At 43.1% G+C, this 70,145-nt stretch overlaps 3 protein-coding genes and 1 long non-coding RNA gene across 9 annotated transcripts in view; 2 read left to right on the plus strand and 2 right to left on the minus strand.

Annotated features, from left to right (window-relative positions):
* The window catches only part of LOC146468855 (uncharacterized), a 208,312-nt gene extending 201,699 nt beyond the window's left edge, over positions 1–6,613 (plus strand). The window contains exon 13 of the mRNA XM_085123888.1: positions 2,556–6,613. Within this exon, the coding sequence (XP_084980014.1) occupies positions 2,556–2,923 (368 nt within the window). The 3' untranslated portion in view covers positions 2,924–6,613. The remainder of the gene's footprint in view (positions 1–2,555) is intronic.
* Positions 6,614–10,063: 3,450 nt separating this feature from the next.
* Positions 10,064–23,307, minus strand: LOC146468857 (ras-like protein 1). 6 transcript variants are annotated; one of them, XM_085123930.1, is made up of 5 exons: positions 23,198–23,307; positions 16,391–16,624; positions 15,199–15,294; positions 13,830–14,061; positions 10,064–10,904 (listed from the first exon to the last, which is right to left on the minus strand). In XM_085123930.1, the coding sequence occupies exons 4-5, from the start codon at positions 14,049–14,051 to the stop codon at positions 10,767–10,769; spliced, it is 360 nt and encodes a 119-aa protein (XP_084980056.1). In that variant the 5' UTR covers positions 14,052–14,061; positions 15,199–15,294; positions 16,391–16,624; positions 23,198–23,307; the 3' UTR covers positions 10,064–10,766. The 6 variants fall into 6 exon arrangements, 4 of the variants coding, with proteins under 4 accessions (XP_084980056.1, XP_084980058.1, XP_084980055.1 ...); XM_085123932.1 differs by lacking the exon at positions 13,830–14,061; XR_014867336.1 differs by lacking the exons at positions 15,199–15,294; positions 16,391–16,624 and adding an exon at positions 11,425–11,515 and having other exon boundaries at positions 10,771–10,904; positions 13,834–14,061.
* LOC146468858 (uncharacterized) lies at positions 16,821–18,645 on the minus strand. Its single transcript, XR_014867338.1, has 3 exons — positions 18,201–18,645; positions 17,359–17,555; positions 16,821–17,327 (listed from the first exon to the last, which is right to left on the minus strand). It is a non-coding gene; the product is annotated as an uncharacterized LOC146468858 (long non-coding RNA).
* Positions 23,308–36,149: 12,842 nt separating the features above from the next.
* Positions 36,150–37,610, plus strand: LOC146468859 (uncharacterized). Its single transcript, XM_085124087.1, has 3 exons — positions 36,150–36,554; positions 36,740–36,810; positions 37,021–37,610. The coding sequence occupies exons 1-3, from the start codon at positions 36,487–36,489 to the stop codon at positions 37,608–37,610; spliced, it is 729 nt and encodes a 242-aa protein (XP_084980213.1). The 5' UTR covers positions 36,150–36,486.
* Positions 37,611–70,145: the final 32,535 nt, after the last annotated feature.

The following is a 70,145-nucleotide window of genomic DNA, read 5'->3' on the forward strand; positions in this document are numbered from 1 at the left end:
GCTCTTACCTGCAAATACGTATTTTTGCCCACTTTTCAAATCCTGTGATTTTAAAGTAGTGTAGTACGGCCAGATTTAGAACCAGACAACTCTAAAAGGTGGAGTTCCCAGGCCCCCACTTAAGACTATTTTACACTTTTGAGCATGAAAAATTTTATTTCTGACTCAAAAGTATCTCAATTGTATTTTTTGTGCTAAAAAACTTACAAAACAACTCCTCCTAGCGTTCTTCTTAAGTTAGATTCAAGGCCTTCTTTCACACCAGAAAACTGAAGTAAGCCACCTCAAGTTTGTTCAGTCCAGTCCTTCGCATTTCGCGTGCCTGACTATAAATACGGCAAACACAATTTCTCTTTCTTACCTTTACGGATCCATACTATCTCTTCTTTGAAACAAACGATATATGTGCAAAGACGGCATTCTGTTAATCCATTTCTCATTAGCTGATCCGACAGCGCCGGGTATCATCCGAACATTTCCAAATAACTTTCAAGTGATTCCAATCTCTTCTGAGACTTTACAAACACTGGATATCATCATCTAACGATCACAAGACCTCTAGACAAAACTGAGGAGCTACAAGCCATCATCGTTAGCCTCTTATTCCCTAGGTATTACCTACACTGTAACTGGGTAGTTGTTTCCCAATAAAAATCTACAATGGCCATACTCAAACAAAGGTCAGACATCTCAAACAGGTAACATTTCATTAACATTCCATAGCTATCAGCTAAAAAAAAAAGACATTTCCACTTCTCGGCAGACAGTTCAAATTTTGGCCAATCCTCAGTTACTGTGTTTTCAAAAGGTAACACAAATTTCCCCGGGACGTGATGTATCTAAGGAATACATTACTTGCAAAAAAATTTGGACGTTTTATTTCGGAAGTTTAATTTTCGGACACTTTTTCCCTCATTTCGGACAATTTTCGGACAAAAATTTCGGACACTGCGCTGAAACATGCCTAAAGTAAATTTACGACTAAAAAACATGAATTAGAGGTACAGGCTTTCTCCAATTGCAAAGGGAGGGCTTGAGATAGTCCTCCGAGCTACGTTTAAAATTGAAGACAGCAAGCGATTTCTTCTTCTTCGTCTCAAAGAGCTTATTCAAAAGAACTATGAGCTTCTTGATCTATCACATCGTCCACCGACAGCTACAGATGAAGAACGACACGCTAGTGACAATGAAGAGGACCTTTCAATTGTGTTCATTGATGATGATGAAGATGAAGAGGATTAGCACCACTGGCACTGGCAATGCAATTACTGTATCATGAAACTGGGCTAGGGTCGAAGATTAAAATATAAATTGCAAAATAGAATTTATCTATGTTTTTGTCTTTCATGAAAGAAACAAATATTTTCCTTTCCAGTGATAAAAAGAACGACTGAGCAAAGCTGCCTAATCCGAATTCTAGCCATATCATGTATATTGGCTTTGAATATGTGATACCGTCGCCCAGAAAGTACTTTTAAAGTTTTATACTATACTGTAAAAATTTCGGACGGTTTTATTTTCAGACACTATTTTTGTCCGAAATTAAAATCGTCCGAAATTTTTTGCAAGTAATGTAGGCCTTTTGCAACAGTTGATCACGTGACCAAAAATTAGCAAACTTGCCAATAGCTGCAGCTATATGAATTACAGAAATGCAAAGAACATGTTTTTGTTAGCTAGAACATCAATTTTCAGACCAATAACCTAGCTTTAAGGCTGAGATTTCAGGACGATTTGAATGTTGGAAAAATTGTACGGTTTTGAATGGAAACGAGAAAGGCTTGCTATCCAGTCACGTTTTCCGTAATTAATCGCACAGAATGAAAGAGGGTGACAAACTTAGCCGGAATATACATTTTCAGACCAACAAAATGAAAGCGAAAGATTTTGTGCCAGTTTAAAAATTGGAAAATTTACAAGGATTTGTATGGAAAAGCACTGAAGCGTGACTGGATGTGAAGCTGGCTTTTTCTCACACGAATCCTTCTAATTTTGAACGTCCATAAAAAATTTCTCTTTCAAAGATATAAGCCTGACAATTCGCATGCCAGGTTATTTTCTTTTTTACGCTCTTTTCAGTTTTGATAAAAGTATTTGCTAAAAATAGGTAAATCATTGTGTTTAAGAGAAGTAGGTAACGTGATCAACTGTTGCAAAAGGCCTATTGGGGAATTTCCGTATTTCATTAATATCTAAATAACGAATACGAGGAAAAAAAGAGAAGCAAACCAACGAGTATTGCGTAGACCTTTTTCATTAATGGTGGCCGAGTTATTATTGTTTTCAAATATGTTACTGGGCCTTACTAACTTCATTTTAAAGTAAAAATTCTACTGAATTTTGCCTTTGCTAGCGAGCCTATTAAGGCTAATTTCCATGAAAATAAATTAATAATTTATCGGCTGCCATTTATGGAAAAGGTCTATAAGTAAAAGCAATGAATACCCTATGAGGCAGGTTCAAAGGTTTCGAATTTCTAATTTCTCAATCCTAGAAAAAGATTCTTTAACTGTCGTATTATAATTTAAGTAATTTAGTTTATTTTGTCTTTTCAGTCCAGTACATTATCTACATTTATCGTTACATCAAAGAATGGCGCAAAAATCCAAAATGGTCCCTATCTTGTTGCCTCGCCCTGTTGTTACCTTTGAATGAACTTCAGGGCGAAATTCGAGGATTGGCTGGGACTAACGTTCTTAAGCAACAACTTCAGACAGGTAGAATTGACATGCCGTCCATGACAACCGCCATAAAAGACAGTGGCGTGGTCAACTTCACCCTCGAAGAAGAGGAAGAATCAACTGAGAATCCTTCAAGGAAAGAAGACGAAGAACGGCCCGGCAACGTCGAATCCCACACTGATGTGACCGTCGTCACTATCCACACCGCCAAACCAACAAAATCATACGATACTAAACTCTGAGCAAATGATACGCAATCAACGTTGTAAATGTTTTGCTGTGGTGGTGATTGTGCTTGTTTTTTGTTTGTTCGTTAATTTTATTTTGTTTTCTTTTACTTTTTTATGTTCTTTTCTATTCACTTGCGCAAAAAGAAACGCAGCCTTCAGTTTTTAAATATAATTTGTAGGGTAGAAGTGTAAAACGTGATCCAGGCGTCACTCCACTCTGAAATAATTGTATGATTTAAGTACGTAGAAAGAGCGGGGTCTAGATTACATTGCCAACGCTGTTACAAAAAATCTATCCGAGAGACATAGATACCTATTAACTGCTGCTGTTCTGAATTACGAGTCAGTGGGCATGAGTGAAGTCCAAGTGAAATAATTTCAATAATCAATTAAGTGAATCATAATTATTCCTAACTAGTACAGTTATGATTACTGATCCATTAGTTCATGAGTAGACAAAAATTAAGCTATGATCCAACAGGATGAATCATGACTTTAATAGTAGCGAATCCCAATAAATAACAAAGGGAAAAGCAAACATTAGGGGATAATAAATATACCTTCTCTGTGGCATGCTAATTAGTGAGTTATGGGATGCTACCTTCCATCAGAGTAAATCGCCTGAAAAATGGCTCATAACAAGAACGATTTAGTAGATAACATAAAAAGAAAAGATTTAGTAGCTACGAGATATAGTAGATAATATAAAAAGAAAATATTTAGTAGATAACATAAAATAAAAAAGAATTGGTAGATTACATAAAAGAAAGGATTTATTAGATAACATAAAAACAAAAGATTTAGTAGATAACATTAAAAGAAAAGATTTGGTAGATAACATAAAAAGGAAAGATTTAGTAGATAACATTAAAAGAAAAGATGTGGCAGATAACATAAAAGGAAAAGGTTTGGTAGATAACATAAAAACGAAAGATTTAGTAGATAACATTCAGAGAAAAGATTAAGTAGATCACATAAAAAGAAAAGATTTAGTAGATAACATGAAAAAATGATTTAGTAGATAACATTAAAAGAAAAGATTTGGTAGATAACTTTAAAAGAAAAGATTTAGTAGCTAGGAAAGATTTAGTAGATAACATTAAAAGAAAAGATTTGGTAGATAACTTTAAAAGAAAAGATTTAGTAGCTAGGAAAGATTTAGTACATAACATAAAAAGAAAAGATTTAATAGATAACATTAAAAGAAAAGATTTGGTATAGATAACTTTAAAAGGAAAGATTTAGTAGATAACATGAAAACGAAAGATTTAGTAGACAACATTTAAAGAAAAGATTTGGTATAGATAACTTTAAAAGGAAAGATTTAGTAGATAACATAAAAAGGAAAGATTTAGTACATAACATTAAAAGAAAAGATTTGGTATAGATAACTTTAAAAGGAAAGATTTAGTAGATAACATAAAAAGGAAAGATTTAGTAGACAACATTTAAAGAAAAGATTTTGTAGATAACATTAAAAGAAAAGATTTAGTAACTAGGAAAGATTTAGTAGATAACATGAAAAGAAAAGATTTAATAGATAACATTAAAAGAAAAGATTTGGAAGATAACATGAAAAGGAAAAAATTAGTACAGAACATCAAAAGAAAAGATTTGGTAGATAACATAAAAAGGAAAGATTTAGTAGATAACATTAAAAGAAACGATTTAGTAGATAACATTAAAGAAAAGATTAAGTGGATAGAATTTAAAGAAAAGATTTGGCAGATAACATAAAAGAAAATAATTTAGTAGATGAAAAAAGAAAAGTTTAGTAGCTAGAAAAGATTTAGTAGATAACATAACAAGATCAGATTTAGTAGATAGCGTGAAAAGAAAAGCTTTAGTAGGTAAAATAAAAAAAAGGAAAAGATTCAGTAGATAAATTCAGTAAAAAAAAACACTTAAGTTCGTTGATTCACGTAGTTCATCAACTAAAGTGAATATTAATTCGTTTAGACACAGGTCAGACTGCACCCTTAATGTTGCCAGGGAAACGATACGGTGTAGAAGAGAAAATAGGGACCTCAGCAGAGACGACGACGACACCAACGAAAGCGGAACTTAAAAATTACATTAGTGTTTTCTGAAAAAAACTCATGATGTTGTGTAATGTGGCCGGACTATAGGAGCTAACTTCGTGCAGGCGGTTTAAAAGTTCAGAAAGAGAAAAGAAAATTAATCATCAAGACATGCGTTCACGTTCTCCATAAAACTTTGAATTTGGTCATTTCACGGTGTTGTTTTGCAGAGGAAGGCAGAGAAATGTACGAAAGTGTATAAGGCACGTTCAACGTTTTTTCTAATTAAGACTATTGTTTTTCTGACGTTCTCGTTGACGTCGTCGTCGTCGCTACTTAATCTCCCCATTAATAGATAACTTAGGTGGCCATTTGCTCATTGTAGGTGTTTGTTTACCTTAAAGCAACAATATAAAATAAGGAAAGTTTTGACCTATTTCTTGAAACAAGACGGTACAAAGCATATTACCGTGAGTGATTAGTAGTTAAACATCCAATGAAGTTGCTTTTTTTTGTAGCGAGCCACTGTGACTACCTACAGAAACGGATGCTAAATGAGGATCATGGCTAAGGAGTTTTTCTTAGAAAACGTACAAAAGGGCACAAATGCGCCAATACGTATGTTTCCTGCAGAAACGGAGGGAGAACTTACTATAAGCATAATTGCATATGAAACTGATAGTGTTAATGGACTCATTTTGTGTCCAGTCGTTAAAATTGGATATACTTATTATACAGTAAAATGTTTCAATCCACCAAAAGAGGCTGAACGTATTGTCCGTATTATGAATTTGCCGGTCATATAAAGGGAGAGTTTACATGTTCATTTGGTCTTACTGAGACCAAGTTAACTGTCCGTAATATCCCGCCTGGCATACAGAGGTGTCCGCATTATGTCAGGTTTTCAAGGCAGAGGCTCCAATGTAGGAATTAATAAGCATTTAACAGTTCGTGAAGACTGTGTTAATAACTCGATTACTCATTAAACAGCTCAGGTTCTTATGAAATTCCAACTAACATGTCATTTGCAAACGTGGCGGAACAATTGGGTTTTTGTAATTCAGTCATTCTGATCATCTATCCGTTTATTGGCTGGATTACTTTTGAAATGCCTCCTAGAAACCCTATTTTGGCGTTTGTTCCGTTATCAAGCATGTTTGTTGGAGCGTGTACAAAAGGCTCGATTAAGGGTTTTTAGATAACATTTGGTAATATAATTGTAGAAAACTAAAAAAGATAACGTTTGTCCAGTTACCAAGCATGCTTGCCGGAGCGTGTACAAAAGGCTCAATTAATATTTAATGCTTTTGAGATAACTTTTGGTAATATAACTGTAGAACTTAAAGAAGAAAAAGTTTGCCCAGTAACCAAGCATGCTTGCCGGAGCGTATACAAAAGGCTCCATTAATGCTTTTTACATAACATTTGGTAATATAACTTAAGGAACTTGAAGAAGACCACGTTTGTCCAGTTACCATGCATGCTTGCAGGAGCGTATACAGAAGGCTCCATTAATACTTTTTAGGTAACGTTTGGTAATATAACTGTAGAAATTAAAGAAGAAAACGTTTGCCCATTTACCATATGCATGCTTGCTGGAGCGTATACAAAAGGCTCCATTTTAGGTAACATTTGGTAATATAACTGTAGGAACTTAAAGAAGATAACTTGTAAAATAAGAGAAGCCTTAAATAAAGCCCGTGAACCTGAAGCTGCAATATTCACATGAAAAGTCTGTGTGCAGAGACCGGTTTAGACGTCTCCTTGTCATTTCTTTCAACGCCTCAAAGATGTTCGCAAAATCAGGCGCCTAGTCTTCTTCCTGTCTCACCAATGTATAAATGTTTGCATAAAATAAGTGCATTTTATGCAATGAATGATAATATATGTATCAACAGTAAGAATGTAATACAGAGGGCAAAATTACTGAATGCTGATTTGTTGTAACAGAGGGCATTTTTCTTAATTTTCCTTTTCACCGAGGGCAAAATTACTTTCTCCTGATTGGCCGAACGGCGAAAATACTCGCTCCTCATTGACTGAGCACACCAGTTTTATATTTTTGCTAGTTTCCTCATTTTGTGCCCAAAAACAACGAGTTCTTTGAGGTTCATGGGAGTTCGACTCTTTAAGCCAGATTGTTCGTACCAAAAATACATGGAAATCAAGTGCTGCAGCTAGAAAAGAAATTCGTAAAGGTTAAGTTTTCGTGTCTCTTACAAAAACAGCAAAAGATTATTTGTGTCAAAGCTAAAAACTTGGATCGGATTGATATTTGTTTGGCTGAGAAACTGAAATCAGTCGACATGGCGACCAAGTGCTTTCACCTCGTTACTTCTTCTTACAACGGACGATAACCGAGCATAACAGTGTCCTTTAGATGGGAGGAAGGAGCAGGTCAAATTCAGTGGAAGAAATTACTCTGTAGGTCCCTTCTTTGGATAGACCGTTTGCTATTTTTGTCAATCTATGTTCGTGTGATTTTCAAGGGGCAGGAAGCTTCACAACGCAGGTGAACAATTAATTGATGTCTAACCTTAATTTTTATCGTTGTTAGTTTGCTCCTGAATTAAACTTGTATTCTCTCTTAATTACATCTGTTTAATGGTAACTCTTCTCGTCAGTTTTGTTTGTTTTGTACGCTACGAAAAAAAAATGATTTGTTTGTTTCGGCTTGCTTACGGTGACTGTTTTATGACTGTTTTACGAATTCCTTGATGGTTTTAAGAAAATTTTGCCCTCCAAGCGTAATTGCAATGATTCCTCGTAGATTAAGGATTGATTTTTACTTGTAATTTCGAAGTCTTCGCAAATTTCCCCTGTCGAGCAATTTGGGAAACTTTTAAAATGCGCTTCAAAATTAATCCATAATTCTACTCGGCCTCGTGAGAATAATACTATATGTTATACAGGAGAGTAAGGAAAACCATCTCAGTAGAACTGACATTCTAAGCTACATGATTATGTGAGTGGGTGGGAGGAGGGGGGGGGGGGGGGGCAAAAAAAATATCAAAATATTTTGTATACTGTAAGTAAATATCGGGATGGGCTATTTGTCGAGTTAAGGCCCGTTTTCAACATTTGCCCAACATTTGCTTAGCAAAAAAGTTGAACGGATGTTGGGTAAATGTTGGATGAATGGAGTGTTCAAACTGTTGATTCTGAAGCTTAAATAACGCCTAATTTAACTTAATTTAACGCTTTATTTAATTTAACTTTTTAATTTAACTTTCCTTTAACTTTTCTGGTGAATTCGTTTGTGTTTGGGGATTATTTTACAGTTTGGGACATTTCTTTGAAATCACTGTTAGACGGAGTCAAGGCACCAGACTTGGATTTAGACCGTAAGCTACCGTAGTCCGGTCAGAGGCGATTTGTGGTTTATTCATGTACAGTTAATGCCCCATGATTTGAAAACCTTAGTGAATGCTTCGTCGTCACAAATCCCCATGTACTTAGCTTGGCTGGCAATGGACTTTTTCTGTTTCCGATTGCACGATCGCTTCCTTTTTTAGAGAGCTGGTGATTTTGAAAATGGATACGGGGCTTGGGTCCGAGATCAAATTAACTCTACCCGACCTGGTACAGTACAGCATTTACCCCATCCCCACAGCGACATCTCGGCCAGCTCCATTATTATGAGCGACCAATGGCGAGGAAAATCAGCTATAAAGGGAAATCCTGAGGGTCAATTTTCGTGTCTTACAATAAACAACAGGAGATTATTTGTGCGAAAAGCTAAAAACTTGGAACGGATTGATATTTGTTTGGTTGAGAAACTGAAATCACTCACGGCGAACACGTGCTTTCACCTCGCTACTTCTTCCTAACACGAACGATATAAACCGAGCATTAAAGTGTGCTTTTTATGGGAGGAAGAAGCAGGTTAAATTCAGTGCAAGGAATTAATCCGCAAGTTCCTTCTTTGGACCCACGGTTTGCTATTTTTATCGATCTGTAATCGTGTGATTTCCAAGCGGTTTTCAATATTTTTAAGAAATTATTGCCCTCTATATTATCAACACGTAATCGCAATGAGTCCTTGTACAATTGAAGATTAATTTGCGAAAAACTTTGAAAATACGCGTAAAAATTAATCCTTAATTCTACTCGGCTTCATGGGATTTCATACACATACTAGCTCACTCACACACTGACTTGTCAAAGGCTGTTTTGATACCAACCTATATTAATCCCGTTTACTTAACTAAGAGAACTGGTCATAACAAGTTTGTTCGAGGATCCACCTTGTCTGGGGTAGGGGCTATAGAACACACCACCTATTCTGTGAACATTACCAACACAATTTTATTGGCTTTAAAATTTGAGTAATTACGTTGACACAGAAATATTCAGCTAGCAAGAGTCAGCATTGCTAGATAAACAAGAAAAGTGAGGTTCTAATCTCATCGTTATTTTTTACTGCTAAATAGAGGAGTGGCTACGCAATGAAGACACCATCTTTTGAGGTTGAGGAAGAAGAGTGCAGGCAGAGACCACCATCTATTTTGAAGTTTGGTGGGTCCTTTTTGAGTATAGTAGTTTTGACCACTTCCCTAATGCTGTTCTTATCTTATCCGCAATTTAAAACGTCAATCATCCAAACTAATCATATAATTTCAACAATGCACAGCCTCCAACAACTTCAAATTCAACATCAATTCCGCGACCTCGAACTATTTTTGTTTCCCTTCTGAGTTGAAGTCAGCGGGATTCTACTGTGACTCCAAAGCTTGCTATGAGGAATAATCATTAATCATGGAGTGTTTAAGCTCAATGTGAACGCTGCCAAAATTGTTGCCTCCAACAAAATCGTTGTTGACTGTGAGTATTCTTTTTTTTCCCAGGGATGGTTAAGTGGAGCGCGCGCAAAAAAAAAAAAAAAAAAAAAAAAAGAAAAAAAAAAACCTCGTGGGAAGCAATTTTCATGCTGGCTCGCTTTACTATCCCCAAGAAAAAGCAAGGGTCTACTCGCAAATTAAATCACCGAGTAAAATGCATGATCACAGAGCATTCAACCAACATACGTTGGTCTAGCATAATGGGGAGCAGAGTGCTAAACATTCTTACATCGAAATGCACAGAACTGTTGGAACATTTAGCTGGGGTTTCAAACACACTAACGACAATGCTGTCAGGGAATTATTTATTTATTTCCGCAAGTCTTCTGTCGGTACATGTTATATCGAGGAAAATCGAAAGAATCTACTTTGCAGTACAATGTTGACTTGTAGGTAATTTTGTCCCGTGTTTCTGAGGGGTAAATGAGTCTTACTCAGAATAAACCCAACCAGCAATATGTCTCCTGCTACTGATTTTCAAGTACCATTTGTTGACCAGAAAAAAAAAAAAAAAAAAAAAAAAAAAAAAAAAAAAAAGGAGAAAAGAAAAGTCCGGCTAAAGACGAGACACTATAATTTATAAAACAAAGACTAAATTTGAAGATAGCTACTGCCCATAAAGATCCGTAAGAAAGGCAAGTTTTGATATCATAATGTCAAAACAAGCTGCTAAGAATGTCGGCTACTTAGCCCACATACAAACTCTCCTTCCCTAAAGTTGCCCGCAGAGATGTTAACTCGCCCAAAATGTCAAAATATGCCCGTATAAAAGAAGTGCCTGTCTTTAAATAAACAGATGCAATAATGCGACACTCTCAAAAGTAAATAGTGACCTGTATGTAAAATTGGAGCCATGGCTTGGGCGACTTAACTCCACTAAGGAAGAATTGCCATGTAGGAGAAGTAACCGGTTACTATGTCTTGTCGGCAATGAAGTATGAATAGCCTTTCTTAAATGCAAACTACAAAATGAATCCTATTTAAATGCTAATCCTAGAGTAAAAGACATTCCTCTGGTTTGGCCGGTTTGCTCCCAGGATTTCTGGGTACTGTTCTTTCTAACAACGATGGCTGAATTCGCTGGATCTGTTGCATCATCAGCTGGAATGATTGCTCGACATTCAGGCCAGTCTAAAGAAAACACAAAACAAATGTTAGAGCAGCGGCAGTGCTGTGGACACAGCAACACCAAGGCTGCTTTCAAGTGGATAACACAGTTAAATCACGCATGTTTCCAATTGTGAACACCTATATGAATGCTGCTTTTAAGCGTGAACACTGCCTTACCCGTATAAGGCCTGTTTTCAAGTATAAACCTATATCAAGGCTGCTTTCAAGCGTGACACAGCTACATTTCATTGTTTTCAAGTGTGAATATATCTATATAGTAAGAAGGCCGCTTTCAGAAGTGAAGAGAGCACAGCTATATCAGTGCTGTTTTCAAGTGCAAACACAAATATAAACTATCAGGGCTGCTACATGCATTGCCAGAACAGGATTTATTCTAAAAGATGCCATTGCCGGGTTACCGTAAATATAAACAAACAGGCACATACAATTTGCAGAAGTGTGTCAAACGTGGCGCTCAGATTTCACCAAGGCGAGCTATGTTACTGCAAAAAAAGAGTCTTACAGACTAAATGCATCGTACCTTTGGGAACAAGATCGTAATGTTTTGAAATTGTTTTTCAGCGCACTTAAAAAACGCCTACATTACAAATTTCATCTGCTATCAAAGCAACCTATAAAAATGGGGTTGGGTATATTCGTTATAAGTTACATGTACATTGTATGTGCTGGTCACTGGGTATATAGATGTTAACGATACTGGTAAAAAGTCTGAAAACTTGTATGGATTTAACATAGAAGAGGTCCGTTTCTCGTAAGTATTTTTCAGATCCGTTTTCTACCAACTAGTGATCGCTACTTGTGTTTACTGACCCATTGTGATTAACGTTTCAATGTTTGTTAGATGACAAAAATTGTCAGTGATGAAAAAAATATTTACAATTTTTTGGGGTTAAAATAGCTAAAGGAATTTCATTTGGTGTTGATAACACCTTGTTTTCCTTACTTTGATGAGTTTTTACCAACTTGACATTTTCTTTTCAGGAAATAACTAATGCTCCTATTTTCAATCACTTTAAGTAGTTTTAGTTTATATTCTTGGGTTCTTTTACCACATTAATGGCAGTTGATCTTCACTTTAGAAATGAAGATATCCGAATAACGATATCTGTACTTTTAATATGCTTGAAAGTAAATACTACGATTTTTGCGGTGATTATGAAGGTAAATACATGTATCCATTGTGGTAATTCTGCTATCGGCCACCTACTAAATACAGTGTATATAATTTGAGTGGTACATGTAAATTGGACATTATGCACGTTAAAATAATAAATTAATACTTTTTCGGAAATGTTAGGAAACACATCACAGGTCTCAAAGAGGTTGTGTATTAACTTTAGAGACAATGTTTTACCTAACTGGGTACCGGGAAATTACACAATAAGAGGTCTGGAATAGAGTCTGGATTTGGAGAACCAGACGGTGCAACCTCCCAAAAAAATTCTAACGATCAGCCACACTGACAGCAGGCTCATCTTCACAAGGGTTTCTGTTCTGCAGCCAACTCAAAATGTACCAACAGCTAGCCACATTATCAGCCACAGATCATGACTTTCCGGTCACAGTAACTTTCATCAAGACCTCTTTGGACTTGGCTCCATCGACCTGATATCACTATTAAAAGGTTTAAGTTGCCTAATGCTACAAAAATATTCTGAGACTTCTGATGTGAACGATGCTTTGAGTGCTGTATATGAAGTTGTTGTTGTTGTTTTTTTTTTTTGTTTGTTTTGGGTCATATGACCTACAGTGTACTAGGATTGAGGATACTTTTGGGTCGTTTTCGGACCACGAGGTTGTTCTGGAGTATTGTATTTTGTTTTGGAAAAGGATTATACAGTTACTTGGAACCAACGTCGCTGCGGTAATCATTCCACCTTCTAACAGTGTAACCTACCTTGGCTGATGTCTCAATTAATGGGATGTTCACATAAGATGAATTGCAGTATTCTAACACTTCACCTTTCATTACTTCTCTTTCCTCCTCTAAATCTTAGAATGAGAAATCGGAAGTGTGTATCAGTCATCTTGACCCCTTAATTGGTTAAAGGGAAGCAGGAACCAGGGGAATCAGAACTCATTTGGGTTCCCACATACATGTATGTTGGATCTGTCTTGAGTTTCATGGTGTCATTTCCAGCACGCATGCATGTAGCATGTTAATCAGGTGTACAGCGCTGCACATTTATCATATTATTTATTTGCATTCTATCTTTTTACACTTGGTTATTGATTTTTTATTTATTTTTTCTTGTAATATCAGATAATTTACGGTAGGCCAGCAACTCAGTCATAAAAATACAATAAAATAAATAAATAAATAAATAAATCACTTCATTTAAGTGTCAATGTATTTGGTGCAGAGCACTAATTGGGGACACTTTCCAGATCAAATTAGAGTTTAGAAGCGTTGGTTTTTGAGGAGAAGGGAAAACCAGAGCACCCAGGGAAAAACCTCTTGGAGCAAAGACAAGAACCAACAACAACCTCAACCCACAAATGACGCCGACTCTGGGAATTGAACCCTGGCCACACTGGTGGGAGGCGAGTGCTCTCAGCACTGTGTCATCCCTGCTCTCCAGAAATTGTATATGCACATGTATAGCAAAAACAAATGTAAGATTTTTTCAACACACTTGATATTAGGTACATGCAATTTGGCCACTGTAAAGAGATTCGAGTAACTGATGTTTCAACCGTGAGCCTTTTGTGATTCCCTCTTACATGTGCATGTACAAAGGACTAACACTGGAAACATCAGCACTTGAATCTCTTTACATATGTATGGTGTCTGAATCACCTGATTAACTCTATTGATAAAAAAAAAACATTCATTTCCAATCCTTACTGTACAGCACCATTGTTTCTTAAGAAACTAGAGGTAAATCACCCATCAATGTACATGACTTGTATAGAAGAACTTACCAACTTATTTCCAACAATGACCATCGGGATAGCTGAAGTGAGTTGATGATCTTGGATGATCTTGCTTCTGAGATCCTGGAGTTCGTGCCAACCGGATACAGAATTGATGGCAAACAACATTAAGAATGCATCACCTGTCGCTACTGATGAATCACGGAATGAGCTGTATTCTTCCTGCCCTGCTGTATCAACTATCTCCGTGGACATCATATAATTTGCCATTATATTCAATCTGCATCAAAAGATTGTAGAATTAAAATAATTACTAATTTTATAAAACTGGTGAGGCCATCACCTTTGTCCATTTACAAGAGTAACATCACAGCTGCCATTTACTTTACAGATTTTGGGTTAAATTCTGCAAGAGGTGTCTGAAATCTACAATTGAAGGGGTGAGTGGAAAAAAGCCCTAAGTGACATCTGATCTTATGTCAAATTCTCCTTTGCTCATACAAGGAAGAACAAGGCAATTTACTAGGAGAATTAGGCACTCAATCAGATGTCACTTAAGGCATTTTTCCACGCACCCCTTCAATTACATGTACATGTATGGAGGCAATGTAACCCAACACCATTGGAAAAGACAAAATAATCAATTGGCAGTCAATAAGCGCATAAACTTTGCTGCAGTGCATGTATGTGCTAAAGCTGCATTGTACAGTATGTATACCTATTATAATTCAAAGATTTGTCGATAATGTTAAATAACCTCTGCAAACATGGTTAACTTTGAAATTTGTTGCATACTACTCACCTGAAAATGCTACAGTATGCTGGACATGTAACCTACATGTACAGCTATCAGAGCACCTTTCATGTACAGGTAAACATGACTGTTAATGAAACGGTAAAAAAATATCAAAAATGTAATTATTTAATTTACACATCCAATCTGTACATGTATGTGGTGTTAAATCAAGTATATTCTGTAGTTCAAGTAGAAATATCCTGGGTACCCACAAGGTGCGGTGCAGAGGAGTTTTTGTTCTGCAGCCAACTCAAAATGTACCAACAGCTAGCGACGTTATCAGCCACAGATCATGATTTTCCGGTCACAGTAACTTTCCACAAGACCTCTTTGGACCTGGCTCCATCGACCTGATATCACTATTAAGGGGTTGATGTTGCCTAATGCTACAAAATACTTTGAGACTTCTGATGTGAAGGATGCTTTGAGTGCTGTATATGAAGTTGGTTTTTGTTTTGTTTTGGGTCACATGACCTACATTACTAGGATTGAGAATACGTTTTGGGTCACTTTCGGACCGAGGGGTTGTTCTGGAGTATTGTATTTGTTTTAGAAAAGGATTATACAGTTACTTGGAACCAACCTTCAGTAATCATTCCACCTTCTAACAGTGTAACCTACCTTGGCTGATGTCTCAATGAATGGGATGTTCACATCAGATGAATTGCAGTATTCTAACACTTCATCTTTCATAACTTCTCTTTCCTCTTCTAAATCCTAGAATGAGAAATGAGAAATTTGGGAGTGTGTATCAGCTATCTTGACCCCTTAATTGGTTAAAGGGAAGCAGGGACCAGTGGAAACAGAACTCATTTGGGTTCCCATGTACGTGTATGTTGGATCTGTCTTGAGTTTCACAGTGTCATTTCCAGTACGTCTACATGTAGCATGTTAATCAGGTGTAAAGCGCAGCACATGTACATGTTTACTGAACCCTAGTGTTTTTTGTTGTTTTTTTTTTTCTTGCTTTGTGTACATGTTTGTGTGTGTGTCCTATCTGGTTGCGCTGTTTTTTTTTTTTTTTCCTTTTATAATTTAATTGCATCCTATCTATTACACTGGTTTATTTATTTATTTATTTATTTATTTATTTTCTCTTGTAATATCAGATAATTTATGGTAGGCCAGCAACTCAGTCATAAAAATATAATTAAATAAATAAATAAATAAATAAATAAATAAATAAATAAATAAATAAATAAATCACTTAATTTAAGTGTCAATGTATTTAGCGCAGAGCACTACATGTAATTGGGGACACTTTCTAGATCAAATTGGAATTTAGAAGTGTTGGCTTTTGAGGAGAAGGGAAAACTGGAGTACCCAGAGGAAAACCTCTTGGAGCAAAGATCACAACTAACAACAAACTGAACCCACATACAGTGTATGACACTGAGTCTGGGAATTGAACCTGCGGATTGCTGGGAGGCGAGTGCTCTTAGCACTGCGTCATCCCTGCTCCTCTGAAATTGTACATGTACATGCATAGCTGAAACAAATGTAAGATTTACCAACACACTTGATATTAGGTACATGTAATTTTGCCACAGTGACTGTAAAGAGATTTGAGTACTGACGTTTCGAGTGTAAACGCTTTGTGATTCCCTCTTACATGTACAGTAACACTGGAAACATCAGCACTTGAATCTCTTTACATATGTATGGTGTCTGAATCACCTGATTAACTCTGTTGATAAAACCAAACATTCGTTTCCAATCCCCATTGCACAACACTATAGTTTCTTAAGAAACTACATATGTACATGTAACTCCCCCATCAATGTACATGTAAATGTATAGAAGATTAACTTACCAACTTATTTCCAACAATGACCATCGGGATATATAGCTGAAGTGAGTTGATGATCTTGGATGATCTTGCTTCTGAGATCCTGGAGCTCGTGCCAACTGGATACAGAATTGATGGCAAACAACACTAAGAATGCATCACCGCTCGCTACTGATGAATTACGGAATGAGCTGTATTCTTCCTGCCCTGCTGTATCAACTGTATCTCCACATCATCTAATTTTCCATTATATTGAATCTGCATTAAAAGATTGTAGAATTAAAAAAAAATAACTAATTTTATAAAACTGGTGATGTCATCACCTTTCTCCTTTTACAAGAGTAACATCACAGCTGTCATTTATTTTACACATTTTGGGTCAAATTCTGCAAGAGGTGTCTGAAACCTACAATTACATGTACATGTATGGCACTCTCATGTATGGAGGCAGTGTACCCGTACGAAAATGTCTGACCAAACGGGAGCATGAATTCGGCCAGACATTTCAACCTGACACGGGCATAACATTGACCGAACACGAGCAGAACGGGACACAGCGGTAAAGAACCTAACTGGAACAAGACACCTAACCTAAAATGAGCGGGAATTAGCGAGACAAGAGCAGGGCACGAAAAATCGTAAACAACCAGAAAACGAGCATGACACGAGCCTGACATTAGCCGGACAACGTAAATAATCTGTGATGTAATCAGCAAAAATATATCCGGCCTTACTCCAACCTGAATACGGCCGTACAACGCATATATACATAGAAATAACGATTAAATGTTTTATTGATAGATTCATGGAACAAAACTGATACAATAAAAATAAGTTTTTACTATATCCATACAGTGTTAAATCTACATACACAATCTCAAGAAATTAACAAATTTGCGGCGATAATTTTTTATTTTCTTGCATGTGTCAAACTAATTAAAAAATATACACATTCATTGGACTAATTGCAGGAAACTTTTAAAATAATGTACTTATAATTTGCTCAACTTATCCTCGAAAGATTAAATACGACAAAGCAAATGTTCCTTAATAAATATGTATGCTGAATAGACAGGAGATAGATCACTTAGCTGCACGCCGCTACAGTTTTGTGCGTAAATGATCTGGTTGGCGTCGATGGAAGTTAGCTGCTCCTTGACATTTTCGATGCGATGAGAAGCCACGTAATCTGCAAAATAACAAGTGCAAAAGTCTGTGATGCTGCAGTTGTTCTAAATATCCATTCAGATAAGAAAAAAGCTATGCTATCAATATAAAAATGATAGCGCCACGAGTTAAATTGCAAGCGTTTGTGTGCAATTAGTGCAAAGCCCGATCGCCCCGGCGAAGCAGTATAATCTCTCACACGCGTTGCGTGAGCCGGACCTTTCGAAGAGCGATCTTGGGGGAGAGGCAGAGAATGTTGAGGTTTGCGAATATTAAATCAAGTTTATTCAGTTCCAAAAACATGAGTAAAGTGCAAACTCGCCTTTTGTGTGTTTTGGTGTGAGTTCGGTCTAATTATTTTGCAGGGCATAGAGCCTGATTCGAAGATGGTCCGAGGTCACCCGGCCGGGCATACTTTATAACATTTCAAAACACTACTGAATTTTTCGTCGGATAAAAGACGGACGATTTCAATCAATGTAAATCGTAATTGACAAAGCTTTCTAAATTTGAACTCGACCTCTCCTCGTTTTGGCAGCTGAAATTTACCAAACATGGAATTTAGCACAGTTCGGTACACTCAAAAAATCAAATAGATAAAAAGAAAAGAAAAAAATTCGAGTCTAAAGGACTGACATTTATTTTATAACAAGATAATGTAGCTTACCTCTCCCCTAAACCTTTGGGATGGTTGCTAAGAACCTCTTCTTGCTTCCATTTTCCTCAGGCTGCAGATGTATTCGACATATATCTCGCTTGCTTTCAGATCCTCGCAATTTACATTTACATGTAAAATGCTTTATACACTTTCGTTTGAATCAAAATAAAGGCACGCGAACTGCGACATTCTAAAACTTTGTTAAATCCTTGAAGAGATCTTAAAAACACTGAGGAAGAAGCGATCACTGCTAACTTAACAAGCCTAAAAGAAAGACGGTAACTGCAATTGCACTGTTTCGCGCGCTCACATTGAAAATACGGTTAAAACTCCAAGCGCCAAATATTAGTAACTGTAACCGTCAAGTGATCTCGAAGCTAACCAATCAAAAATGAATTTAAACAATGAGATACTTATCTGCAACATGTCGATGTCTCTTATGGCATTTGGTTGATAAAACCGCTTGCTGGGAATCAAAACAATGCATCGTCGTACGTGCAGTGTGTGACGTACGTTGCTCTTGGAATCCAGCGAAACGACTTCTTTGCGGATTCAGCTGGCGGAATGCCCTGATTTTCAAAACATTTGTCAAGAAGGAACTCGGTTTTTTTTTTCAGTGTCCTGCATGAATGGGGTCAAGTTTGGGATTTCCAAAGTTTGCGGTCCGTCGAGCAGCGTGATGACCGTAATACCATATGCAGGTGTGTTTATAAACAACGCTGTTCGTGCTTTATATTCCCTGACACTATAACAGCTAGTCTTAACAATGTCTTTGCGATCAATTTCATTGAAAAGAAACCAAACGTACCTTGTCTGGCTCCTTCCAATCTCGTGTCAGGCTCTTATCAGGCCCGTGCCTAGCTACTTATTAAAGTTATTAAATTTGGAAAAGTAATTTGAGGTTGTTTGGCCCTTGTTCTGTTCCTGTAAGTGTCTTGTGCGGCTGCCGTGACCCAGACACGAGCATAACATTTGTCTGGCTTATTAGCTTGGAGCCAGACATTTTTTTTGCCCAGTTCTTGTTTTGCTGATGTTTGGTTCTATCAACGGTATTCCCGCCGAAGTCAGGCCGGATTTTGCCTCTGTCAGGTCCAAAATTTTCGTACGGGTAGTCCAACATCATTGGAAATAAGAAAAAAATAATCAATTAGTAGTCGACAAGCACATAAACTTTGCCGCGTTGTACAGTATGTATTCCAATTTTATAACTCAGAGATCTGACAATTAAAACTAATGCCCCGGGCTCTGCAAACATGGTTAATTTTGAGATTTGTTGCATACCACACACCTGAAAATGCTACAGTATGCTGGAAATGTAACCTACATGTACAGCTATCAGAGCAACTTTCATGTGCAGGTGTACATGACTGTTAATCAAACGGTAAAAAAAAAAGGAAAAAAATGTAATTATTTAATTTACACATCCAATCTGTGTACATGTGGTGTTAAATCAAGACAGTATATTCTGCAGTTGAAGCAGAAATAACCTGGGTACCCACAGGGTGCAGAGAAGTCAAATTTGATTTACATCCGGGATAAATTCACTGCAAAATTGCACAGCAAAGTAAGTTTGTTGATACAAAAACGTGATCGAACAAAGGATCATGACCAAGACACAAGGTGCATGCATCAATGACTGAGATATGTCCAGAAGTGCACGCTAATGAGATTCACGAACTGTATGATAAGGTGTCCCCTAACCTTAATTCTCACGAAAACACAGGGTGTAATTCTGTTAACCCTTTAAGCCCTAACAGTGATCAGCATCAAATTTCTCCTGGTAAAATAAATGTTTATTCAATCCCTGTGGTCATGAGAATTAAGGATACAATCACCCAAGATGAATTCTCTTGATATTTTAATAACTTCTACCCAGTACTTGTAATCAAGTATAAGAAAAATATAGGGACAAGACAGGAGAGTTTGTCCTTTGATATTAGGGCTTAAAGGGTTAAACATGAAGTCATATGAAAACAACAAAAGGCCTGTTTTATATGAAGTACCAAATTCGAGATTGGGTGCATTTGGGGGTGCATCATCGTAGCTTACACACAGGCGACCATTGCCGGCTATGTAATCTTTCAACAACGCCCTGTGGGGCACCAAGCCTTAAGGTCTCCAATGGGGCCTGGTGGGTCCACAGTAACCATTTTCTAGTAAGAATAAACCTGTTAATTACAGTACACATTAGCAACAGACATGTATAAGACTTAACAAAACACAAAATTAATAGTTTTGCTTGTCTCTCACTACAGATCACTCTCCACAACTCAGATGCATACCTCCTTTCTATGTGTGTCCCCTAACACCCAATATGTGGAAAGAGTACAACAAGACATGGTTTACACACTGTAGTTCACAACGTGGTTATACATGTACCACCAGATTATAATAGGATCCCATCAAGAGAAGAAGAAAATGAAAAGGAGAACATACATCTACAAAGTGATGTTTTTGTGGTTAGGAACTGTTAGTGAAAACTACAGAATTATAAGCTGATGTTGAAAATGAGGTTAAGTTTTAAAAGTACATGTACATGTACAGCAGAACCCCTGGTAATACAACTACAACCACCTTCGGACAGTAAAAATCGTGAAATAACCCCTCGCCCATGGAATTCCATGGCAATAGCTCCATGGAGTTGCTGCATGGAATTTAATGGAAAATTTTCCATGGAATTCCGTAGGCAAAAGTTCCATGGAACACAACTGCATTCATAATGAATTTCCATAGAATTTGATGGAAAGACAAAATCCATAGAATTCAGTGATGAAAACATTTCACTGATCATGCTTTGCCATAAAATGCTATGGAAACAGCTTTAATAATTATTATAAAGCTTAAAATTATACTAAAGGCTTTGACCACATTTAGAGACTGAAGGGGCACACCAATTTATTACTTTTCTGTGATCAGGCTTTACATTCACAGTTATTTGCTATTACTGAGATTAATATTTTTCAGTGATGAAAATTATTGTAGCTAAATATATATAATTTTGTAACTGTTATAAACTGAAATTAATATACATAAAAATTATTGAATTTATACTACAGGATAAATACTGCATAAAATAAGCTACGTGTACATGTAGTATAAAATATTTCAAATTAAAAAAAAATGAATTGAAATGGTGCATTAAAAGGTTTGAAAAGAGAACAAGTTTTATTTTTTTAAACCCCACAAAATTCATGCTAGACTTTGCTAGAATTATGGCGAATTTCCTTGAGCGTGGGGTTTAGGCTATTTATAATTATTTGTGCCTCTGTCCTATCTGGCCATCACTCTTTCACTAATCCAGCAAAGAAAAATGATTATTTTACAGTCTTAATTTATTGACACTAATTTATTACGAAAAGTTCAATCATGTTTCACTGGTTGCTGGATTCATAAGAAGGGGTGTGTGTTGATAAATTCACATATCATGTCTCTCAAAAAATACTTAACAATTTGTATGTTAGTTGTTTCTGTAACTGATGCATGTAGAAAACTAAAATATTCCTTTCACTCTCCGAAAAGTAAGGGGTGGGGCTGAAGTCCCCCCAGTCTCACCCCCTCCACAGTCCCTGATCTTGTAAGAGTATTTACTGGAGCCTCCAAATCTCCTTTCCAGGCCCTTATAATATTATTACTGTGGATGTACAGTTTTTGAATTGGGTGCTTTTCCAGAGACCAAGTGTGAAAATTTCATCCATTTTACAATAGAATACAAATTTTATTAACACTGATCCCCAAACAGGCTTTTCGGCATTAATCATCTAAGAAAAATTATTATAATATGTGAGATTATAAGAGAAATTACAATAGGATTATGATAACATAAAATAAGATAAAAATACAATACAATCACCATAAAAATAATACAACAAAAACTTTAAACATCTTCCACAGGAGGATTGTTTACATTGTTGAAAAGGGAAGTTAAGTTAATTGGTTATTTGTTCCTGAGTAGTAGTAGCAGAAATCACGATTCATAAAAAAATGAATCAGTTAAAATAGAGTCCAACGGTCATAAGTGACTAATAGGCCTTATCACGGTTTTCGACGCCATTTTGACGGGTAGGCAAACAGGCTTGAAATAACAGTGTTTGTATGGAAATCCGATGTCAAATAATTTTCATAAAACCTCGCTTCTGAAAAATTCATGAATTGGAAACTTTTGGCACTAGGAAAAGGATTTTAAGAACGAAATTGGAGGGATGTAGCTGTGCTAGGAAGCGTCCAGTCGTGTTTTGAACTTTCCATACATTTGTCTGTAAAGCGAACCAGCCGTGAACTGGTACTAAAAATAGTTCGCGGGAAAAAATACAGAGAAATGTATGGAAAGTTCAAAACTAGACTGGACGCTTTCTGGCACAGCTACATCCCTCCAATTTCGTTCTTAAAATCCTTTTCCTAATGCCAAAAGTTTCCAATTCATGAATTTTTCAGAAGCGATGTTTTATGAAAATTATTTGACATCGGATTTCCACACAAACACTGTTATTTCAAGCCTGTTTGCCTACCCGTCAAAATGGCGTCGAAAACCGTGATAAGGCTTATTATCTTGTTGAGCAGGATTTGGTGACTTCAGTACACTCTTGAGAATTGGCCTTGATAACACTATTGAGTTAAAAAACTGTAGTAAAACAGAAAATTGAGCGCTTTAAGTGAGTTCTTCTGAGTGATCACAGTGATCTTGTTAGTTTCTGAGTAAAATGAGGGTAGTTAGCCTTTAACTGACATCTGAGGTGGCAGTTACAAAAATATACACCCAATGGGCATGAAGTTGATCATGATCTCCATGCAACTTCATCCAAATCAAGATCACGTAAGTCTTCAGCTTATACCAAGACATTATATTAAACCGGCTACAAATAATAATATTTATTACCCCGTTAAAACAATTGCAAAGGCTTGGTATTAAAAATCTCCAATTTGCTCTATAAAACTCAAGAGGGGCAATTTCACTCGCCCAGAAGATCTATAAAATCACACATTTTCACGCAGTCTTTCATCAATCTTACCTCTTTATAAAAGTAGTTATCCACATTTGCTGCTTTTATCCATCATTTTTTAGCTTAACAGAGGTAAAAATCCAGCGGAAATGTCTCCTGAACGCTCGAATCCCGCCAAAAATCTCAGTGTATGTAAATGAAACGAGTCTTTTCCCGAGCCTGCAGTGCAATATCTGCTGACCAAAATGGCTTTGTTCATGCCCAGTCTTCCCAGTCTGAATGAAATCCAAGATGGCTGCCGGTACTCAGTGACTCTAGTCGCTTTCTTAATTACTCATTCTAAAAGCTAGCATTGTGCATGGAGGTCGTTGGAATTATGATTCAAAGCATTGCTGTTCTTTTTGGCATTAAATGGAGTCAAGATTCATCAAAGGTTTGAAACTAATAGTGTTTTCATAAGTGGAGTTTAGTTTACGACCAATAATTGAAGGTCTGAGAGCATAACCGACTTATGTTATGTCGAATTTTAGCGCGGCTTTCGGTTTCGCACAGATTTGTCCGAATTTTGGCTCTCCCTGGTTTGGAAAACATTTCGCGGTTTTACAATCGTGGACAAAACTCCTTGAGAAAACCAAACACGAACAGAACAAAAACCACTTCCTTACTTCTCCCTCCCACCCCCTCCCCCTATGCAATGACAACCGAACACAGACAGCCAAAAAAACACTCACTTACTGTTTCTCCCTTCATAATTCTACCGCATTACTTCTCCCTCCCCCCCTCCCCCTTATGCAATGTTGATGTGGGAAGCGATGCTTGCCAGGAAACTGTTCGTGACCCAAAAGACAACATTGAGTCAGGGGGGGGGGGGGGGAGGGGGATTTGGTAGTTTGCTTTTCTACAAGTGAACGCGCTTGGAAGGCAAATTTTTTATAGGTTTTGTCCACGTCAGACTCGTTTTCCAAATTATCGGTAGGCTAAAAGTTTCCACTGTCCACGAGCCGTGTTTAGTCGCACCAGTTGTTGTTGCTATAAGTAACGTTTGAGATGATATCATGGTTTGCTTTTGTGGGTTGTAACAAGCCCAAAATAGATCAAGGCAGTCGGGATAAACAACTTGCGTATCGTACTGGCTAGTTGCTTTCGCTTTTGTTTGTTGAAGTTTGAAAACGCACGACATCTATGAATCTTTTCGGAAAAGTTACGAAATTGACGAATGCAGTTCACAGGAACTGGTGGAAATGTTGTCCAAAGAATCCCTCCTTGGTAAGGCGAATTTTTCAATTCGATTATTAAATCCCGCGGGAGCATCAGAGACAAATCCCGCCATATACAAGGTGTTTTGCAAGCCTTAGTTGTGGTTTGCCAGGCTTGAAATTCGGTATGTAACGATTAACTTGACAATTTCAAGGCAATGATTCAATAAAAGTACGATTAACATAGATTTTCAACGGTTAACACCGACTGGTGGTAAAAAGAATAGATAGTCTTTACCTTTTTAATAGAACTGCCGTTAATCGTTGTTAATCGTTGAAATGGCTACATGTCTTCCTGTTAATCGTGTAGAATGCTAGTATTTTGCGTTATCAAGAGTGATATGTCGACAAACGGGACAAAGCTGGATTTTACGCCAGGAAATGGACACATTTTCTCTTGGAGAATGTAACTGTTTACATTTGGGACATTCCTGTCACGTACGTAGTAGTTTGTAACAGAATCAAATAAAAGCGTGGCAGCATTCTTTTCGTTGCTCCTGCGAAAAACACCGCTTTCGTGTGCCGTGTTTCAAAGACAACGAGTGTATATTGAATACAAGTATTTAATCCTCAGTGCATTGTCCTTTTGGTCATCCAGTGTCTATAATGTTACCGATATATCTTTACAAGATGGTAAAATTTTTCAATGGCATCAATACGAAACACAAAGCGGCGTGAAAAAATACTGGACAATGGTTTTCAATCAAATTGCAGTACACATACAAAAGTTTGGACAAATCCGAGCTACATCGAAAAACGGGCTGAAATTCGACATAGGTCGGTTATGCTCCCAGCCCTTCAATTGTAAGCTTTGTTTTTTTAGTATATAACGCTGTCCTTGAATTATGAAAGGAAGCCAGTTGCAAATACTAATATCAGTTACTCATCTTGGTTTTATGTCTTTATATGTTCAATTTAAATAACATACAAATACAGCTCACTCTTGTGGTATAGACAACAAGTATACATCCTTGCTTTTTCTTCCAAACCATTTGTTATTGTTGCATATTAAATTTGCCATGGAATGGGTAAATATATGGTTCAGATTAAAACTTACAACAAAGAAACTGTCAATGGTAAATTCCAGTGTACAGTAAAGTTCTGATAGGTTTGGGTACAAAACAGCTGCCTCAAAATCATATTTTGTTATACAGTACCGCTTGAGACTATTGGAACATTTGCACGCGGTAAAACCTCGTCTTTGCCAAACATGATTGCCGCGAATTCACCACGGTGGGACGAAAACCACAACCGCGGCAAAGACGAAAGCAACCGAAAGCCGCGGTGAATTTAAGACGCGGCAATGCCTCGGTAAAAATACAATAATGATTAATTACAATTGTCAGGGTATTGTCAAACATTATCTCACCTCTCATCCTAAAGAAGTCCTGAAACAAAAGAATTTGTAAAGACTCACCGAATTGGAAACCGAATGACCGATAACAATTCGTTTGGCAGACTGACGAAAGTTTTTTTTTTCTGCATTTGGAACATGTTCAGTTTTTGTCACGCTACAGGCAAATTAATCACAGAGCAAAAGACATACAGTAGTTTCAGTTTAATTCTTGCTGTTTACGCCACTCAGTCAAGAAAGATATTCTATTCGTTTGATAAACCTCCTGATAACCCTCCCTCCTGATGTAAAGTGCGCAACAAAGTAGATGAGGATATTTAATACTTCAATCAAAATAGCGACGTTGAATTAAAAATATGCAATCGGTTTTCAGTACGGACGCGGAGAAAGACATACATGTAGTGAAAATCCCTCCAAATTTATTGCCAATGTATCAAGTTTCATTCAGCAACAACACAACGTGAAAAAAAAGTTATAATATATTAAAAAAGTTACGGCGGTTCTTGGAAGGAAACCTGGACGTTTGTTATTCAGCCACAACGGGAGTGGTAGTGCCTTTTCACTTATGCCCAACAAGTCCCATTGTAATTCCTTCAATAAGACCTGGAAGTGCTCTCTTCTTTCGTTGACTAGCATTCAAGCTTTCACTGACCTTTGCGTTGCTTCGCGTATCAAAAGGAATTAATTGTGCAAGTGAAGTTTAATGAACTGTTTTGCGCGTTAAGCAAATAACTTTTGGCATAATCCGAAATATTATTACATTTACCAGTTCAATTCACGAGTTCGCTCACAGGGTGCTTTGATTATTTCCCTTGAGAGCGAGTGCGCTTCCGTGAAATTTATCACACCTAAAAGCCGACAGTTCACTTAAGGCTGGTTTCCATATGATCGCGGATCGCAGATCGCAGATCGCAGATCGCAGATCGCAATAAGGTCTGCAATCATATGGAAACTACTTCTGCGATCGTCTGCGATCCTGCGATCGCGATCGCAGAAGATAGAACCATGTTCTATCTAAAGGCTGGTTTCCATACGATCGCAGACCTTATTGCGATCTGCGATCCGCGATCATATGGAAACCAGCCTTTATTGTCCTCGAAGAACATGAAAACAAAGCGAACAATAGCCTATTCAAACCCAACCACGTCCTGTCCTTCACCGCGGCTTAAGTCAGCCGGAAAAAAACTAGGCAAAACCGGGGTTTTCATTGCGGTTAGACAGGGTTTTGCCGAGGGGAAACCGCAGATCAAGACCGCGATTCGACCGAGGCAAAATCGTGGCAAATGGTCCAATAGTTTCAGGCGTTACTGTAGCTGAACAAATAATATGAAATGTACATTCAGTAAATCAAGCTTAAACTCAGCTGAATAAAATAGTAATAAAATATAATGCGTTATTTAACCATGCATAGGAGATTAAACAGAGTTAAATAGACTATTTTATACATATTTTGCAAATTTAAATTATTCATATTTTTGCTGGAACTGGCCATAACCAGTATGCTATCTGCAGAAAAATATAAATAACAATGTTGTTATCTTCTCCACTGCTATTCATGATCAGTGAATACTTAAGGATGTTGCCAATTTAAGGTACAGTACCGCTTGAGACTCAGGGGTTTACCTACATGTAAAACACGGAATCCAGAATCCGGAATCCGGAATCCAGATCCAATCAGCATACGACAAGTTAAAGAAAAAAAAAAGGAAAAGAAAGTCTTTTCTGATTTACAAATTCCTCATATTTGATTTTAAAATACGTAGATTGGTGTCGTTCTGGTGTGTTTCAAAGTTTTTCGCTTTAAAGGGACTGCCTTAGAATATTGACACCATAGGCTTAACTGCAGCAATTAAAATCTTAGGAAAACTTTTGAAAATTTCACTGGGCTCCTGACTGATTTTTTAGTTTTTCAAGAAAATTTAACCTTCGTTGAAATTTTCATGTCAACGAATTTTCATTTATTTATTTAATATTTATTTATTTTTATTCCGGATTCCGGATTCCGTGCATTAGGTAAACCCGAAACTCAGCAGTGGACCATTTGCACCCGGTAAAACCTCGTCTTTGCCGAACGTGATTGCCGCGAATTCACCGCGGTGGGATGAAAACCGCAACTGCGGCAAAGACGAAAGCAACTGAACGCCGTGGTGAATCAGACGCGGCAATGCCTCGGTAAAAATACAATAATGACTAATTACTATTGTCAGGGTATTGTCAAACATTATCTCACCTTTCATCCTAAAGAAGCCCTTAAACAAAAGAATTTGTAAAGACTCACCGAATCGGAAACCAAACGACCGATAACAATTTGTTTGGCAGACTGACAGAAGTTTTTTTTTTTTTTTTTTCTGCATTTGAAACATGTTCAGTTTTTGTCACGCTACAGGCAATAATCACAGAGCAACAGAAATAGTTTCAGCCTAATTTTTGCTGTTTACGTCATACGGTAAAAAAAAGATATGCTATTCGTTCAATAAGCCTCCTGCATGATGTAAAGTGCGCAACAAAGTAGTTAAGAGTAACACTTCAATCGAAATAGCGATGTTTGTACCATTTCAATTCAAAATATGCAATCGGATTTCGGTACGGACGCGGAGAAAACCAGTTCAATTCACGAGTTTGATCACAGAGCACTTTGATTAATTCCCTTCTGAGCCCGAAAGCTTCCGTGAAATTTATCACACTTAAACCTGACAGTTTTGCTTATTGTCCTCGAAGAACTTGAAAACAAAGCAGGCAATAGCCTATTCAAACCCAACCGCGTCCTGCCCTTCATGCCGCGGCTTCAGTCAACCGGAAAAAAGCTAGGCCAAACCGGGGTTTTCGTTGCGGTTAGACGGGGTTTTGCTGAGGTGAAACCGCAGATCAAAACCGCGATTCGACCGAGGCAAAATTGCGGCTAATGGTCCAATAGTTTCAGGCCTTACTGTATCTTTAACTGTCAAGAACAATTTATTTAATTATTATACTTTAGATCCAGTAATTATTTAACTTTCAAGAACAATAAGTATCAATAAATTAACATGCCTTTGTCAATAATTATGTTGAAAGCCAAACAGCTTAATACAAAATGCAAGACTCCAATATATGCATTTATGTTTAAAGAACATGTTTCAGTTGTCCATTGTTTTGTAAAAAAAAAAATGTTAATTTATTTTTAACCCCAATAATTGGAAAGGAGATTGAGAAAATAGTAAAATGTTTCTGAGGGCACAGCTATTTATATTAGTTTTGTCATAATTGTCATTCAGATTATGCATTTCATTTGAACTTAACCTCCACACAGACATTTAATTCCATGGCATTTTATACAACAAAGAGTATAATTACTGACATAACTTAATTCATGGTCCCTCCATGGAACATTAGATTGTCAAGTACTCCATGGAATTCTATGGACACACCCGATGGACACTCCATGAAGTTTAATAGAATCCCATGGACTTCCATGGAATTCCATGGAAACTCCATGGAGTTCCATGGAATTCCATGAAGTCCATGGAATTCCATGGGGTTATTTCGCATGGGAATTGTACTCATAAGAACAGGGTAGTCGGATTGATAATGTTGTGAAAGAAAGGAAGGGACCGGATGTTCCATTTGTTTGGGGCACAAAAATGTGGTCATAATGACGAGGTAGCCTAAGGCGGGGTTCCACTGTAGCTGAAACTGAAAAGTTTGGAGAGCTTGCATACCATGTAGCAACCATTTGTATTTCAAATGGAGATGCACTATTGTGTGGTTCCAGAAAATATCCATACCCCACCCACGGAAGGGATTTTTCATATGCCCCCCCCCCCCCCCGCTTCCCCCTGGATTTTCTAAAATCAGCCCACAAAATACACCCCCACTCCCCTCCGGAAATTCCAATTTTTTTGCACACCCCCTGGAAATATTTCTATTTGTAGTAAAAGCAAGAAGTATTAGCTTATTTATTGTTCACGAAGCCGAATTTTGATGCTTACGTGTGTTTTCTAGTAAATTAGCGTATACTGTGACCAACATATAAGCAAAAGTCGCGTGCCGCGTGGTAACGTACATGTACTTATCAAAAATGCATATCTTCATTACAACCAATTCCGCTTCATTATCCTGACAAAACAGCAACACTTCAATATAAACGAGCAATCAAACGGGAAATCAGTGAAAGTAATTTGCTTAGGGATAAAAATAAAACCTAAAAACAATCTTTTTTATGTCCACAAAACACATACACTGTAATTATATAGTATTACACTGTTTTATATTTTTAACAACAAGCTTGAGATTCTCAATATAGGGTTTACCTAAAATAGGGAATCCGGAAACCGGAATCCAGAATCCAGAATCCGGAGACCGGAATCCGGATTCCGGAATAAAAAAAAAAAAAAAAAAAAATGAAAACTCGTCAACATGAAAATTTCAACGAAGGTTAAAGTCACTTGGGAAACAGTCTTTATAGCTCTTGAAAAATTATAATATCAGTCAGGAGCCCAGTGAAATTTTCAAAAGTTTGCCTAAGATTTCAATTGCTGCAGTTAAGCCTATTGTGTTAGTATTCTAAGACAGTCCAAGCGTAAAACTTTAAAACACACTAGAACAACACCTATCTATGTTTATAAAATCAAATACACGGAATCCGTAAATCAGGAAAGACTTTCTTTTCTTTCTATTTTTCTTTTTTTTTTTTTAACTTGCCGTATGCTGATTGGCTTGTGAGTAGGGGATTTTCGTTCTTTTGGAAGAGCTACACGTAGGGGAGAGAGATGTGTACGATTGGTGGTGTTTTGACAGGTACAGAAGGCAAATTAGCGCATTCACAATGGTGACGATAGAAATATATCTTTACACGTGTCATAACATTGCGACTAACGTATATTACGGTTCAACAAATTGTTTGGGCATAAGGGTGGGAATGGGGCTTAAAATATTTAGACTTATTACCATTCAATCAAAATCAATAGATTTACGGCTTCCAAGGTATCTGGAATTAGAGGATATAATTAAAAGAATCGTTTGTTATGACGCGTTGCAGTAGCCGTTCAGGTTGAGATATTGGCAGCGAAACTGTCCTTTATAAATAATTGTGCTTATTTCAACAAACTTCAGGGAAGAGCATCAACGTCATGTCGCACGAAAACGGCAATAGTTTACCCAGAAATAGAATACACAAGCGAGAAAGCAAGCGCATAAATAAATTTTAAAGTAACCCAACTAAAGTCTGGGCTAAAGTTCATCAGATACGACAGTACTTTTTTCGTTCACAGAATGTATCCCAGTTATTATCTACCAATTATACTCCATGTTGACGCTCAAAGTTATTCGTTAAACATTGTAAGACTAATAGTTTTTCCTCAAGCGATCCCGCCGAGTCAATCGTTGAACGGTTTAAGCTGTCCGTTTTTAGACTTCGATCAACCGTTTAACGGTGTGAGCTATCCGTTTTTGGACTTTGGTCAACCGTTTAACGGTTTGAGCTATCCGTTTTTGGACTTTGGTCAACCGTTTAACGCTTCAAGCTAACCGTTTATTTTTTTGCTTGACCGTTTAACGCTTTAAGCTATTCGTTTTTGGACTTTGGTCAACCGTTTAAATTTTTTGCTATCCGTTTAAACGGTTTTGGAAACCGTTTGAAATGCTTGAGTGAACCGTTTAGTATCCGTTTACAGCCGTTTTTATTGACTGTTTAACGGAAAAGCGTTAGTGTCCGTTTTCCCAAAGAGGGTCACATCTAAATCCTGCTATTGTGATTATTAAATTATGCGAAATCGTTCACAGGCTCCTGAAGTTCTTACTGTATTTCAAAAAGGGCTATCGACATAAAACGTTTCCTTTGTACCGGCAGCTCGACACTCTTTTGTAAAAAGATGCATAAATGAATACATGCATACATGTTTGAACATACGAATGTATGCCGGCAGGCATGACAGACCCATGAGCGAGTGAGTGAGTGAGTGAGTGATGGAACGAAGGGAATGAATGAATGAATGAACGAACGAACGAACGAACGATCGAACGAACGGACGGACGGACAAATGAATAAATAACTTTGCCCACTGTCTATCCAGGGTCGATGCCAATTCGAAGCTTTTTTTTTTAGATGAAATCTAAGCCACCCCCATACGGACTTGTTTCAAGACTTTTTTATATAATTATGCGAAGACAGTGAGTCTTGCGAAGAGTTGATGAGTGATAAACGCAACACTGACTCTTTTCTCTAGTTACGTTTCATTGTCTATCTACGTGCTTTGGCAGAAGGAAACGTTATCGAGTAGGAAGAGGTGTGGGGGTATTTAAGGGTACGTTTGAAGATTGGGAACCGTTATTCCAAATGAGTGGCTCAACTGCTTAAGCAATTGAAATTTAAGGGAAACTTTTGAAAATTTCACTGGGCTCCTGACTGATATTACAATTTTCCAAAAACTATAAAAACTGTTTCCCAAGTGACTTTAACCTTTGTTGAAATTTTCATGTTGACGAATTTTAATTTTTTTTATTATTCCGGATTCCGGATTCCGGATTCCGTGTTTTAGGTAAACCCCTCAATATATGCATGGTTGTAAGGGCTTTTTTTCAGGAAACCCTGATCTGCACTTGCCCATGTTTAAATCTGTTCTTGGACATCCATGGGAAAAAATAATGTTTATACCTGAAGAAAATATGACTTCCTTTAAATCAATAATTGATTTAATTTATATGTAGTATGTGTATTTAAGGTTGATCTCTAGACTAAAAATTATATTTTTGATGCAATGTTTATTATTATCCAATGTTGTTGCTCCAGATCCAGAGTGTTTATTCCAGGTGTGAAGTTTTTACTCAGTTTATCCTATGTTTTTATATTTCTGGCCCCAGTTGTTCAAAGAGCAGATAATTTTATCCACTGGATTAGTCGCTATGCGGCAGATAATTTCCGAATAGCCCTATAATTTGTGTATAAAGTAGAAGTGTCTGTCTTATTTAAGTATGAGATTGTGTGAAAAACTTACCAAAAGCTTTGGTTGGAATACATTTTTTCTGCTGGATAGCAACTTATCCACTGGATAAAGTTATCTGCTCTTTGAACAACTGGGGCCTTGGATTGTAATCCAGTTTCTGGAGTGCAGTCCTAGGATATGGTCAGTGCATAAGGAATGCAACTGTGTAGTTCAACCCGAAGACGACAATTCTATATAAGTTCTACATGTGCATATGCAATTATCATTTGATAACTTGTGGAAGGTGCACTTTGTATTTCTTGAATGACTTGAAAACTGAAAGCTCTGGGAAATTTTGTGTATCGAAGCCAAGAAAGTATTACTCAACATCATCTTGATCAGGAAAAACCTCATTTCCATTTACTTTCAACACACAATTTACAGTATGCAACATTACTGCAAAAGTAGTTTCATCGGAAGACCTCGTCAGTTGGTCCCTGGGGTTTGTTTTAAAATGCATGTTTGTTGTAAACTTTTAAAATGCGAACATGGTAACCAACTGGCGAGGTCTTCTGACGAAACTAGTTTTGTGGTTGCATATGTAAATTGTGTGTTGAAAGTAAGTGCAAATGAGCTTTTTTGTGATCAAATGGCTTTAATTTATAAATTAATCGTAAGCTAAAATTTTTCCATTTTGTGGTTGAATTTAATGTTATTTTTGTCCATGAATGCTTCTAAAGGAGCCGTACTGTATCAGATGACATTTGGGGGGTAAAGCAGATCAGGAATGAATATTTTTCCTGTTTAACCTGCTCACAAGCCTGCTTGTGAAAATTTTTCCGAGATCTCGCCGAGATCTCGGCCGAGATCGCGGGCAAGATCTCGGCGCGTTTTTGGCCGCCGAGATTTTCATCTCGCCGAGATCTCGGCCGAGATCGCGGCCGAGATCTCGGCGCGTTTTTGGCCGCCGAGATTTTTATCTTGCCGCGATCTCGGCCGAGATCTCGCCACTAATCTCGGCGCGTTTTTGGCCGCCGAGATTTTCATCTCGATGAGATCTCGGCCAAAAACGCGCCGAGATTAGTGGCGAGATCTCGGCGAGATGAAAATCTCGCCGGCCAAAAACACGTCGAGATCTCGCCAAATCTCGGCGGCCAAAAACGCGCCGAGATTAGTGGCGAGATCTCGGCGAGATGAAAATCTCGCCGGCCAAAACCGCGCCGAGATCTCGCCAAATCTCGGCGGCCAAAAACGCGCCGAGATTTGAGTGGTGAGATCTCAGTGAGATGAAAATCTCGGCGGCCAAAAACGCGCCGAGATCTCGCCAAATCTCGGCGGCCAAAAACGCGCCGAGATTAGTGGCGAGATCTCGGCGAGATGAAAATCTCGCCGGCCAAAAACGCGCCGAGATCTCGCCAAATCTCGGCGGCCAAAAACGCGCCGAGATTTGAGTGGTGAGATCTCAGTGAGATGAAAATCTCGGCGGCCAAAAACGCGCCGAGATTAGTGGCGAGATCTCGGTGAGATGAAAATCTCGTCGGCCAAAAACGCGCCGAAATTAGTGGCGAGATCTCGGTGAGATGAAAATCTCGGCGGCCAAAAACACGCCGATCTCGCCAAATCTCGGCGGCCAAAAACGCGGAGAGATTAGTGGCGAGATCTCAGTGAGATGAGAATTTAGACGGCTAAAAAAATGCGGCGAGGAATCCCTGGCGGGATCTCGGCGAGCAAGCATCTGCAGCGGTGTACTGAAAATTTGATCGTCAGACGTGAAAGTAAAGCTTTTTGGTTTGAAATTCTTAATCAGCGGAATATTAACATTGGAAGGATACTCATAACCGAACTACGTTCTCAAGACGCCCCTAAGCATTTTCCACAAAAAGTGAATATATAACTTCTGTAAGTATAGGCCCGGTTCAGACGCCGAACTTTTCATGAGCTGAACCTAATACCTCGAATTAAGTACATGAAAAGTTCGGCGTCTGAATCAGTTGAGAACGGCTGTTTCAATTTGGAACGGCTCAGCCGTGCTCAGCCGGGAATTTCGGCTTTAGAGCGGCTTTGATTCAGACGTCGAACTTTTCATGAACCGAACCTAATGCATAAATTATTATAACGTAAAAAAAAAAAAAAAAAAAAGCGCTTACATTTCGATTGGTTTTGCTTCAAGTAAATTAAGTTCGTCTAACTAAGTTCGGCGTCTGAATCAAAAGGCGGGATTTTCGTGATTTGGACCGACCTTAATTTGAATTAAGTTCGGCTCGTGAAAAGTTCGGCGTCTGAACTGGGCCTAAACAACCACTTACTTTCTACCGTATCATTTGAATCATTACGGCTGGGAAATCTGGACAAAAGAGCAAAACTCAGCGGTAAGCTTATGATGTAAATGAATTATGCCAACTAACTGCTTCAAATTGAAAACGAATATAGAAGTTGTGAATCACCAACAATTTATTTCAAAAATTTTACCTTCGAGGTTTCGAGTTATAAAGACAAAATCGTTCGTGTAGCTAATTACGCTTTGTGAAAGCTTCTACCGATTTCTAAACAAACTCTTTTACTCGCAGTGTTTCTTTAAGCTATTAAGTAAGATGAAATACGGATAAATAAAATAAGAAACTAACCTCTTTCTCAATCAAGAGATACAAGGCTGTGGAAGAAAGCCATTAAAATCTCAATTCTCGCGCAAACTTGATGGTCACTTCCACTGAGTTGATTCTTAACACGCTTATAGCTTAACGAGCTTGAACATCCCTTTAGCAAATTTTAAGTCCTCCTTCTCCAGCACCTTAATTATCCAGGACATTCCGTATTCCGTAAAAAATGTGCGGTGACTGAGTTCATAGTGTGCAGTTCAGTTTAGTTCAGTTAGTTCGGATACCGTGGTTTGTTAACTTAATCAGCATCATTTTTGTTGACCAGTGCTCATCATATCCCTTGTGTGCTATTCTCCGGTTGACCACAGGTTCTTTTATCATGATTTCCAGCCATAAACGAATGGTTAACTTGTCATGAAGCTTAACTTTTCATATTTTCTGCGGTTAAGAGCAGGATTAATTTTTGTGGCCTCGCAAATCTCAAGTCAAACTTTTTTTTAGCTTACGCGAGCATCGCCGGGTGGCGTGATTGAATTAACCAATCACATCGCCCAATTCACGTTGTTGTTGGGGACTTTCGCGCCATTTGTCAAGTGGAAAGCCGCGGAGACGGCAAGTTGTTTACGAGGATTGAGAGACAGATTTTGAGGGAAAAGAGCACAATCAAAAAATGTCGGCAACTGAAGACAGTCTAATGAAAAGGGAAAGAACGCGTTTTCAAAAATTGTGCTACCTGTACCGAAAAATCGTTCGCAGCAGGCATTACGACATAACTGAAACGCCTTTTGAGGGACAAAAATCGCCTAAAAAGGTGAGTTAAAGATTTAGACAATAAAACGATAAGATTATCAGGTCAATGAATTCATTTTATGATAGTAAATAAATATGTTAGCGAGCGTCCGGTATGAGCAGCAGGGCCGTACCTAGCGCGGGGGCAGGGGGGGCAGCTGCCCCCGCCAGGAAAATTAAATAATTTCTTTTTTTTCTGAAATGGTGTTTGAGTTTTTCTTGTAGCTATATTAGTCCGAAATCTCAAGAAAACCGACTAATTGACTGAAAAATCTTCCTTTAATGTGAATTCCAAATACTTATTTTGAAAAATCTTTCGAGGCAAAAGCCAGTACGAGTTTTCCTATGAAAATACCGAATGATTATGTATTTTGGGCTGCCTGTGGTTTAGGATTTGGCGGGAAACATTTGACGCGTGTTTCTTGCCAACGTTTGCAAAACGTTTCTCTCTCGGTCCGCTGGAAAAATGTCGGGAAGAAAGCGCCCGGCTCCCGCTCAACGAGGTATAATGGACTTCTTCGGCGCCAAAAAAAGGTAGGTATCAAACTAAAACGTGTCTAGTTGCCTTGGTTGCTGTATTCATTCGCTCGTCGTAGCATGAAAACCGGTGAGCCACTTCACAGTCTTGTAGATTGGACAAAACAACATGGCAATTTTACCGTCCAGTGATTGAATACTGTACTGTATGAAATTAAGCTTAACTTTTCAAAATTCGATAGCTCCAGTGATGATAACAACGATGCGAACAATGATGAGAACCAAACAAGTGAGGAATCGACTAGCACGGAAGGTATGTTTAATACAATTGAATCAATTGACTTTGGATTCGATTTTCGCAAATTATCGGCAGCGTTGCACAATATAGCGTCAACGGTACTCTGATTTTTGGAGAGCTTATTCATATGTATGACTGAAGAAGCTTAGTTGCAGAATCTTCTTGTGATGATTGCGTAGCAATTAATTTTTTTTACAAGTATTTTCATAAGTATTTTCCTTTTAGGTGGAATCATGATAGAAGAAAACCCCTGGCCCATTGAAGTTCTGGTGGAAATTTTTAAGTGGCTTTCAATAGAGGAACGTCTTCAGCAACTGGCACCAGTGTGCAAACTCTTTTACCAAGTCGTCCATACACCAAAGTTTTGGAAGATAGTTGATACTAATTCAGAATTTACACTTTCTTCATTTCATTCTGTTTTTGGGCACGCTAAACATATAACACATCTCGGTTTTCGTTATTCTCAACGACAATTAGGGTGCAGCAATCTGATAGAAAATGCTCTGAACGATTGTGTCAACCTTGTCCACTTAGACCTGGCGTACAATACGTCAATTTTCACTTTGAATTTTATACAAAGCATGCCATTTTTAAGACACCTTGACATAACAAGCTGCCAAAATGTGAAGGAAAGTAGTTTAACACTATCCCTTAAAAACAAGAGAGGACTGCAGGTTTTAAAAATGGGGAATTGTTTTCAGATAGAAGGAAACGCACTTGTTTCCATAATATGGAATCTGCCTGACGTAAGGAACGTAGTTGCCAATTGGTGTGGCTCAATATCAGTAGAACAAGCCCGCAATGTTTTGCAGTAGTGCAAACTGCTGGCGTTTTCATTTTCACCATGCTGGGGGCCTCCTAACTTGTTGGAAGAATTTGTGCAAGATTTTAAACATATAGAGTTTGGGGAGGATCTGTTAGATAACATTAAACGAGTAAACCTCCCGGGATTTTTGTATGATGATGAAGTAGAATAAATAGAGACTCATGTGTAATAGGATCTATAAGAAAACGAGTAGTGATGGTTGAACAATGAAAGTGTTAATAAAAAATAATATATATATATATATATATATATATATATATATATATATATATATCTGTGCGAATTTGCAAAAACGTGCCTGCTAGAACTGGGCCTGAAGCTGGGCACCGCCCAGCTTCAGGCCTCTGTGGTTCTCCAAACTTGAGGGGGCTTGCCGTCAAGGACCAGTCTGTGAGCTAGCCCAGGGTGAGGGCTTACTGCTGGGGGGTAGCTCTTGGTTGTGTGTCAAAAGCTCCGGGGTGGGGAGGGAAGGGTATTGTAGCCTTCAGCTTGGTCCAATTTGCTGTTTTTCTTAAACCAGGGTGACTTAATTCTAATGCCCTTTGACCTCCCCCATAGAGACACAAGCTGTTGACAATCATATGCATCAAGCTGACACAAAGCCTGGAGTGTGGCCTAAATGCAGGTGAGTGACTTGCAAGTTTGTGTGAAAAGCAGAGGGGTGGGGAGGGAAGTGTTGTGAGACTCAGTTAGGGTGAACTTTCTGTCTCTGCGTAGGTTAAGTGCAGGTATGTTTTTGAAAATCCAGGTAGATATTAGCAGTCAATTTAAGTGGGCTTGTCCCAAGTTGAGCTGCTACATGCGAGACTTAGTACATTTTGCCTGCAAACTCAATTTTTGCCTTCCAGGGAGCTATTTGCCTGTGATATCTGTGCGAATTTGCAAAAACGTGCCTGCTAGAACTGGGCCTGAAGCTGGGCACCGCCCAGCTTCAGGCCTCTGTGGTTCTCCAAACTTGAGGGGGCTTGCCGTCAAGGACCAGTCTGTGAGCTAGCCCAGGGTGAGGGCTTACTGCTGGGGGGTAGCTCTTGGTTGTGTGTCAAAAGCTCCGGGGTGGGGAGGGGAGGGTATTGTAGCCTTCAGCTTGGTCCAATTTGCTGTTTTTCTTAAACCAGGGTGACTTAATTCTAATGCCCTTTGACCTCCCCCATAGAGACACAGGCTGTTGACAATCAATTGCATCAAGCTTATACAAAGCCTGGAGTGTGGCCTAAATGCAGGTGAGTGACTTGCAAGTTTGTGTGAAAAGCAGAGGGGTGGGGAGGGAAGTGTTGTGAGACTCAGTTAGGGTGAACTTTCTGTCTCTGCGTAGGTTAAGTGCAGGTATGTTTTTGAAAATCCAGGTAGATATTAGCAGTCAATTTAAGTGGGCTTGTCCCAAATTGAGCTGCTACATGCGAGACTTAGTACATTTTGCCTGCAAACTCAATTTTTGCCTTCCAGGGAGCTATTTGCCTGTGATATCTGTGCGAATTTGCAAAAACGTGCCTGCTAGAACTGGGCCTGAAGCTGGGCACCGCCCAGCTTCAGGCCTCTGTGGTTCTCCAAACTTGAGGGGGCTTGCCGTCAAGGACCAGTCTGTGAGCTAGCCCAGGGTGAGGGCTTACTGCTGGGGGGTAGCTCTTGGTTGTGTGTCAAAAGCTCCGGGGTGGGGAGGGGAGGGTATTGTAGCCTTCAGCTTGGTCCAATTTGCTGTTTTTCTTAAACCAGGGTGACTTAATTCTAATGCCCTTTGACCTCCCCCATAGAGACACAGGCTGTTGACAATCAATTGCATCAAGCTGACACAAAGCCTGGAGTGTGGCCTAAATGCAGGTGAGTGACTTGCAAGTTTGTGTGAAAAGCAGAGGGGTGGGGAGGGAAGTGTTGTGAGACTCAGTTAGGGTGAACTTTCTGTCTCTGCGTAGGTTAAGTGCAGGTATGTTTTTGAAAATCCAGGTAGATATTAGCAGTCAATTTAAGTGGGCTTGTCCCAAGTTAAGCTGCTACATGCGAGACTTAGTACATTTTGCCTGCAAACTCAATTTTTGCCTTCCAGGGAGCTATTTGTCCGTGATATCTGTGCGAATTTGCAAAAACGTGCCTGCTAGAACTGGGCCTGAAGCTGGGCACCGCCCAGCTTCAGGCCTCTGTGGTTCTCCAAACTTGAGGGGGCTTGCCGTCAAGGACCAGTCTGTGAGCTAGCCCAGGGTGAGGGCTTACTGCTGGGGGGTAGCTCTTGGTTGTGTGTCAAAAGCTCCGGGGTGGGGAGGGGAGGGTATTGTAGCCTTCAGCTTGGTCCAATTTGCTGTTTTTCTTAAACCAGGGTGACTTAATTCTAATGCCCTTTGACCTCCCCCATAGAGACACAGGCTGTTGACAATCAATTGCATCAAGCTGACACAAAGCCTGGAGTGTGGCCTAAATGCAGGTGAGTGACTTGCAAGTTTGTGTGAAAAGCAGAGGGGTGGGGAGGGAAGTGTTGTGAGACTCAGTTAGGGTGAACTTTCTGTCTCTGCGTAGGTTAAGTGCAGGTATGTTTTTGAAAATCCAGGTAGATATTAGCAGTCAATTTAAGTGGGCTTGTCCCAAGTTGAGCTGCTACATGCGAGACTTAGTACATTTTGCCTGCAAACTCAATTTTTGCCTTCCAGAGAGCTATTTGCCTGTGATATCTGTGCGAATTTGCAAAAACGTGCCTGCTAGAACTGGGCCTGAAGCTGGGCACCGCCCAGCTTCAGGCCTCTGTGGTTCTCCAAACTTGAGGGGGCTTGCCGTCAAGGACCAGTCTGTGAGCTAGCCCAGGGTGAGGGCTTACTGCTGGGGGGTAGCTCTTGGTTGTGTGTCAAAAGCTCCGGGGTGGGGAGGGGAGGGTATTGTAGCCTTCAGCTTGGTCCAATTTGCTGTTTTTCTTAAACCAGGGTGACTTAATTCTAATGCCCTTTGACCTCCCCCATAGAGACACAGGCTGTTGACAATCAATTGCATCAAGCTGACACAAAGCCTGGAGTGTGGCCTAAATGCAGGTGAGTGACTTGCAAGTTTGTGTGAAAAGCAGAGGGGTGGGGAGGGAAGTGTTGTGAGACTCAGTTAGGGTGAACTTTCTGTCTCTGCGTAGGTTAAGTGCAGGTATGTTTTTGAAAATCCAGGTAGATATTAGCAGTCAATTTAAGTGGGCTTGTCCCAAGTTAAGCTGCTACATGCGAGACTTAGTACATTTTGCCTGCAAACTCAATTTTTGCCTTCCAGGGAGCTATTTGTCCGTGATATCTGTGCGAATTTGCAAAAACGTGCCTGCTAGAACTGGGCCTGAAGCTGGGCACCGCCCAGCTTCAGGCCTCTGTGGTTCTCCAAACTTGAGGGGGCTTGCCGTCAAGGACCAGTCTGTGAGCTAGCCCAGGGTGAGGGCTTACTGCTGGGGGGTAGCTCTTGGTTGTGTGTCAAAAGCTCCGGGGTGGGGAGGGGAGGGTATTGTAGCCTTCAGCTTGGTCCAATTTGCTGTTTTTCTTAAACCAGGGTGACTTAATTCTAATGCCCTTTGACCTCCCCCATAGAGACACAGGCTGTTGACAATCAATTGCATCAAGCTGACACAAAGCCTGGAGTGTGGCCTAAATGCAGGTGAGTGACTTGCAAGTTTGTGTGAAAAGCAGAGGGGTGGGGAGGGAAGTGTTGTGAGACTCAGTTAGGGTGAACTTTCTGTCTCTGCGTAGGTTAAGTGCAGGTATGTTTTTGAAAATCCAGGTAGATATTAGCAGTCAATTTAAGTGGGCTTGTCCCAAGTTGAGCTGCTACATGCGAGACTTAGTACATTTTGCCTGCAAACTCAATTTTTGCCTTCCAGAGAGCTATTTGCCTGTGATATCTGTGCGAATTTGCAAAAACGTGCCTGCTAGAACTGGGCCTGAAGCTGGGCACCGCCCAGCTTCAGGCCTCTGTGGTTCTCCAAACTTGAGGGGGCTTGCCGTCAAGGACCAGTCTGTGAGCTAGCCCAGGGTGAGGGCTTACTGCTGGGGGGTAGCTCTTGGTTGTGTGTCAAAAGCTCCGGGGTGGGGAGGGGAGGGTATTGTAGCCTTCAGCTTGGTCCAATTTGCTGTTTTTCTTAAACCAGGGTGACTTAATTCTAATGCCCTTTGACCTCCCCCATAGAGACACAGGCTGTTGACAATCAATTGCATCAAGCTGACACAAAGCCTGGAGTGTGGCCTAAATGCAGGTGAGTGACTTGCAAGTTTGTGTGAAAAGCAGAGGGGTGGGGAGGGAAGTGTTGTGAGACTCAGTTAGGGTGAACTTTCTGTCTCTGCGTAGGTTAAGTGCAGGTATGTTTTTGAAAATCCAGGTAGATATTAGCAGTCAATTTAAGTGGGCTTGTCCCAAGTTAAGCTGCTACATGCGAGACTTAGTACATTTTGCCTGCAAACTCAATTTTTGCCTTCCAGGGAGCTATTTGTCTGTGATATCTGTGCGAATTTGCAAAAACGTGCCTGCTAGAACTGGGCCTGAAGCTGGGCACCGCCCAGCTTCAGGCCTCTGTGGTTCTCCAAACTTGAGGGGGCTTGCCGTCAAGGACCAGTCTGTGAGCTAGCCCAGGGTGAGGGCTTACTGCTGGGGGGTAGCTCTTGGTTGTGTGTCAAAAGCTCCGGGGTGGGGAGGGGAGGGTATTGTAGCCTTCAGCTTGGTCCAATTTGCTGTTTTTCTTAAACCAGGGTGACTTAATTCTAATGCCCTTTGACCTCCCCCATAGAGACACACGCTGTTGACAATCAATTGCATCAAGCTGACACAAAGCCTGGAGTGTGGCCTAAATGCAGGTGAGTGACTTGCAAGTTTGTGTGAAAAGCAGAGGGGTGGGGAGGGAAGTGTTGTGAGACTCAGTTAGGGTGAACTTTCTGTCTCTGCGTAGGTTAAGTGCAGGTATGTTTTTGAAAATCCAGGTAGATATTAGCAGTCAATTTAAGTGGGCTTGTCCCAAGTTGAGCTGCTACATGCGAGACTTAGTACATTTTGCCTGCAAACTCAATTTTTGCCTTCCAGGGAGCTATTTGCCTGTGATATCTGTGCGAATTTGCAAAAACGTGCCTGCTAGAACTGGGCCTGAAGCTGGGCACCGCCCAGCTTCAGGCCTCTGTGGTTCTCCAAACTTGAGGGGGCTTGCCGTCAAGGACCAGTCTGTGAGCTAGCCCAGGGTGAGGGCTTACTGCTGCGGGGTAGCTCTTGGTTGTGTGTCAAAAGCTCCGGGGTGGGGAGGGGAGGGTATTGTAGCCTTCAGCTTGGTCCAATTTGCTGTTTTTCTTAAACCAGGGTGACTTAATTCTAATGCCCTTTGACCTCCCCCATAGAGACACAGGCTGTTGACAATCAATTGCATCAAGCTGACACAAAGCCTGGAGTGTGGCCTAAATGCAGGTGAGTGACTTGCAAGTTTGTGTGAAAAGCAGAGGGGTGGGGAGGGAAGTGTTGTGAGACTCAGTTAGGGTGAACTTTCTGTCTCTGCGTAGGTTAAGTGCAGGTATGTTTTTGAAAATCCAGGTAGATATTAGCAGTCAATTTAAGTGGGCTTGTCCCTAGTTAAGCTGCTACATGCGAGACTTAGTACATTTTGCCTGCAAACTCAATTTTTGCCTTCCAGGGAGCTATTTGTCCGTGATATCTGTGCGAATTTGCAAAAACGTGCCTGCTAGAACTGGGCCTGAAGCTGGGCACCGCCCAGCTTCAGGCCTCTGTGGTTCTCCAAACTTGAGGGGGCTTGCCGTCAAGGACCAGTCTGTGAGCTAGCCCAGGGTGAGGGCTTACTGCTGGGGGGTAGTTCTTGGTTGTGTGTCAAAAGCTCCGGGGTGGGGAGGGGAGGGTATTGTAGCCTTCAGCTTGGTCCAATTTGCTGTTTTTCTTAAACCAGGGTGACTTAATTCTAATGCCCTTTGACCTCCCCCATAGAGACACAGGCTGTTGACAATCAATTGCATCAAGCTGACACAAAGCCTGGAGTGTGGCCTAAATGCAGGTGAGTGACTTGCAAGTTTGTGTGAAAAGCAGAGGGGTGGGGAGGGAAGTGTTGTGAGACTCAGTTAGGGTGAACTTTCTGTCTCTGCGTAGGTTAAGTGCAGGTATGTTTTTGAAAATCCAGGTAGATATTAGCAGTCAATTTAAGTGGGCTTGTCCCAAGTTGAGCTGCTACATGCGAGACTTAGTACATTTTGCCTGCAAACTCAATTTTTGCCTTCCAGAGAGCTATTTGCCTGTGATATCTGTGCGAATTTGCAAAAACGTGCCTGCTAGAACTGGGCCTGAAGCTGGGCACCGCCCAGCTTCAGGCCTCTGTGGTTCTCCAAACTTGAGGGGGCTTGCCGTCAAGGACCAGTCTGTGAGCTAGCCCAGGGTGAGGGCTTACTGCTGGGGGGTAGCTCTTGGTTGTGTGTCAAAAGCTCCGGGGTGGGGAGGGGAGGGTATTGTAGCCTTCAGCTTGGTCCAATTTGCTGTTTTTCTTAAACCAGGGTGACTTAATTCTAATGCCCTTTGACCTCCCCCATAGAGACACAGGCTGTTGACAATCAATTGCATCAAGCTGACACAAAGCCTGGAGTGTGGCCTAAATGCAGGTGAGTGACTTGCAAGTTTGTGTGAAAAGCAGAGGGGTGGGGAGGGAAGTGTTGTGAGACTCAGTTAGGGTGAACTTTCTGTCTCTGCGTAGGTTAAGTGCAGGTATGTTTTTGAAAATCCAGGTAGATATTAGCAGTCAATTTAAGTGGGCTTGTCCCAAGTTGAGCTGCTACATGCGAGACTTAGTACATTTTGCCTGCAAACTCAATTTTTGCCTTCCAGAGAGCTATTTGCCTGTGATATCTGTGCGAATTTGCAAAAACGTGCCTGCTAGAACTGGGCCTGAAGCTGGGCACCGCCCAGCTTCAGGCCTCTGTGGTTCTCCAAACTTGAGGGGGCTTGCCGTCAAGGACCAGTCTGTGAGCTAGCCCAGGGTGAGGGCTTACTGCTGGGGGGTAGCTCTTGGTTGTGTGTCAAAAGCTCCGGGGTGGGGAGGGGAGGGTATTGTAGCCTTCAGCTTGGTCCAATTTGCTGTTTTTCTTAAACCAGGGTGACTTAATTCTAATGCCCTTTGACCTCCCCCATAGAGACACAGGCTGTTGACAATCAATTGCATCAAGCTGACACAAAGCCTGGAGTGTGGCCTAAATGCAGGTGAGTGACTTGCAAGTTTGTGTGAAAAGCAGAGGGGTGGGGAGGGAAGTGTTGTGAGACTCAGTTAGGGTGAACTTTCTGTCTCTGCGTAGGTTAAGTGCAGGTATGTTTTTGAAAATCCAGGTAGATATTAGCAGTCAATTTAAGTGGGCTTGTCCCAAGTTAAGCTGCTACATGCGAGACTTAGTACATTTTGCCTGCAAACTCAATTTTTGCCTTCCAGGGAGCTATTTGTCCGTGATATCTGTGCGAATTTGCAAAAACGTGCCTGCTAGAACTGGGCCTGAAGCTGGGCACCGCCCAGCTTCAGGCCTCTGTGGTTCTCCAAACTTGAGGGGGCTTGCCGTCAAGGACCAGTCTGTGAGCTAGCCCAGGGTGAGGGCTTACTGCTGGGGGGTAGCTCTTGGTTGTGTGTCAAAAGCTCCGGGGTGGGGAGGGGAGGGTATTGTAGCCTTCAGCTTGGTCCAATTTGCTGTTTTTCTTAAACCAGGGTGACTTAATTCTAATGCCCTTTGACCTCCCCCATAGAGACACAGGCTGTTGACAATCAATTGCATCAAGCTGACACAAAGCCTGGAGTGTGGCCTAAATGCAGGTGAGTGACTTGCAAGTTTGTGTGAAAAGCAGAGGGGTGGGGAGGGAAGTGTTGTGAGACTCAGTTAGGGTGAACTTTCTGTCTCTGCGTAGGTTAAGTGCAGGTATGTTTTTGAAAATCCAGGTAGATATTAGCAGTCAATTTAAGTGGGCTTGTCCCAAGTTGAGCTGCTACATGCGAGACTTAGTACATTTTGCCTGCAAACTCAATTTTTGCCTTCCAGAGAGCTATTTGCCTGTGATATCTGTGCGAATTTGCAAAAACGTGCCTGCTAGAACTGGGCCTGAAGCTGGGCACCGCCCAGCTTCAGGCCTCTGTGGTTCTCCAAACTTGAGGGGGCTTGCCGTCAAGGACCAGTCTGTGAGCTAGCCCAGGGTGAGGGCTTACTGCTGGGGGGTAGCTCTTGGTTGTGTGTCAAAAGCTCCGGGGTGGGGAGGGGAGGGTATTGTAGCCTTCAGCTTGGTCCAATTTGCTGTTTTTCTTAAACCAGGGTGACTTAATTCTAATGCCCTTTGACCTCCCCCATAGAGACACAGGCTGTTGACAATCAATTGCATCAAGCTGACACAAAGCCTGGAGTATGGCCTAAATGCAGGTGAGTGACTTGCAAGTTTGTGTGAAAAGCAGAGGGGTGGGGAGGGAAGTGTTGTGAGACTCAGTTAGGGTGAACTTTCTGTCTCTGCGTAGGTTAAGTGCAGGTATGTTTTTGAAAATCCAGGTAGATATTAGCAGTCAATTTAAGTGGGCTTGTCCCAAGTTAAGCTGCTACATGCGAGACTTAGTACATTTTGCCTGCAAACTCAATTTTTGCCTTCCAGGGAGCTATTTGTCCGTGATATCTGTGCGAATTTGCAAAAACGTGCCTGCTAGAACTGGGCCTGAAGCTGGGCACCGCCCAGCTTCAGGCCTCTGTGGTTCTCCAAACTTGAGGGGGCTTGCCGTCAAGGACCAGTCTGTGAGCTAGCCCAGGGTGAGGGCTTACTGCTGGGGGGTAGCTCTTGGTTGTGTGTCAAAAGCTCCGGGGTGGGGAGGGGAGGGTATTGTAGCCTTCAGCTTGGTCCAATTTGCTGTTTTTCTTAAACCAGGGTGACTTAATTCTAATGCCCTTTGACCTCCCCCATAGAGACACAGGCTGTTGACAATCAATTGCATCAAGCTGACACAAAGCCTGGAGTGTGGCCTAAATGCAGGTGAGTGACTTGCAAGTTTGTGTGAAAAGCAGAGGGGTGGGGAGGGAAGTGTTGTGAGACTCAGTTAGGGTGAACTTTCTGTCTCTGCGTAGGTTAAGTGCAGGTATGTTTTTGAAAATCCAGGTAGATATTAGCAGTCAATTTAAGTGGGCTTGTCCCAAGTTGAGCTGCTACATGCGAGACTTAGTACATTTTGCCTGCAAACTCAATTTTTGCCTTCCAGAGAGCTATTTGCCTGTGATATCTGTGCGAATTTGCAAAAACGTGCCTGCTAGAACTGGGCCTGAAGCTGGGCACCGCCCAGCTTCAGGCCTCTGTGGTTCTCCAAACTTGAGGGGGCTTGCCGTCAAGGACCAGTCTGTGAGCTAGCCCAGGGTGAGGGCTTACTGCTGGGGGGTAGCTCTTGGTTGTGTGTCAAAAGCTCCGGGGTGGGGAGGGGAGGGTATTGTAGCCTTCAGCTTGGTCCAATTTGCTGTTTTTCTTAAACCAGGGTGACTTAATTCTAATGCCCTTTGACCTCCCCCATAGAGACACAGGCTGTTGACAATCAATTGCATCAAGCTGACACAAAGCCTGGAGTGTGGCCTAAATGCAGGTGAGTGACTTGCAAGTTTGTGTGAAAAGCAGAGGGGTGGGGAGGGAAGTGTTGTGAGACTCAGTTAGGGTGAACTTTCTGTCTCTGCGTAGGTTAAGTGCAGGTATGTTTTTGAAAATCCAGGTAGATATTAGCAGTCAATTTAAGTGGGCTTGTCCCAAGTTAAGCTGCTACATGCGAGACTTAGTACATTTTGCCTGCAAACTCAATTTTTGCCTTCCAGGGAGCTATTTGTCTGTGATATCTGTGCGAATTTGCAAAAACGTGCCTGCTAGAACTGGGCCTGAAGCTGGGCACCGCCCAGCTTCAGGCCTCTGTGGTTCTCCAAACTTGAGGGGGCTTGCCGTCAAGGACCAGTCTGTGAGCTAGCCCAGGGTGAGGGCTTACTGCTGGGGGGTAGCTCTTGGTTGTGTGTCAAAAGCTCCGGGGTGGGGAGGGGAGGGTATTGTAGCCTTCAGCTTGGTCCAATTTGCTGTTTTTCTTAAACCAGGGTGACTTAATTCTAATGCCCTTTGACCTCCCCCATAGAGACACACGCTGTTGACAATCAATTGCATCAAGCTGACACAAAGCCTGGAGTGTGGCCTAAATGCAGGTGAGTGACTTGCAAGTTTGTGTGAAAAGCAGAGGGGTGGGGAGGGAAGTGTTGTGAGACTCAGTTAGGGTGAACTTTCTGTCTCTGCGTAGGTTAAGTGCAGGTATGTTTTTGAAAATCCAGGTAGATATTAGCAGTCAATTTAAGTGGGCTTGTCCCAAGTTGAGCTGCTACATGCGAGACTTAGTACATTTTGCCTGCAAACTCAATTTTTGCCTTCCAGGGAGCTATTTGCCTGTGATATCTGTGCGAATTTGCAAAAACGTGCCTGCTAGAACTGGGCCTGAAGCTGGGCACCGCCCAGCTTCAGGCCTCTGTGGTTCTCCAAACTTGAGGGGGCTTGCCGTCAAGGACCAGTCTGTGAGCTAGCCCAGGGTGAGGGCTTACTGCTGCGGGGTAGCTCTTGGTTGTGTGTCAAAAGCTCCGGGGTGGGGAGGGGAGGGTATTGTAGCCTTCAGCTTGGTCCAATTTGCTGTTTTTCTTAAACCAGGGTGACTTAATTCTAATGCCCTTTGACCTCCCCCATAGAGACACAGGCTGTTGACAATCAATTGCATCAAGCTGACACAAAGCCTGGAGTGTGGCCTAAATGCAGGTGAGTGACTTGCAAGTTTGTGTGAAAAGCAGAGGGGTGGGGAGGGAAGTGTTGTGAGACTCAGTTAGGGTGAACTTTCTGTCTCTGCGTAGGTTAAGTGCAGGTATGTTTTTGAAAATCCAGGTAGATATTAGCAGTCAATTTAAGTGGGCTTGTCCCTAGTTAAGCTGCTACATGCGAGACTTAGTACATTTTGCCTGCAAACTCAATTTTTGCCTTCCAGGGAGCTATTTGTCCGTGATATCTGTGCGAATTTGCAAAAACGTGCCTGCTAGAACTGGGCCTGAAGCTGGGCACCGCCCAGCTTCAGGCCTCTGTGGTTCTCCAAACTTGAGGGGGCTTGCCGTCAAGGACCAGTCTGTGAGCTAGCCCAGGGTGAGGGCTTACTGCTGGGGGGTAGTTCTTGGTTGTGTGTCAAAAGCTCCGGGGTGGGGAGGGGAGGGTATTGTAGCCTTCAGCTTGGTCCAATTTGCTGTTTTTCTTAAACCAGGGTGACTTAATTCTAATGCCCTTTGACCTCCCCCATAGAGACACAGGCTGTTGACAATCAATTGCATCAAGCTGACACAAAGCCTGGAGTGTGGCCTAAATGCAGGTGAGTGACTTGCAAGTTTGTGTGAAAAGCAGAGGGGTGGGGAGGGAAGTGTTGTGAGACTCAGTTAGGGTGAACTTTCTGTCTCTGCGTAGGTTAAGTGCAGGTATGTTTTTGAAAATCCAGGTAGATATTAGCAGTCAATTTAAGTGGGCTTGTCCCAAGTTGAGCTGCTACATGCGAGACTTAGTACATTTTGCCTGCAAACTCAATTTTTGCCTTCCAGAGAGCTATTTGCCTGTGATATCTGTGCGAATTTGCAAAAACGTGCCTGCTAGAACTGGGCCTGAAGCTGGGCACCGCCCAGCTTCAGGCCTCTGTGGTTCTCCAAACTTGAGGGGGCTTGCCGTCAAGGACCAGTCTGTGAGCTAGCCCAGGGTGAGGGCTTACTGCTGGGGGGTAGCTCTTGGTTGTGTGTCAAAAGCTCCGGGGTGGGGAGGGGAGGGTATTGTAGCCTTCAGCTTGGTCCAATTTGCTGTTTTTCTTAAACCAGGGTGACTTAATTCTAATGCCCTTTGACCTCCCCCATAGAGACACAGGCTGTTGACAATCAATTGCATCAAGCTGACACAAAGCCTGGAGTGTGGCCTAAATGCAGGTGAGTGACTTGCAAGTTTGTGTGAAAAGCAGAGGGGTGGGGAGGGAAGTGTTGTGAGACTCAGTTAGGGTGAACTTTCTGTCTCTGCGTAGGTTAAGTGCAGGTATGTTTTTGAAAATCCAGGTAGATATTAGCAGTCAATTTAAGTGGGCTTGTCCCAAGTTGAGCTGCTACATGCGAGACTTAGTACATTTTGCCTGCAAACTCAATTTTTGCCTTCCAGAGAGCTATTTGCCTGTGATATCTGTGCGAATTTGCAAAAACGTGCCTGCTAGAACTGGGCCTGAAGCTGGGCACCGCCCAGCTTCAGGCCTCTGTGGTTCTCCAAACTTGAGGGGGCTTGCCGTCAAGGACCAGTCTGTGAGCTAGCCCAGGGTGAGGGCTTACTGCTGGGGGGTAGCTCTTGGTTGTGTGTCAAAAGCTCCGGGGTGGGGAGGGGAGGGTATTGTAGCCTTCAGCTTGGTCCAATTTGCTGTTTTTCTTAAACCAGGGTGACTTAATTCTAATGCCCTTTGACCTCCCCCATAGAGACACAGGCTGTTGACAATCAATTGCATCAAGCTGACACAAAGCCTGGAGTGTGGCCTAAATGCAGGTGAGTGACTTGCAAGTTTGTGTGAAAAGCAGAGGGGTGGGGAGGGAAGTGTTGTGAGACTCAGTTAGGGTGAACTTTCTGTCTCTGCGTAGGTTAAGTGCAGGTATGTTTTTGAAAATCCAGGTAGATATTAGCAGTCAATTTAAGTGGGCTTGTCCCAAGTTAAGCTGCTACATGCGAGACTTAGTACATTTTGCCTGCAAACTCAATTTTTGCCTTCCAGGGAGCTATTTGTCCGTGATATCTGTGCGAATTTGCAAAAACGTGCCTGCTAGAACTGGGCCTGAAGCTGGGCACCGCCCAGCTTCAGGCCTCTGTGGTTCTCCAAACTTGAGGGGGCTTGCCGTCAAGGACCAGTCTGTGAGCTAGCCCAGGGTGAGGGCTTACTGCTGGGGGGTAGCTCTTGGTTGTGTGTCAAAAGCTCCGGGGTGGGGAGGGGAGGGTATTGTAGCCTTCAGCTTGGTCCAATTTGCTGTTTTTCTTAAACCAGGGTGACTTAATTCTAATGCCCTTTGACCTCCCCCATAGAGACACAGGCTGTTGACAATCAATTGCATCAAGCTGACACAAAGCCTGGAGTGTGGCCTAAATGCAGGTGAGTGACTTGCAAGTTTGTGTGAAAAGCAGAGGGGTGGGGAGGGAAGTGTTGTGAGACTCAGTTAGGGTGAACTTTCTGTCTCTGCGTAGGTTAAGTGCAGGTATGTTTTTGAAAATCCAGGTAGATATTAGCAGTCAATTTAAGTGGGCTTGTCCCAAGTTGAGCTGCTACATGCGAGACTTAGTACATTTTGCCTGCAAACTCAATTTTTGCCTTCCAGAGAGCTATTTGCCTGTGATATCTGTGCGAATTTGCAAAAACGTGCCTGCTAGAACTGGGCCTGAAGCTGGGCACCGCCCAGCTTCAGGCCTCTGTGGTTCTCCAAACTTGAGGGGGCTTGCCGTCAAGGACCAGTCTGTGAGCTAGCCCAGGGTGAGGGCTTACTGCTGGGGGGTAGCTCTTGGTTGTGTGTCAAAAGCTCCGGGGTGGGGAGGGGAGGGTATTGTAGCCTTCAGCTTGGTCCAATTTGCTGTTTTTCTTAAACCAGGGTGACTTAATTCTAATGCCCTTTGACCTCCCCCATAGAGACACAGGCTGTTGACAATCAATTGCATCAAGCTGACACAAAGCCTGGAGTGTGGCCTAAATGCAGGTGAGTGACTTGCAAGTTTGTGTGAAAAGCAGAGGGGTGGGGAGGGAAGTGTTGTGAGACTCAGTTAGGGTGAACTTTCTGTCTCTGCGTAGGTTAAGTGCAGGTATGTTTTTGAAAATCCAGGTAGATATTAGCAGTCAATTTAAGTGGGCTTGTCCCAAGTTAAGCTGCTACATGCGAGACTTAGTACATTTTGCCTGCAAACTCAATTTTTGCCTTCCAGGGAGCTATTTGTCCGTGATATCTGTGCGAATTTGCAAAAACGTGCCTGCTAGAACTGGGCCTGAAGCTGGGCACCGCCCAGCTTCAGGCCTCTGTGGTTCTCCAAACTTGAGGGGGCTTGCCGTCAAGGACCAGTCTGTGAGCTAGCCCAGGGTGAGGGCTTACTGCTGGGGGGTAGCTCTTGGTTGTGTGTCAAAAGCTCCGGGGTGGGGAGGGGAGGGTATTGTAGCCTTCAGCTTGGTCCAATTTGCTGTTTTTCTTAAACCAGGGTGACTTAATTCTAATGCCCTTTGACCTCCCCCATAGAGACACAGGCTGTTGACAATCAATTGCATCAAGCTGACACAAAGCCTGGAGTGTGGCCTAAATGCAGGTGAGTGACTTGCAAGTTTGTGTGAAAAGCAGAGGGGTGGGGAGGGAAGTGTTGTGAGACTCAGTTAGGGTGAACTTTCTGTCTCTGCGTAGGTTAAGTGCAGGTATGTTTTTGAAAATCCAGGTAGATATTAGCAGTCAATTTAAGTGGGCTTGTCCCAAGTTGAGCTGCTACATGCGAGACTTAGTACATTTTGCCTGCAAACTCAATTTTTGCCTTCCAGAGAGCTATTTGCCTGTGATATCTTTGCGAATTTGCAAAAACGTGCCTGCTAGAACTGGGCCTGAAGCTGGGCACCGCCCAGCTTCAGGCCTCCGTGGGTCTCCAAACTTGAGGGGGCTTGCCGTCAAGGACCAGTCTGTGAGCTAGCCCAGGGTGAGGGCTTACTGCTGGGGGGTAGCTCTTGGTTGTGTGTCAAAAGCTCCGGGGTGGGGAGGGGAGGGTATTGTAGCCTTCAGCTTGGTCCAATTTGCTGTTTTTCTTAAACCAGGGTGACTTAATTCTAATGCCCTTTGACCTCCCCCATAGAGACACAGGCTGTTGACAATCAATTGCATCAAGCTGACACAAAGCCTGGAGTGTGGCCTAAATGCAGGTGAGTGACTTGCAAGTTTGTGTGAAAAGCAGAGGGGTGGGGAGGGAAGTGTTGTGAGACTCAGTTAGGGTGAACTTTCTGTCTCTGCGTAGGTTAAGTGCAGGTATGTTTTTGAAAATCCAGGTAGATATTAGCAGTCAATTTAAGTGGGCTTGTCCCAAGTTGAGCTGCTACATGCGAGACTTAGTACATTTTGCCTGCAAACTCAATTTTTGCCTTCCAGAGAGCTATTTGCCTGTGATATCTGTGCGAATTTGCAAAAACGTGCCTGCTAGAACTGGGCCTGAAGCTGGGCACCGCCCAGCTTCAGGCCTCTGTGGTTCTCCAAACTTGAGGGGGCTTGCCGTCAAGGACCAGTCTGTGAGCTAGCCCAGGGTGAGGGCTTACTGCTGGGGGGTAGCTCTTGGTTGTGTGTCAAAAGCTCCGGGGTGGGGAGGGGAGGGTATTGTAGCCTTCAGCTTGGTCCAATTTGCTGTTTTTCTTAAACCAGGGTGACTTAATTCTAATGCCCTTTGACCTCCCCCATAGAGACACAGGCTGTTGACAATCAATTGCATCAAGCTGACACAAAGCCTGGAGTGTGGCCTAAATGCAGGTGAGTGACTTGCAAGTTTGTGTGAAAAGCAGAGGGGTGGGGAGGGAAGTGTTGTGAGACTCAGTTAGGGTGAACTTTCTGTCTCTGCGTAGGTTAAGTGCAGGTATGTTTTTGAAAATCCAGGTAGATATTAGCAGTCAATTTAAGTGGGCTTGTCCCAAGTTAAGCTGCTACATGCGAGACTTAGTACATTTTGCCTGCAAACTCAATTTTTGCCTTCCAGGGAGCTATTTGTCTGTGATATCTGTGCGAATTTGCAAAAACGTGCCTGCTAGAACTGGGCCTGAAGCTGGGCACCGCCCAGCTTCAGGCCTCTGTGGTTCTCCAAACTTGAGGGGGCTTGCCGTCAAGGACCAGTCTGTGAGGTAGCCCAGGGTGAGGGCTTACTGCTGGGGGGTAGCTCTTGGTTGTGTGTCAAAAGCTCCGGGGTGGGGAGGGGAGGGTATTGTAGCCTTCAGCTTGGTCCAATTTGCTGTTTTTCTTAAACCAGGGTGACTTAATTCTAATGCCCTTTGACCTCCCCCATAGAGACACAGGCTGTTGACAATCAATTGCATCAAGCTGACACAAAGCCTGGAGTGTGGCCTAAATGCAAGTGAGTGACTTGCAAGTTTGTGTGAAAAGCAGAGGGGTGGGGAGGGAAGTGTTGTGAGACTCAGTTAGGGTGAACTTTCTGTCTCTGCGTAGGTTAAGTGCAGGTATGTTTTTGAAAATCCAGGTAGATATTAGCAGTCAATTTAAGTGGGCTTGTCCCAAGTTGAGCTGCTACATGCGAGACTTAGTACATTTTGCCTGCAAACTCAATTTTTGCCTTCCAGGGAGCTATTTGTCTGTGATATCTGTGCGAATTTGCAAAAACGTGCCTGCTAGAACTGGGCCTGAAGCTGGGCACCGCCCAGCTTCAGGCCTCAATGGTTCTCCAAACTTGAGAGGGCTTGCCGTCAAGGACCAGTCTGTGAGCTAGCCCAGGGTGAGGGCTTACTGCTGGGGGGTAGCTCTTGGTTGTGTGTCAAAAGCTCCGGGGTGGGGAGGGGAGGGTATTGTAGCCTTCAGCTTGGTCCAATTTGCTGTTTTTCTTAAACCAGGGTGACTTAATTCTAATGCCCTTTGACCTCCCCCATAGAGACACAGGCTGTTGACAATCAATTGCATCAAGCTGACACAAAGCCTGGAGTGTGGCCTAAATGCAGGTGAGTGACTTGCAAGTTTGTGTGAAAAGCAGAGGGGTGGGGAGGGAAGTGTTGTGAGACTCAGTTAGGGTGAACTTTCTGTCTCTGCGTAGGTTAAGTGCAGGTATGTTTTTGAAAATCCAGGTAGATATTAGCAGTCAATTTAAGTGGGCTTGTCCCAAGTTGAGCTGCTACATGCGAGACTTAGTACATTTTGCCTGCAAACTCAATTTTTGCCTTCCAAAGAGCTATTTGCCTGTGATATCTGTGCGAATTTGCAAAAACGTGCCTGCTAGAACTGGGCCTGAAGCTGGGCACCGCCCAGCTTCAGGCCTCTGTGGTTCTCCAAACTTGAGGGGGCTTGCCGTCAAGGACCAGTCTGTGAGCTAGCCCAGGGTGAGGGCTTACTGCTGGGGGGTAGCTCTTGGTTGTGTGTCAAAAGCTCCGGGGTGGGGAGGGGAGGGTATTGTAGCCCACAGCTTGGTCCAATTTGCTGTTTTTCTTAAACCAGGGTGACTTAATTCTAATGCCCTTTGACCTCCCCCATAGAGACACAGGCTGTTGACAATCAATTGCATCAAGCTGACACAAAGCCTGGAGTGTGGCCTAAATGCAGGTGAGTGACTTGCAAGTTTGTGTGAAAAGCAGAGGGGTGGGGAGGGAAGTGTTGTGAGACTCAGTTAGGGTGAACTTTCTGTCTCTGCGTAGGTTAAGTGCAGGTATGTTTTTGAAAATCCAGGTAGATATTAGCAGTCAATTTAAGTGGGCTTGTCCCAAGTTAAGCTGCTACATGCGAGACTTAGTACATTTTGCCTGCAAACTCAATTTTTGCCTTCCAGGGAGCTATTTGTCTGTGATATCTGTGCGAATTTGCAAAAACGTGCCTGCTAGAACTGGGCCTGAAGCTGGGCACCGCCCAGCTTCAGGCCTCAATGGTTCTCCAAACTTGAGGGGGCTTGCCGTCAAGGACCAGTCTGTGAGCTAGCCCAGGGTGAGGGCTTACTGCTGGGGGGTAGCTCTTGGTTGTGTGTCAAAAGCTCCGCGGTGGGGAGGGGAGGGTATTGTAGCCTTCAGCTTGGTCCAATTTGCTGTTTTTCTTAAACCAGGGTGACTTAATTCTAATGCCCTTTGACCTCCCCCATAGAGACACACGCTGTTGACAATCAATTGCATCAAGCTGACACAAAGCCTGGAGTGTGGCCTAAATGCAGGTGAGTGACTTGCAAGTTTGTGTGAAAAGACGAGGGGTGGGGAGGGAAGTGTTGTGAGACTCAGTTAGGGTGAACTTTCTGTCTCTGCGTAGGTTAAGTGCAGGTATGTTTTTGAAAATCCAGGTAGATATTAGCAGTCAATTTAAGTGGGCTTGTCCCAAGTTGAGCTGCTACATGCGAAACTTAGTACATTTTGCCTGCAAACTCAATTTTTGCCTTCCAGGGAGCTATTTGCCTGTGATATCTGTGCGAATTTGAAAAAAACGTGCCTGCTAGAACTGGGCCTGAACCTGGGCACCGCCCAGCTTCAGGCCTCTGTGGTTCTCCAAACTTGAGGGGGCTTGCCGTCAAGGACCAGTCTGTGAGCTAGCCCAGGGTGTGGGCTTATTGCTGGGGGGTAGATCTTGGTTGTGTGTCAAAAGCTCCGGGGTGGGGAGGGGAGGGTATTGTAGCCTTCAGCTTGGTCCAATTTGCTGTTTTTCTTAAACCAGGGTGACTTAATTCTAATGCCCTTTAACCTCCCCCATAGAGACACACGCTGTTGACAATCAATTGCATCAAGCTGACACAAAGCCTGGAGTGTGGCCTAAATGCAGGTGAGGGACTTGCAAGTTTGTGTGAAAAGCAGAGGGGTAGGGAGGGAAGTGTTGTGAGACTCAGTTAGGGTGAACTTTCTGTCTCTGCGTAGGTTAAGTGCAGGTATGTTTTTGAAAATCCAGGTAGATATTAGCAGTCAATTTAAGTGGGCTTGTCCCAAGTTGAGCTGCTACATGCGAGACTTAGTACATTTTGCCTGCAAACTCAATTTTTGCCTTCCAGGGAGCTATTTGGCTGTGATATCTGTGCGAATTTGCAAAAACGTGCCTGCTAGAACTGGGCCTGAAGCTGGGCACCGCCCAGCTTCAGGCCTCTGTGGTTCTCCAAACTTGAGGGGGCTTGCCGTCAAGGACCAGTCTGTGAGCTAGCCCAGGGTGAGGGCTTACTGCTGGGGGGTAGCTCTTGGTTGTGTGTCAAAAGCTCCGGGGTGGGGAGGGGAGGGTATTGTAGCCTTCAGCTTGGTCCAATTTGCTGTTTTTCTTAAACCAGGGTGACTTAATTCTAATGCCCTTTGACCTCCCCCATAGAGACACAGGCTGTTGACAATCAATTGCATCAAGCTGACACAAAGCCTGGAGTGTGGCCTAAATGCAGGTGAGTGACTTGCAAGTTTGTGTGAAAAGCAGAGGGGTGGGGAGGGAAGTGTTGTGAGACTCAGTTAGGGTGAACTTTCTGTCTCTGCGTAGGTTAAGTGCAGGTATGTTTTTGAAAATCCAGGTAGATATTAGCAGTCAATTTAAGTGGGCTTGTCCCAAGTTGAGCTGCTACATGCGAGACTTAGTACATTTTGCCTGCAAACTCAATTTTTGCCTTCCAGAGAGCTATTTGCCTGTGATATCTTTGCGAATTTGCAAAAACGTGCCTGCTAGAACTGGGCCTGAAGCTGGGCACCGCCCAGCTTCAGGCCTCCGTGGGTCTCCAAACTTGAGGGGGCTTGCCGTCAAGGACCAGTCTGTGAGCTAGCCCAGGGTGAGGGCTTACTGCTGGGGGGTAGCTCTTGGTTGTGTGTCAAAAGCTCCGGGGTGGGGAGGGGAGGGTATTGTAGCCTTCAGCTTGGTCCAATTTGCTGTTTTTCTTAAACCAGGGTGACTTAATTCTAATGCCCTTTGACCTCCCCCATAGAGACACAGGCTGTTGACAATCAATTGCATCAAGCTGACACAAAGCCTGGAGTGTGGCCTAAATGCAGGTGAGTGACTTGCAAGTTTGTGTGAAAAGCAGAGGGGTGGGGAGGGAAGTGTTGTGAGACTCAGTTAGGGTGAACTTTCTGTCTCTGCGTAGGTTAAGTGCAGGTATGTTTTTGAAAATCCAGGTAGATATTAGCAGTCAATTTAAGTGGGCTTGTCCCAAGTTGAGCTGCTACATGCGAGACTTAGTACATTTTGCCTGCAAACTCAATTTTTGCCTTCCAGAGAGCTATTTGCCTGTGATATCTGTGCGAATTTGCAAAAACGTGCCTGCTAGAACTGGGCCTGAAGCTGGGCACCGCCCAGCTTCAGGCCTCTGTGGTTCTCCAAACTTGAGGGGGCTTGCCGTCAAGGACCAGTCTGTGAGCTAGCCCAGGGTGAGGGCTTACTGCTGGGGGGTAGCTCTTGGTTGTGTGTCAAAAGCTCCGGGGTGGGGAGGGGAGGGTATTGTAGCCTTCAGCTTGGTCCAATTTGCTGTTTTTCTTAAACCAGGGTGACTTAATTCTAATGCCCTTTGACCTCCCCCATAGAGACACAGGCTGTTGACAATCAATTGCATCAAGCTGACACAAAGCCTGGAGTGTGGCCTAAATGCAGGTGAGTGACTTGCAAGTTTGTGTGAAAAGCAGAGGGGTGGGGAGGGAAGTGTTGTGAGACTCAGTTAGGGTGAACTTTCTGTCTCTGCGTAGGTTAAGTGCAGGTATGTTTTTGAAAATCCAGGTAGATATTAGCAGTCAATTTAAGTGGGCTTGTCCCAAGTTAAGCTGCTACATGCGAGACTTAGTACATTTTGCCTGCAAACTCAATTTTTGCCTTCCAGGGAGCTATTTGTCTGTGATATCTGTGCGAATTTGGAAAAACGTGCCTGCTAGAACTGGGCCTGAAGCTGGGCACCGCCCAGCTTCAGGCCTCTGTGGTTCTCCAAACTTGAGGGGGCTTGCCGTCAAGGACCAGTCTGTGAGGTAGCCCAGGGTGAGGGCTTACTGCTGGGGGGTAGCTCTTGGTTGTGTGTCAAAAGCTCCGGGGTGGGGAGGGGAGGGTATTGTAGCCTTCAGCTTGGTCCAATTTGCTGTTTTTCTTAAACCAGGGTGACTTAATTCTAATGCCCTTTGACCTCCCCCATAGAGACACAGGCTGTTGACAATCAATTGCATCAAGCTGACACAAAGCCTGGAGTGTGGCCTAAATGCAGGTGAGTGACTTGCAAGTTTGTGTGAAAAGCAGAGGGGTGGGGAGGGAAGTGTTGTGAGACTCAGTTAGGGTGAACTTTCTGTCTCTGCGTAGGTTAAGTGCAGGTATGTTTTTGAAAATCCAGGTAGATATTAGCAGTCAATTTAAGTGGGCTTGTCCCAAGTTGAGCTGCTACATGCGAGACTTAGTACATTTTGCCTGCAAACTCAATTTTTGCCTTCCAGAGAGCTATTTGCCTGTGATATCTGTGCGAATTTGCAAAAACGTGCCTGCTAGAACTGGGCCTGAAGCTGGGCACCGCCCAGCTTCAGGCCTCTGTGGTTCTCCAAACTTGAGGGGGCTTGCCGTCAAGGACCAGTCTGTGAGCTAGCCCAGGGTGAGGGCTTACTGCTGGGGGGTAGCTCTTGGTTGTGTGTCAAAAGCTCCGGGGTGGGGAGGGGAGGGTATTGTAGCCTTCAGCTTGGTCCAATTTGCTGTTTTTCTTAAACCAGGGTGACTTAATTCTAATGCCCTTTGACCTCCCCCATAGAGACACAGGCTGTTGACAATCAATTGCATCAAGCTGACACAAAGCCTGGAGTGTGGCCTAAATGCAGGTGAGTGACTTGCAAGTTTGTGTGAAAAGCAGAGGGGTGGGGAGGGAAGTGTTGTGAGACTCAGTTAGGGTGAACTTTCTGTCTCTGCGTAGGTTAAGTGCAGGTATGTTTTTGAAAATCCAGGTAGATATTAGCAGTCAATTTAAGTGGGCTTGTCCCAAGTTAAGCTGCTACATACGAGACTTAGTACATTTTGCCTGCAAACTCAATTTTTGCCTTCCAGGGAGCTATTTGTCTGTGATATCTGTGCGAATTTGCAAAAACGTGCCTGCTAGAACTGGGCCTGAAGCTGGGCACCGCCCAGCTTCAGGCCTCAATGGTTCTCCAAACTTGAGAGGGCTTGCCGTCAAGGACCAGTCTGTGAGCTAGCCCAGGGTGAGGGCTTACTGCTGGGGGGTAGCTCTTGGTTGTGTGTCAAAAGCTCCGGGGTGGGGAGGGGAGGGTATTGTAGCCTTCAGCTTGGTCCAATTTGCTGTTTTTCTTAAACCAGGGTGACTTAATTCTAATGCCCTTTGACCTCCCCCATAGAGACACAGGCTGTTGACAATCAATTGCATCAAGCTGACACAAAGCCTGGAGTGTGGCCTAAATGCAGGTGAGTGACTTGCAAGTTTGTGTGAAAAGCAGAGGGGTGGGGAGGGAAGTGTTGTGAGACTCAGTTAGGGTGAACTTTCTGTCTCTGCGTAGGTTAAGTGCAGGTATGTTTTTGAAAATCCAGGTAGATATTAGCAGTCAATTTAAGTGGGCTTGTCCCAAGTTGAGCTGCTACATGCGAGACTTAGTACATTTTGCCTGCAAACTCAATTTTTGCCTTCCAAAGAGCTATTTGCCTGTGATATCTGTGCGAATTTGCAAAAACGTGCCTGCTAGAACTGGGCCTGAAGCTGGGCACCGCCCAGCTTCAGGCCTCTGTGGTTCTCCAAACTTGAGGGGGCTTGCCGTCAAGGACCAGTCTGTGAGCTAGCCCAGGGTGAGGGCTTACTGCTGGGGGGTAGCTCTTGGTTGTGTGTCAAAAGCTCCGGGGTGGGGAGGGGAGGGTATTGTAGCCCACAGCTTGGTCCAATTTGCTGTTTTTCTTAAACCAGGGTGACTTAATTCTAATGCCCTTTGACCTCCCCCATAGAGACACAGGCTGTTGACAATCAATTGCATCAAGCTGACACAAAGCCTGGAGTGTGGCCTAAATGCAGGTGAGTGACTTGCAAGTTTGTGTGAAAAGCAGAGGGGTGGGGAGGGAAGTGTTGTGAGACTCAGTTAGGGTGAACTTTCTGTCTCTGCGTAGGTTAAGTGCAGGTATGTTTTTGAAAATCCAGGTAGATATTAGCAGTCAATTTAAGTGGGCTTGTCCCAAGTTAAGCTGCTACATGCGAGACTTAGTACATTTTGCCTGCAAACTCAATTTTTGCCTTCCAGGGAGCTATTTGTCTGTGATATCTGTGCGAATTTGCAAAAACGTGCCTGCTAGAACTGGGCCTGAAGCTGGGCACCGCCCAGCTTCAGGCCTCAATGGTTCTCCAAACTTGAGGGGGCTTGCCGTCAAGGACCAGTCTGTGAGCTAGCCCAGGGTGAGGGCTTACTGCTGGGGGGTAGCTCTTGGTTGTGTGTCAAAAGCTCCGGGGTGGGGAGGGGAGGGTATTGTAGCCTTCAGCTTGGTCCAATTTGCTGTTTTTCTTAAACCAGGGTGACTTAATTCTAATGCCCTTTGACCTCCCCCATAGAGACACAGGCTGTTGACAATCAATTGCATCAAGCTGACACAAAGCCTGGAGTGTGGCCTAAATGCAGGTGAGTGACTTGCAAGTTTGTGTGAAAAGCAGAGGGGTGGGGAGGGAAGTGTTGTGAGACTCAGTTAGGGTGAACTTTCTGTCTCTGCGTAGGTTAAGTGCAGGTATGTTTTTGAAAATCCAGGTAGATATTAGCAGTCAATTTAAGTGGGCTTGTCCCAAGTTGAGCTGCTACATGCGAGACTTAGTACATTTTGCCTGCAAACTCAATTTTTGCCTTCCAGAGAGCTATTTGCCTGTGATATCTGTGCGAATTTGCAAAAACGTGCCTGCTAGAACTGGGCCTGAAGCTGGGCACCGCCCAGCTTCAGGCCTCTGTGGTTCTCCAAACTTGAGGGGGCTTGCCGTCAAGGACCAGTCTGTGAGCTAGCCCAGGGTGAGGGCTTACTGCTGGGGGGTAGCTCTTGGTTGTGTGTCAAAAGCTCCGGGGTGGGGAGGGGAGGGTATTGTAGCCTTCAGCTTGGTCCAATTTGCTGTTTTTCTTAAACCAGGGTGACTTAATTCTAATGCCCTTTGACCTCCCCCATAGAGACACAGGCTGTTGACAATCAATTGCATCAAGCTGACACAAAGCCTGGAGTGTGGCCTAAATGCAGGTGAGTGACTTGCAAGTTTGTGTGAAAAGCAGAGGGGTGGGGAGGGAAGTGTTGTGAGACTCAGTTAGGGTGAACTTTCTGTCTCTGCGTAGGTTAAGTGCAGGTATGTTTTTGAAAATCCAGGTAGATATTAGCAGTCAATTTAAGTGGGCTTGTCCCAAGTTAAGCTGCTACATGCGAGACTTAGTACATTTTGCCTGCAAACTCAATTTTTGCCTTCCAGGGAGCTATTTGTCCGTGATATCTGTGCGAATTTGCAAAAACGTGCCTGCTAGAACTGGGCCTGAAGCTGGGCACCGCCCAGCTTCAGGCCTCTGTGGTTCTCCAAACTTGAGGGGGCTTGCCGTCAAGGACCAGTCTGTGAGCTAGCCCAGGGTGAGGGCTTACTGCTGGGGGGTAGCTCTTGGTTGTGTGTCAAAAGCTCCGGGGTGGGGAGGGGAGGGTATTGTAGCCTTCAGCTTGGTCCAATTTGCTGTTTTTCTTAAACCAGGGTGACTTAATTCTAATGCCCTTTGACCTCCCCCATAGAGACACAGGCTGTTGACAATCAATTGCATCAAGCTGACACAAAGCCTGGAGTGTGGCCTAAATGCAGGTGAGTGACTTGCAAGTTTGTGTGAAAAGCAGAGGGGTGGGGAGGGAAGTGTTGTGAGACTCAGTTAGGGTGAACTTTCTGTCTCTGCGTAGGTTAAGTGCAGGTATGTTTTTGAAAATCCAGGTAGATATTAGCAGTCAATTTAAGTGGGCTTGTCCCAAGTTGAGCTGCTACATGCGAGACTTAGTACATTTTGCCTGCAAACTCAATTTTTGCCTTCCAGAGAGCTATTTGCCTGTGATATCTGTGCGAATTTGCAAAAACGTGCCTGCTAGAACTGGGCCTGAAGCTGGGCACCGCCCAGCTTCAGGCCTCTGTGGTTCTCCAAACTTGAGGGGGCTTGCCGTCAAGGACCAGTCTGTGAGCTAGCCCAGGGTGAGGGCTTACTGCTGGGGGGTAGCTCTTGGTTGTGTGTCAAAAGCTCCGGGGTGGGGAGGGGAGGGTATTGTAGCCTTCAGCTTGGTCCAATTTGCTGTTTTTCTTAAACCAGGGTGACTTAATTCTAATGCCCTTTGACCTCCCCCATAGAGACACAGGCTGTTGACAATCAATTGCATCAAGCTGACACAAAGCCTGGAGTGTGGCCTAAATGCAGGTGAGTGACTTGCAAGTTTGTGTGAAAAGCAGAGGGGTGGGGAGGGAAGTGTTGTGAGACTCAGTTAGGGTGAACTTTCTGTCTCTGCGTAGGTTAAGTGCAGGTATGTTTTTGAAAATCCAGGTAGATATTAGCAGTCAATTTAAGTGGGCTTGTCCCAAGTTGAGCTGCTACATGCGAGACTTAGTACATTTTGCCTGCAAACTCAATTTTTGCCTTCCAGAGAGCTATTTGCCTGTGATATCTGTGCGAATTTGCAAAAACGTGCCTGCTAGAACTGGGCCTGAAGCTGGGCACCGCCCAGCTTCAGGCCTCTGTGGTTCTCCAAACTTGAGGGGGCTTGCCGTCAAGGACCAGTCTGTGAGCTAGCCCAGGGTGAGGGCTTACTGCTGGGGGGTAGCTCTTGGTTGTGTGTCAAAAGCTCCGGGGTGGGGAGGGGAGGGTATTGTAGCCTTCAGCTTGGTCCAATTTGCTGTTTTTCTTAAACCAGGGTGACTTAATTCTAATGCCCTTTGACCTCCCCCATAGAGACACAGGCTGTTGACAATCAATTGCATCAAGCTGACACAAAGCCTGGAGTGTGGCCTAAATGCAGGTGAGTGACTTGCAAGTTTGTGTGAAAAGCAGAGGGGTGGGGAGGGAAGTGTTGTGAGACTCAGTTAGGGTGAACTTTCTGTCTCTGCGTAGGTTAAGTGCAGGTATGTTTTTGAAAATCCAGGTAGATATTAGCAGTCAATTTAAGTGGGCTTGTCCCAAGTTAAGCTGCTACATGCGAGACTTAGTACATTTTGCCTGCAAACTCAATTTTTGCCTTCCAGGGAGCTATTTGTCCGTGATATCTGTGCGAATTTGCAAAAACGTGCCTGCTAGAACTGGGCCTGAAGCTGGGCACCGCCCAGCTTCAGGCCTCTGTGGTTCTCCAAACTTGAGGGGGCTTGCCGTCAAGGACCAGTCTGTGAGCTAGCCCAGGGTGAGGGCTTACTGCTGGGGGGTAGCTCTTGGTTGTGTGTCAAAAGCTCCGGGGTGGGGAGGGGAGGGTATTGTAGCCTTCAGCTTGGTCCAATTTGCTGTTTTTCTTAAACCAGGGTGACTTAATTCTAATGCCCTTTGACCTCCCCCATAGAGACACAGGCTGTTGACAATCAATTGCATCAAGCTGACACAAAGCCTGGAGTGTGGCCTAAATGCAGGTGAGTGACTTGCAAGTTTGTGTGAAAAGCAGAGGGGTGGGGAGGGAAGTGTTGTGAGACTCAGTTAGGGTGAACTTTCTGTCTCTGCGTAGGTTAAGTGCAGGTATGTTTTTGAAAATCCAGGTAGATATTAGCAGTCAATTTAAGTGGGCTTGTCCCAAGTTGAGCTGCTACATGCGAGACTTAGTACATTTTGCCTGCAAACTCAATTTTTGCCTTCCAGAGAGCTATTTGCCTGTGATATCTGTGCGAATTTGCAAAAACGTGCCTGCTAGAACTGGGCCTGAAGCTGGGCACCGCCCAGCTTCAGGCCTCTGTGGTTCTCCAAACTTGAGGGGGCTTGCCGTCAAGGACCAGTCTGTGAGCTAGCCCAGGGTGAGGGCTTACTGCTGGGGGGTAGCTCTTGGTTGTGTGTCAAAAGCTCCGGGGTGGGGAGGGGAGGGTATTGTAGCCTTCAGCTTGGTCCAATTTGCTGTTTTTCTTAAACCAGGGTGACTTAATTCTAATGCCCTTTGACCTCCCCCATAGAGACACAGGCTGTTGACAATCAATTGCATCAAGCTGACACAAAGCCTGGAGTGTGGCCTAAATGCAGGTGAGTGACTTGCAAGTTTGTGTGAAAAGCAGAGGGGTGGGGAGGGAAGTGTTGTGAGACTCAGTTAGGGTGAACTTTCTGTCTCTGCGTAGGTTAAGTGCAGGTATGTTTTTGAAAATCCAGGTAGATATTAGCAGTCAATTTAAGTGGGCTTGTCCCAAGTTGAGCTGCTACATGCGAGACTTAGTACATTTTGCCTGCAAACTCAATTTTTGCCTTCCAGAGAGCTATTTGCCTGTGATATCTGTGCGAATTTGCAAAAACGTGCCTGCTAGAACTGGGCCTGAAGCTGGGCACCGCCCAGCTTCAGGCCTCTGTGGTTCTCCAAACTTGAGGGGGCTTGCCGTCAAGGACCAGTCTGTGAGCTAGCCCAGGGTGAGGGCTTACTGCTGGGGGGTAGCTCTTGGTTGTGTGTCAAAAGCTCCGGGGTGGGGAGGGGAGGGTATTGTAGCCTTCAGCTTGGTCCAATTTGCTGTTTTTCTTAAACCAGGGTGACTTAATTCTAATGCCCTTTGACCTCCCCCATAGAGACACAGGCTGTTGACAATCAATTGCATCAAGCTGACACAAAGCCTGGAGTGTGGCCTAAATGCAGGTGAGTGACTTGCAAGTTTGTGTGAAAAGCAGAGGGGTGGGGAGGGAAGTGTTGTGAGACTCAGTTAGGGTGAACTTTCTGTCTCTGCGTAGGTTAAGTGCAGGTATGTTTTTGAAAATCCAGGTAGATATTAGCAGTCAATTTAAGTGGGCTTGTCCCAAGTTAAGCTGCTACATGCGAGACTTAGTACATTTTGCCTGCAAACTCAATTTTTGCCTTCCAGGGAGCTATTTGTCCGTGATATCTGTGCGAATTTGCAAAAACGTGCCTGCTAGAACTGGGCCTGAAGCTGGGCACCGCCCAGCTTCAGGCCTCTGTGGTTCTCCAAACTTGAGGGGGCTTGCCGTCAAGGACCAGTCTGTGAGCTAGCCCAGGGTGAGGGCTTACTGCTGGGGGGTAGCTCTTGGTTGTGTGTCAAAAGCTCCGGGGTGGGGAGGGGAGGGTATTGTAGCCTTCAGCTTGGTCCAATTTGCTGTTTTTCTTAAACCAGGGTGACTTAATTCTAATGCCCTTTGACCTCCCCCATAGAGACACAGGCTGTTGACAATCAATTGCATCAAGCTGACACAAAGCCTGGAGTGTGGCCTAAATGCAGGTGAGTGACTTGCAAGTTTGTGTGAAAAGCAGAGGGGTGGGGAGGGAAGTGTTGTGAGACTCAGTTAGGGTGAACTTTCTGTCTCTGCGTAGGTTAAGTGCAGGTATGTTTTTGAAAATCCAGGTAGATATTAGCAGTCAATTTAAGTGGGCTTGTCCCAAGTTGAGCTGCTACATGCGAGACTTAGTACATTTTGCCTGCAAACTCAATTTTTGCCTTCCAGAGAGCTATTTGTCTGTGATATCTGTGCGAATTTGCAAAAACGTGCCTGCTAGAACTGGGCCTGAAGCTGGGCACCGCCCAGCTTCAGGCCTCTGTGGTTCTCCAAACTTGAGGGGGCTTGCCGTCAAGGACCAGTCTGTGAGCTAGCCCAGGGTGAGGGCTTACTGCTGGGGGGTAGCTCTTGGTTGTGTGTCAAAAGCTCCGGGGTGGGGAGGGGAGGGTATTGTAGCCTTCAGCTTGGTCCAATTTGCTGTTTTTCTTAAACCAGGGTGACTTAATTCTAATGCCCTTTGACCTCCCCCATAGAGACACAGGCTGTTGACAATCAATTGCATCAAGCTGACACAAAGCCTGGAGTGTGGCCTAAATGCAGGTGAGTGACTTGCAAGTTTGTGTGAAAAGCAGAGGGGTGGGGAGGGAAGTGTTGTGAGACTCAGTTAGGGTGAACTTTCTGTCTCTGCGTAGGTTAAGTGCAGGTATGTTTTTGAAAATCCAGGTAGATATTAGCAGTCAATTTAAGTGGGCTTGTCCCAAGTTGAGCTGCTACATGCGAGACTTAGTACATTTTGCCTGCAAACTCAATTTTTGCCTTCCAGAGAGCTATTTGCCTGTGATATCTGTGCGAATTTGCAAAAACGTGCCTGCTAGAACTGGGCCTGAAGCTGGGCACCGCCCAGCTTCAGGCCTCTGTGGTTCTCCAAACTTGAGGGGGCTTGCCGTCAAGGACCAGTCTGTGAGCTAGCCCAGGGTGAGGGCTTACTGCTGGGGGGTAGCTCTTGGTTGTGTGTCAAAAGCTCCGGGGTGGGGAGGGGAGGGTATTGTAGCCTTCAGCTTGGTCCAATTTGCTGTTTTTCTTAAACCAGGGTGACTTAATTCTAATGCCCTTTGACCTCCCCCATAGAGACACAGGCTGTTGACAATCAATTGCATCAAGCTGACACAAAGCCTGGAGTGTGGCCTAAATGCAGGTGAGTGACTTGCAAGTTTGTGTGAAAAGCAGAGGGGTGGGGAGGGAAGTGTTGTGAGACTCAGTTAGGGTGAACTTTCTGTCTCTGCGTAGGTTAAGTGCAGGTATGTTTTTGAAAATCCAGGTAGATATTAGCAGTCAATTTAAGTGGGCTTGTCCCAAGTTAAGCTGCTACATGCGAGACTTAGTACATTTTGCCTGCAAACTCAATTTTTGCCTTCCAGGGAGCTATTTGTCCGTGATATCTGTGCGAATTTGCAAAAACGTGCCTGCTAGAACTGGGCCTGAAGCTGGGCACCGCCCAGCTTCAGGCCTCTGTGGTTCTCCAAACTTGAGGGGGCTTGCCGTCAAGGACCAGTCTGTGAGCTAGCCCAGGGTGAGGGCTTACTGCTGGGGGGTAGCTCTTGGTTGTGTGTCAAAAGCTCCGGGGTGGGGAGGGGAGGGTATTGTAGCCTTCAGCTTGGTCCAATTTGCTGTTTTTCTTAAACCAGGGTGACTTAATTCTAATGCCCTTTGACCTCCCCCATAGAGACACAGGCTGTTGACAATCAATTGCATCAAGCTGACACAAAGCCTGGAGTGTGGCCTAAATGCAGGTGAGTGACTTGCAAGTTTGTGTGAAAAGCAGAGGGGTGGGGAGGGAAGTGTTGTGAGACTCAGTTAGGGTGAACTTTCTGTCTCTGCGTAGGTTAAGTGCAGGTATGTTTTTGAAAATCCAGGTAGATATTAGCAGTCAATTTAAGTGGGCTTGTCCCAAGTTGAGCTGCTACATGCGAGACTTAGTACATTTTGCCTGCAAACTCAATTTTTGCCTTCCAGAGAGCTATTTGCCTGTGATATCTGTGCGAATTTGCAAAAACGTGCCTGCTAGAACTGGGCCTGAAGCTGGGCACCGCCCAGCTTCAGGCCTCTGTGGTTCTCCAAACTTGAGGGGGCTTGCCGTCAAGGACCAGTCTGTGAGCTAGCCCAGGGTGAGGGCTTACTGCTGGGGGGTAGCTCTTGGTTGTGTGTCAAAAGCTCCGGGGTGGGGAGGGGAGGGTATTGTAGCCTTCAGCTTGGTCCAATTTGCTGTTTTTCTTAAACCAGGGTGACTTAATTCTAATGCCCTTTGACCTCCCCCATAGAGACACAGGCTGTTGACAATCAATTGCATCAAGCTGACACAAAGCCTGGAGTGTGGCCTAAATGCAGGTGAGTGACTTGCAAGTTTGTGTGAAAAGCAGAGGGGTGGGGAGGGAAGTGTTGTGAGACTCAGTTAGGGTGAACTTTCTGTCTCTGCGTAGGTTAAGTGCAGGTATGTTTTTGAAAATCCAGGTAGATATTAGCAGTCAATTTAAGTGGGCTTGTCCCAAGTTAAGCTGCTACATGCGAGACTTAGTACATTTTGCCTGCAAACTCAATTTTTGCCTTCCAGGGAGCTATTTGTCCGTGATATCTGTGCGAATTTGCAAAAACGTGCCTGCTAGAACTGGGCCTGAAGCTGGGCACCGCCCAGCTTCAGGCCTCTGTGGTTCTCCAAACTTGAGGGGGCTTGCCGTCAAGGACCAGTCTGTGAGCTAGCCCAGGGTGAGGGCTTACTGCTGGGGGGTAGCTCTTGGTTGTGTGTCAAAAGCTCCGGGGTGGGGAGGGGAGGGTATTGTAGCCTTCAGCTTGGTCCAATTTGCTGTTTTTCTTAAACCAGGGTGACTTAATTCTAATGCCCTTTGACCTCCCCCATAGAGACACAGGCTGTTGACAATCAATTGCATCAAGCTGACACAAAGCCTGGAGTGTGGCCTAAATGCAGGTGAGTGACTTGCAAGTTTGTGTGAAAAGCAGAGGGGTGGGGAGGGAAGTGTTGTGAGACTCAGTTAGGGTGAACTTTCTGTCTCTGCGTAGGTTAAGTGCAGGTATGTTTTTGAAAATCCAGGTAGATATTAGCAGTCAATTTAAGTGGGCTTGTCCCAAGTTGAGCTGCTACATGCGAGACTTAGTACATTTTGCCTGCAAACTCAATTTTTGCCTTCCAGAGAGCTATTTGCCTGTGATATCTGTGCGAATTTGCAAAAACGTGCCTGCTAGAACTGGGCCTGAAGCTGGGCACCGCCCAGCTTCAGGCCTCTGTGGTTCTCCAAACTTGAGGGGGCTTGCCGTCAAGGACCAGTCTGTGAGCTAGCCCAGGGTGAGGGCTTACTGCTGGGGGGTAGCTCTTGGTTGTGTGTCAAAAGCTCCGGGGTGGGGAGGGGAGGGTATTGTAGCCTTCAGCTTGGTCCAATTTGCTGTTTTTCTTAAACCAGGGTGACTTAATTCTAATGCCCTTTGACCTCCCCCATAGAGACACAGGCTGTTGACAATCAATTGCATCAAGCTGACACAAAGCCTGGAGTGTGGCCTAAATGCAGGTGAGTGACTTGCAAGTTTGTGTGAAAAGCAGAGGGGTGGGGAGGGAAGTGTTGTGAGACTCAGTTAGGGTGAACTTTCTGTCTCTGCGTAGGTTAAGTGCAGGTATGTTTTTGAAAATCCAGGTAGATATTAGCAGTCAATTTAAGTGGGCTTGTCCCAAGTTGAGCTGCTACATGCGAGACTTAGTACATTTTGCCTGCAAACTCAATTTTTGCCTTCCAGAGAGCTATTTGCCTGTGATATCTGTGCGAATTTGCAAAAACGTGCCTGCTAGAACTGGGCCTGAAGCTGGGCACCGCCCAGCTTCAGGCCTCTGTGGTTCTCCAAACTTGAGGGGGCTTGCCGTCAAGGACCAGTCTGTGAGCTAGCCCAGGGTGAGGGCTTACTGCTGGGGGGTAGCTCTTGGTTGTGTGTCAAAAGCTCCGGGGTGGGGAGGGGAGGGTATTGTAGCCTTCAGCTTGGTCCAATTTGCTGTTTTTCTTAAACCAGGGTGACTTAATTCTAATGCCCTTTGACCTCCCCCATAGAGACACAGGCTGTTGACAATCAATTGCATCAAGCTGACACAAAGCCTGGAGTGTGGCCTAAATGCAGGTGAGTGACTTGCAAGTTTGTGTGAAAAGCAGAGGGGTGGGGAGGGAAGTGTTGTGAGACTCAGTTAGGGTGAACTTTCTGTCTCTGCGTAGGTTAAGTGCAGGTATGTTTTTGAAAATCCAGGTAGATATTAGCAGTCAATTTAAGTGGGCTTGTCCCAAGTTGAGCTGCTACATGCGAGACTTAGTACATTTTGCCTGCAAACTCAATTTTTGCCTTCCAGAGAGCTATTTGCCTGTGATATCTGTGCGAATTTGCAAAAACGTGCCTGCTAGAACTGGGCCTGAAGCTGGGCACCGCCCAGCTTCAGGCCTCTGTGGTTCTCCAAACTTGAGGGGGCTTGCCGTCAAGGACCAGTCTGTG

Source organism: Pavona decussata, unplaced genomic scaffold, assembly GCF_977016875.1.
Source record: "Pavona decussata unplaced genomic scaffold, jaPavDecu1.1 SCAFFOLD_128, whole genome shotgun sequence".
Taxonomy (NCBI): domain Eukaryota; kingdom Metazoa; phylum Cnidaria; class Anthozoa; order Scleractinia; family Agariciidae; genus Pavona; species Pavona decussata.

What these genes read in the sequence shown, in the direction of transcription:
- LOC146468857 (XM_085123929.1), bottom strand. Translation starts at nt 23,223, where the DNA reads ATGTGGATAACTACTTTTATAAAGAG. An exon ending in ATAACTACTTTTATAAAGAG is followed by an intron (nt 14,062 to 23,197) that starts GTAAGATTGATG and finishes CTTTTGATGCAG; the next exon opens with ATTGAATATAATGGCAAATT. An exon ending in TCATTGTTGGAAATAAGTTG is followed by an intron (nt 10,905 to 13,829) that starts GTAAGTTCTTCT and finishes TGTTTTCTTTAG; the next exon opens with ACTGGCCTGAATGTCGAGCA.
- LOC146468859 (XM_085124087.1), top strand. Translation starts at nt 36,487, where the DNA reads ATGTCGGGAAGAAAGCGCCCGGCTCCCGCTCAACGAGGTATAATGGAC. An exon ending in TTCTTCGGCGCCAAAAAAAG is followed by an intron (nt 36,555 to 36,739) that starts GTAGGTATCAAA and finishes AAAATTCGATAG; the next exon opens with CTCCAGTGATGATAACAACG. An exon ending in GGAATCGACTAGCACGGAAG is followed by an intron (nt 36,811 to 37,020) that starts GTATGTTTAATA and finishes TTTTCCTTTTAG; the next exon opens with GTGGAATCATGATAGAAGAA.